A 72,089-nucleotide genomic window follows, 5' to 3' on the forward strand; every position below is an offset into this window, starting at 1 on the left:
GCTAAAATAGCCACTCATACACCAAATTATGGGAACCAATTGCCCGTAGCTCACATTGCACAACACTCTTTCCATCTTTGTCACTTGAATCTAGACTTCTGATAGCTTACCACAAGTATTTATTCTGTCTGCAGCCCAAACAGAATAAGTAAAAAGATGCCATTTTTTAAAATTAAAGCAGATATATAGAAAAGCCTAATTTTTGCTCATTGTCATTGTTGTGAACAGGAGAAAAAGCACAGTAGTTACCAATGTAAAGGAAAATGAGGCCAAAATTACGATGAATTTACTTTGGAAAACATTCATTTTTCCTTCTATCAAATCCAATTCTCTGCTGGCACAGGTAGCTGCAGACACAGCAAACAATTAACTCCACTCTGCATATCTGCTGGTTGGGAAAAACTGCTGTTACAGTAACATGGACACAGACAGGTAAGAAATTTCATCAGGAATGATGTGTCACAAACAAACACAGCACTGAGGAGGTCAGCATGGACCAAACCTGCCCCACACAACTAACCTGTCCCGCCACGCACCCTGAGAGCTCACCTGCAGCACCAGGGTGAGGTCAGGTGTTAGGCAGCTGGATTAAGCTCTCCACAAACCTACACAATCTACCCATGTCCTAGAAGCAGCTGACAAGTTGGCCTCTCTCCATCTCATCCCATACCACTTAAAACAGTTCCTTCTTTCTCCCTCTTAATGACATCTAATTACTCTCACAGAGCAGAGCTCCTACCTGCCCAATAATCCACTGCCTGTGCCAAGACACTGGATTCCCTCAGCCCATTAAAGTCCTTGTTAGATCAGAGACAATACAGATTATTGAATTTAAAGATGCCTTCTGTGGGAAGGGATAGTTTGCCAGTAAGAATAAGGGGCTTCTCCCTTTTTGTCCCAACTAGCTGCACACATCAATTTCTATCCCAGTACTCTCACAACAGACCAGGACCATTTGTCTTGTGGTATTGATCCAGTTCACATCAAAATAATATAAAACCTGAGTTCTTTTCTCTTCCTTTTGTTTGTGTAGAAGCAAGCAAATAGAAGTGTAGTGTCAGAAATCAAACACCTGAGTACTGAGGGAAATAAATGCAATAGCTTGGATGTAAGCTGCTCTTGATGCCAAGAAACTGAAGGCAGCAAATTGCAGTGTCAATTTCTAAAAGCACTCAGATTTAAAGCATTTAAAGGAATACAGACCAGAACCTCAGGCTTATGCTGCAGGAGAACTGCCAGAAGTGAAGGAAAATTTAAGGACACATACATAAACAGAACATATGGAGGAAGAGGCAACACAATGTTTCTAGAAGAAAATCACGACTCATAAGCTACGAGAGCTCTTGGAAAAAGTCACAGGCATATGGACAAGATATATCTGCCTGATATAGCATTGCTGGATTTCCATAAGGCTTCTGATCACACATATCAGTGAAATTTCTCATTAAAGTAATCTGTGAGGGACGGAAATATTCACGTTAAATTGGTTAAATGTTCACAAAGCATACAAAAATAAATCCACCATCTAATACAAAAATAAATTCACCATCCAACCCAGGAAGCCTCCAGTGAGGTCCCACTGCTCAAGCAGCAATCATATAGAGATCATGCACAGCACAGATTTCTGCTAAAGGCTAAACTGTTCAACATATTCATAAATCATCTGCAAAAGAGGCGAATACCAAGATGAGAAATTCTGCTTATGCTGAAAAAGCATCTATAATAATAAAAATATAACTTGTCTGCAGAGACTTGTGGAGGGTTCTGACAGTGCTGAGTGACTGATAGAGGAGCAGATAAAACTACACTTACAAATTCAAAGTAGTGCATGCAGAGAAAGATGATCCTCACTTTCTACACAGAGTGATTGACTTGGAAACTATTACCTGGGAATGAGATTTTCAAGTCATAATCTGCACTTCAGTAAACACCTCGACTCAGAGTTCATTAGCAGTTAAAAAAATAAAATCAAATGCTAGGAATTATTAACAATGGAATAAGCATGCTCTAAACTAAATATATCAGTACTACATCTGGAAAAGAGGCAGATAAGAGTATGATGAAGATTTTTAAGATACTGGAAGACAGGGAAAAGTTAGATAGGAAAAAAAGTGTTCAATAACTCTTATAATACAAGAGCTACAGGATGTCAAATGAAATTGCAATATGTAATTACATTGCAGAACTCATTCCCTGAGGATATAAAAATTTACAAAGGTTCAGAAATAAAGTGGATCACTGGAATAGTGAGGGAAGTGTTGTTATGTGCTTCTCCAGCTCTTAAGCATTTTCCTAGGCACTGCCCAAGCATTGCTATAAATAGGATCCAGGTTGGGAAAAGTGTCTGAATTAGGCTGTACTGGGCCAAACAAGCAGGCTGCAGCTCACTTCACAACATGTGGGAATTGCATTCTGCAAGGCACCTAACGCACAGGAAGCACTACAGGATATTCTGAGCAATTTACAAAAAATCAGAAAACAAGCCTAGAAGACAGTTTCCAACATTCTTCATAACACGATGTTATTTTTAACCTTTGCACCACAAGAACAGTAAGAAAATTACTCAGCAGGCTCTGCCCAACTCTAAATCACTCGGCCACAAACTCCCAGAGAGCCAGTGTGCACATAGGAGATGTAATGGTTTCCTCTAGTCTTAGGAAAGAAGATTAAGATATTAACTGTAATGAAAACAGAACAAGGTAAGAGCAAGAAACTCTATCTCAGTCCAGAAACATTAGAGATCCAAATCTAGGGGAAAATAGCTCATCAGCTCCAAGGTTTATTATTTTCCCCATCAGATTTTTCCTCCTACCGAGTATACCAAAAACATTCCGTGTTTTATTTGTATTTGTTGCTTTTTTAATATATAGAAAAATGCTGCTGTTGAACTATCAGATGACTACTTTTCCAGGATTAACATTAAAGCAACAAACATGTTCTCAGCCTTACTTTAGCTCTGGAGATATAACTAGTACCAGCAGCTTTCACATCACAGGAGTCTATAGGAGATATTGTTATAAACTCATAATGTCTTGTTTATGCTATTTCTATTTCATTTCTATTATATTTCCACAAAATCAAATCACAAAGTAATAATTTGCCTACAAAACAAAACTGTACAGAGCCAAGTGGTCACTACTTGATAGTTAGGGAAACTAAGGTAACAGAACAAATATTTGTTTACTGACTCCTAACAAAAGTGTCAGAATGAGTAATATAACTTTATTTCTGTATTTAATAGCAAACATTACCCTCTGCATAGCAGCCACTTAACTTCCCAACCAAGGGGAAAGGCTCCTTCCTTCTGGATGTGATGCTTTGAGTTGGTCAATCTGGATTACCTACGTTGAAGGCAAGGACACAGAGCTATAAAACCTGTGACAACTTGGGATTTATTTCTGCTTCCAGCACCGCCCTGCTGCTTTGCCTTGAGCATGAATTTCACCTCACCCAGCTGAACAAGTCCCATCCTTTGGCTCTACGTGGTGCCCCTGATGGGGCTGTAACCTCTGCTGGGTCAATGGCTGTGATTTCACACTCTGCAGCACCACTACTGCCCACAGCTGGGGCTGGGGTGCTGTGAAAGCCCCTTGGGCCATATCCAGGGAAATGAGAGGGAAATGAGGGAAATATAGGGGAAATGAGGGGATGGGGACATGAGGGGAATCCCTTCACACCTGCACAGGGAGGAGAATAAAGTAATGGGGCAGGGAGTAGAAGTAAACAAAAAAACCTCTTCAGTTACACATGTGGAACGTTCCTGACACAGATAAAACATTCCACCTGCAGGAGAAAGACTGTCCCAAAGCACCACACACAGCACACTCAGTGTGTGTGTGTCACCCCCGGGCTGTGAGCAGGCAGGGCCCACTGGAACCGTTCTGCCAGCACCGAACCGTGGCAGGGTGAGGGTGGAGGTCACTGAACACTCCCTGAATTGTCCCCCTCCTGAAACACCTGGGCTGAATAACTGCCTGGGAATGAAAACCAGTGATTCATCACCAATCCAGCTTCCCTTTTCTGCAGGGGGTATGGGATACTCTCAAGACACATCAGGGTACAGAAGATAAGACTGATGAGTCCCAGGCTTGAGGCATTTGCAAGACAGGCAGGAATAAGGGGGAGCAGAGTTGCTGTATTCTTGGCCAGTCAACTAACTATTTATTTTAGCATAAAGAACACAGTGGAAAGTTTTAATGATTTGGGAAAGGTCAGCATCCAGTCCTACCTTGGCAAACCTGAAAACAAGGCATCTCTGAGAGCTTTGCCTATGACTAGAGTGGACACTCCTTTTAGTGTGTTTGAGATGTCATGAGCAGCAAGTCAGAGCCATATGAAGTGGGAGCCACCCAACTGGATTTATTTTTTTTTTTTAAATCACTTTCTGCAATTAGTCTGAGCAACCAACGGTAAGATGGCTTTCAGCTAGAAATGTCTTTTAAATTGGAAGCCACAACTGAGCAAATAGAAGACTGTTTACAAACATTCATTATTTATTTACAGACACTCCTGCAAGTGGAGTCTTCTCCCTAAAAAATTTGACAGAAACTTGAAAGAATAACACCTGTGATGAGCATATCAGACACTTTGGAGGTTAAAATGTATTCCAAGTTAGAATATAAGTAACACATGAAGGGTCATGGGTCAGCTAACTGGAAGATGTGCATCACTGCCACTAGTCCCATCATTAAGTACACACTGTGGCTAGGAATTCAGGTAATAGACTTTTTTAAAAACTTCAGATTGCTCCTCTTGATTTTTTTCAAACAAATCCATACATTTAAAAAGTCAGTTCATTAAGTAAAGTGGGTCTTTATATTAGGAGAGTTAAAGATTTAAATTGAAAAGGCGCCGGCAGGAATAGCCCCAGTGGAGAGTTTTAAACACAGCACAGAGAAAGAGAGGGGGGGAAAAATCCATTAACAGCTCTAGGGCCTTCCAGTACATTCTCCTCTTTAAATGCTGAAAAATACGCACAAGGAAAGAAATGTGGAAAAGCTCACAAAGTCAGTCTCATGTCAAGAATAAGAGAGAGATTCAGTGGAGATCTGGATTTTTCTGAATCATTTACGTCAGCCTTAGCAGAGCATGGTTTTGTTTCTTTTTCAGATGTAATAGGTTTCTGACAGACAGCCCCAGGAAACATTCTATAAAAAGTCAGAACTTTGATTACATTACTGTCAATATTTTAGCTTTAAAAGACAGATGTGGGAGCTCACTCAACCTTGCCACAAATGCATACCTCAATTTAAACTGCACTGTCAACATTGCAATACTGCTTTTAAAAAGCAGCACACCAACAGGATAACTTTCAATCTCTGAGATTTATATATACACATAGGATTTTATACAGAACTTCTTTTAAATTTCCAATCCACTTTAATTCAAAGACAGCTTTGTCATTTCAATAGGAGCAAAATCAGATAAAACAGATAAAATATAATCAAGGTGTGTGTGATTATATCACTTAGTGCTTCTTTTCAGCTGTAGATTTGTGCTACAGTAAGAGATTAAACAATTCCCTTTATCACACTCTAGAACCAAAGCTACAGCATGACTCTGCCTGTTCTCATCAGCTCAAAGAAGAGCACATCCAGAAAACAAACTAAATCCAAGAGACTTATACTTGCAGTTTGCAATTTCCTCTGTAAAGAGGTCAGAGAATGTCTTTAATTGCAGTGTCTGACTAACTTCTGAGTGCTTAGACTGCAGACTAATCCTGTATCTCAAGCTAATTTACTTTAGAGCATTAAAATGCTTTGAAAGAAAAATATTTATAACAGCAGTCTTATCATTGCTCAGTGCCTTGTGCCAGTGTGTGTGAAGAAATGGACATTTTATGTGTGTAGTATAAACAACTAATGAAGTGAGACCACTCCTATTTTGTCTGTACCACCAATACAGGCACAGACAACTTTTAAATCAAGTCCTCATGCCCAGACAAGCAGACCCCACAGGCCACTCCTTGCACAGTGCCCATTTCCACAGCAAGCATTCCTGCATCCCAGCACAGCTAAAATGATGTACGGAGCTTGTAGAGAGCTCCCAGCACAGCCAAAACAAGCACAGAGCAGAAGTAAAACAATGGGATTGCAGAGAGTTTCCCATACTCTGGTTTACCTCAGTGTATTGAATCTGCTTCCCACTGTTTAGATAGAATCATTCGGGATGGCAGGGCACATTTTCAGCATCTGCAGTAACTGGGACCTTAAAGCTGCCAGGATTACATTGGTCATCTCCACACTGGAAGACCTTTCCCATGCAGCACACGGCAAGGGCAATTAGAGTTAGCACCAGGCCAACCTCACAGCACCACGGGATTGGCAACAATTCTTCACAACCTGCTCCAGCTCACAAATATTTGGCTTTGTGTCCTGTAAATTTAATTTACTTCATCTTGCCCACATCAACAGTATCAGATTTTAGATTATTTGCTGATATTCTTTAAGCAATGGAGGAGTAAATTTGTGCATTATACATATTGACTGCCTCTGAAATAAGACTTTGACCTGAAGAGAAAAATCTACTTTTAGAAGCAATTGGTTTACACAAAGCATCTATTTTCCTCCCTTAACTCCCTTTCCTTTCAGCTCACACCTTCCAATTCTCCTAAAATGAATACATATAGGATAAAGCAGTTGAATTCATTAACATTTAAGTTTGTTCTTCCAGATAGTTATGCCTTATATAGAATAGGCAACAAAGTCAGAGTATTTCAAATATGAACTGCTGCAAGCCCAAGAGTCCTTTCTATTTAGAGAACAGTGCAATATGCAAATATGGCACTGCAAAGGACTCTATTTCAGTAAAAACTCATCACTGTGTGTCAAATCAAAGCTTTTCTCCTCCTCATCCTCTCAGTATGAGCATTCTTCCTGTGAACCTGTGATCTAGTTAGAATATCTAGCAATTTTTTACAATAATGGGTGAAAGTTATATAAATGCACTTGAAAGCTGAATAAAGTCTTGTAAGACACAATTAGAGCTGCCAGTGTTTGTAATGCCCAAAATGTACAAAATTCATTGAATCACCAAAATGACCTTCCAATTTGGTGATGTCATTCCTTCACCTTCCCACACTGCATTCCACATTATCATTTATTAAGTGCTTACTTTTGTGGGGTTTTTTGTAGGACAAGAAGGAATCAAGGAGCTATGTCTAAAATTTCCTACTGGGAGGTTGATAATAGAATCATCTGTAACCTGAAATAGATACAAAATCCAAACACTACTCTGGACTGCTCTCTGACACAGACTTGCCAAGTACATCCAAATAAGTCATTTAACCTCTCTGCCCCATTGATGCCACCCACCAGGCATTTCACTTCTGTTCCAAGGCTGCAAGTTACTGACATTTAAAGGCGAAAATCTGCATTACTGGAAACGTTCAAAGTTAAAAGTAGTCCTCCATCTTTCAATTCTCTGAAGAGCTACAAAGTCAGGCCTGAAAAAAGGATTTTCTGGAAGCAGTCAAATGAGACCACTTCTGCAGGTGAGACTTCTACAAAGAAATGAGATTTCTAGGGGAAAATAAAGTCTAAGCAATGGAAGACACAAGACATTAGATGCAACACATGTTCTAAAGGCTGCTGTAAGAACAGCAGCTCACCATGCTGCACCTTGGGAAAATCACCATGGTGTTACCACGCAAAAAAAGGCCACTCTGGGACCAGTTTTACCCACAATACAAGTCTATAGTCCAATTACCTGATGAATCTAAATTGTAGTCTGTCTCCTGTGATTCCAGCCTCCTTCAACTTATCCTGATTGGTTTTCCCAGCACTTCTTACTGAATGGCTCAGATTAGCAGCCCCTGACTCGAGGGGTTAGTAATTGTGTGGAGTCACTTGGTGCACACCTGAGAGGAACAATTAGACAGAGTCCTGTGGCACAAAGGCAGGCACTGACTGAGGTGAATACAGTCACAAAGGTACAGGAAAAAACAAAGCCTATTCATGCCAGTGTAACTGATGGCAGAAGCTCAGCCATTAGAATCCAACAGGTAATTTCAGCAGGGACAGTGAAAATCTGCAGAAAAAGACAATATATATCCAGCTACACTTACAGCACGTGGGTTTATTTGCCAAAGAATTTTAGTGTTCCACAGCAACTGTCTAAAAAAAGCTTGCATCACTGAAAATGCCAACTTTTTCTCTTGCAATTATGATCCACCAATACTATTTTTAGTTTGATTTGATGAGGATCCCTATATTTGTAGAAGGCACTGCTTTGACCAATAACACAGATACTTCTTTTCTCTGCAAGGGGTGAAAGGACTGTTTTAAAATAACCCTTCCACACATAAGTAGACAAAATAATTGAAATAAAAACTGATTAGATAAGACTACTAATTAACCCATTTGTCATCAACCCATCTGTTACCAACCAATTTGGTCAATCCATTAAGAAGAACTGCCTCATTACTTTGAGCACAGATTATGAGACGTAGGAATCTTTAACACTATAAGGCAACTAAAAACCTTCCTTCCTTGTGGAAAAGCTCCTGGTTGCCTAGAAAATCAATTAGCAGCACAGGCAGTTCAGTAGATCATTTACTCCATCTTTTGGCAGAACAAAGGAGTGCAATGAAATTGGGATCCTTCTTCCTCTCCCACTCCTGCTGGAAACCCAGAGTGCTGTAGATACAAAAGTCCTCCTGGCATTGCTCTTCCCACAAGGGGAAAGCTCATCACTGAATATCTCTCATTCAGAAAGTGAAAATAGATGCCAAGTAGTGATTTCTTGCATAAAAGGACGCTGCTTAAAAGCATCAAGTCTCAGCTAAGATCTTCATGCAAAAGAACTGGCAGAGACTGGAAGGTTCCAGGCTCCAGGCCCAGGAGGTCTCTCTGCTCTCCCTGAAGTTGCCAAAAGTTATTGTTACTTAATTAACTTGAATAAAAGTGTCCATATCTAAAATAAGAAAGTCAGAACATTTTTAAACCACCTTGAAAAGAAATGTAAATGAAGAAATACTTGGAGAAGCATTAAAATACTATTGCAGATAAAGAAATATCCTCATTCATTAGTCACTGATAATTTATATTTCTTTCCTATCAGGTATACTTCAGTAACAGCCATAAAAACCCAAAACAACAGTCAAACCCACAGAATTATTACAATTAAACATATAGTGGTGCTCTTTTTTTCAGCTGTAGAAAATAAGTAATAGAAGGCTGAGAGAACAAGCAAACAATTAAGACAGAGAACAGTCTTATGAACAGCTTTAAAACATGAAGACAATACCCAGCTCTATTAACATCAGAAAAGCTCTGCCCTGAAGAATCATGGAAGACTGGGGAAAAAAAAAAACCAAAAAAACCCCAACCAAACCAGCTAAGGTAAGAATAACTTCTCTGTTATGGGAAATACTTCCATGTAACTATTAAAATGACATTGCTATTATTTTTGCTGCTGTAATATGGCATTGCTTCAGGCACATGAGCATTATGTGCAGTAATGTAACCCATGATTACAGGAAGCAGATAAATGGTCTCACATGGAGCAATTTCCCAGTATTCCTCATTTGAAAAACACTTCTTTTTTTCCAGTTACTGTAAGACAAAAAAACATTAAGAGAGTCTTATTCACAAATCCATTTATAGAAATACAAAAAACTGAATGTTCCAGTAGGAAGCTACATTTCTGGAGTGTTCTCAGAACTCCTGATTATCTCAAAGTAGCCCTAAATTTGCAACACAAAAACCTGGGAGAGAAATACTCAGGAGAGGAGCAGAAGCCACATCAATCAACTGAATTCCAATGCCAGCTTGATCCCTGACTGTACCTTACACTTCTGACAGGGAGTAAATTTGGGGAGCCCAAAATTTCTCTAGGCTTTTCCTGTAATTTTAGGAAAAATATAAAATTCTGTAGAGAAGTTCATACTTGACTGAAAACTGTTTATACAAGCACACCTTAGGGGGAAAGAAATAGTTTGTACTTCACAACTCTAAATCAGACCACATAAATAGAAAAAAAAAAAAGTGCATAGCCTCACAGGTATTGCCAGTAAAGAGCAAAGCATACTTGTACAAATGAAGGTCACAAATAATAGCTTAGTTAAATCACTCAAATATGATTAAACTTTGAGTCAAATAAAAAAATTCTCTTCACACTGAGAAATAAATTGTATAATTACAAGCAATCTAATAAACTCTTCATTACTACAAGAAGTTAAGCATTAATTTACAAAATTAATTTCACTCTTTTTTTTTTTTTTTTTTTTTGTTTTGGAGGATAGAACCAGTCAAATCCTGTGCAACAGGACCCAGAACCCAGCAGAAAAACATGCAGAGAACAAGGGCATCCCATGGCTCAGTGCTAAGCAAACCAACATCTGAAAGGGCAGCACTCAGGGAGGGAGGAAGGCTGAGATACAGAAAGGGAAAGGGAAGGTAGGGGAAAATAACAGAAAATAATAAACTGTCTGCCGGGTAATCAGGTTAAAGCCATTAAAACACCTCAACTGTGCTGAAGCACAGCAGTTGTGACAAATGACCCAGAGATGCACAAAAAGGCAAGGAGATTTCCTCAAATTCCCCCGGCAGAAATGAAATGCCTCCAGTTAGGGAAAGATCAACACCATTTCAAAGCATGAAAGATAACTTCAGTTCATCCAAGGGAAAGCCAGACACACACACCCCCCACACACATGCACACAAGTGTTGTTCAGTTTTTACTCTTAGGAATCACTGATTTTTATTGAAAAGGCTGAGCTGGCTCTTCAGTATCCTGTGCCACTTGTTGATGCCTTGTACTTCACAAAGCTTTTTTGCAGGTCACTTGGGTTAAAAGGAAACTTAGTGAGAGATAATTCTGCTCAGAATCTGACAGTTGATCTGTCGACTCTGAGAAATATTTCTGTCATGCCTTAATTTTGCATTTCATTTCAAATTAGGAGCCCTGACGGGCAGGTTTAGTCAGAAAGTCTGACTGGCAACATCTGCGAGGACAAAACATCCTTATGATGCCAGTGAATTATCCCCACTCCTTTTAATTTAGGTTTAAGCATTAAAAAAAAAAAAAATTGGATAATACCTATAGCATGCTAAAATCCATAATCAGTAAATGGAAAAGGGAATGCATTTTCTCCATCATAGAATTGCAGCTACATAATCTGCAGCATGTTCTGCATCTTTATGTTGGCTAATTTTACTGCCTCTCAAATATGAGGGCTTTGCTGTCACTTCCACAGATATATGTTCCAGATAAATTTAAATGAGGAGCAAATTAGAAAGTTATAATTTAGGAAAAAAGCCTGCCAACTGTCGCTTTTTTACCATACGCAAACCCTACAGTGCTGACCTATCTCACCTCTCCCTCATTTTTCCTGCCTTTCAGTCTCCCACAAACAATCACAATCCCCTCCCGTTCTTGCACAATTTAGCAAATATCTGTCCGTACAACCACCTATCCCTGTGTCACCAACTGCAGGGCAAATCCAAGCACCCTGCAGCCCGAGCAGACCCGACCAAGGCAGGCATTCCAGAGCCAGGGTGCAAAATCAGGCCAAGCAGCAGGTTGGCTGCAGGGTCTCAGCCCAGCTCAAGCACATCAGGTGCTGAAAACCAGGATGAATCCAGCCCTCTGACAGCTGAGCTGGTAGCAGGACTGGGCCACCTACACTGGCTTCAGTTTGGCTTTTTTCACAAATCAAACTCTGCTGTTTACATGCAGGCTGAAAAAGTGCAGCCCTGAAAGGGATGCAGGCTTTTAAACTTTCAAAGCTCTTTTTTTTTTCTCTCCTCTGCCCCTTTCCATGCTTTACCTACTTTTCTGATAATGTAATTTTGTCAGCTCTGTAGTGATGAAATGCCCTGATCAGAGGTCAAGTTCTAGTTGCTTTATCTGCAAAGTCACCCACATGCTGCAGTAGTTCAATCACTTGGAGTCACACCACCTTTCCACTTAGTGCCTTGGCTTTCCCTCCAGGAATGAGTGGATAACAATTTCTCTGCTGAAATTCAGGTGCTTTTAAATAGATCTATCAGGATCTGAAGAGATCTTGAGAAGAAAGTCCAAAGACTTTTCACATTTGTTTTCAACCTTCCACCACTAACAAGCTGAATCCAGCCAATTTGGGGCTCACTTAGAGGGAACACTCAGTTTTCCTGTCTGTTCACAAGCCCCACAACTTTGCAGGTTTGTTTCTGCTCTTGCTTTTAAACTTGTAGCAGTAAGATGAAGTAAGGAAAAAGGACTGGGTAGATGAAGAACTAAAGAGAACAAGATACAACAGCATTGCTAACACAGGCAAGCTCACAGGGAAAAAGTCACTTTATGCGGACTCACAAGGCTTCCTCTAGTCCTACATTAATCTGCTTTGCTCCCTTTGCCAGCTCTCAGGCACCAATGTGTCTTCCAGACTCTAATATCCCTTTCTTGCATTACTCATGAAGCCTGACAGCTCTGAATTTTGTAGATCTGGATTTCCATCTCATGTTTTAATGTTTTTCCCACCTGAATACCCAGCTACAGCTCTACCAAGTTGAGTATGTTTAACTGTTTTCACCACCTGTTTTCAGGTCCCTGGGCAATAAAACAAGACAAAACAACAGCTACCCCCATGTCCCCCTAACACAAGGCAACAGTCTGGTTTTCTTGTAATTTTGCCCTTCACCACCCCTGCTTGCCTTCTCACTCAATATCTTTCTATACCTGCTGACTGTCAATGTGGCTTTTCAAATAAAGGAAACAAAATCTCATCTAGTTCACAGATTCTCTGAAAACAGTAAAAAGTTTGTCGTTTAATTTGAAGCTAAGGAATTTCTTTGTTCTCCAATACCCATAGACAAAGAAGCCAAAGTATTAATTCAGTTCAACAGCTCTCCAGTAGTTGTGATATAGCAATAGTCCTGGTTTATGAAAGTCACACCCTGAGAAAGAAAGAAGCCCAGGAAAAACCAAACACTTACCAGGAGAGATACTTTTCATGTTAACTGCCCCAGTCATCAAATCAAAGTTGAGAAGAAATATTTTGTGTTGACAGCTTGAATTGAATGCTCAGCCATATACTCCATTCTCCTCTACACATATAAATAGGAAGCACAGGGGAAGTGCAATTGTGCAAAACAAGTTTTTTTAAGCATACAGAAAGTGTCAGGATGATAAACCACATAAGCACAGAATTAAATCAAAGTTAATGGCCACTAGCTGGTATTTAACTTACTTTCATTTCTCTTTTCTTTTCATTTTTCCACCTAGCCTGCTCAGCTAATAAAATTGCCATTATAAGGGAGAAGCAAAGGCACGATTCAATGCTACATCAATTATTATGACTTTATTGTGACATACTGGCATTCAGCTGATCCCAGAAGGCTATACTGATGCCTTGGATGCAATTAATTTTTGATTGATCTAACTCACTCTAATACTACATGTAAAATGTTCATAGACATTTGAATAATTCTATTATATGTAGGAGATTGCTGCACAGAGATCATTTGAAATTAATTGGCGAGTTATTTTAGTAAATGTAAAACACCATTCTAGTCCCTATTGTGGTAACAGTTATGTAATTGCTTTACAAAGTAAACTAATGAAATAAATGAACTCTGACTAATATGTGGCATAACAGGGCTGGAAAAGTGAAATGACAGTGTAGATATCCTATCTACCTCTCCAGGGCTGGGGCTGGTGAGTCAACCTTTATATTACAGAAGTGAATGAGAGGAGAATGACCTCATAAAAAGGGTTTTGTCTCGCTGGCTGCAGGTGAACTTAGGGAGGGCTACTTCTAAGAGCAGCTAGAAGATGATTACTCAATACATAGAGCGTTTGCAAAACCTGAGAATAAAGAAACCTTCATTATCCCAAGGGGTTGCCACAGTTTGTTTTGTGTGTGTGTGATGGGTTTTTCTCAGGGCTGTGTAACACTATCTGCTACACACAGAAAGTGAATTTCACATTTGAAGCTGCTGGCTATCTCCCAGTTAAATCACAAACACATCCAGTTCACAGAGAAGCTTTGAAATCCACAACTGAGACTTTCACACGAGCCAGATAATGGAAGGATTGAGGACGTGGCTTTTAGCAAGAAGGGTAAGAGTCTGAATCTCTGCAAGTCAGGACCTGGAGAAAGCAACTTCAAAGGTAAAGCAAAAACCAGGCACGAGAGAGGTTTTGCAGGCACGGGGGAAAGGTGCTCATTCCTGGGAGCTGCCTGCAGCTGCAGTCTCTGAGTGTCCCCTGAAACACTGCACCCATACTTCCAATCATTCCTCCAAAGCAGAGAAATACAACACTGGGATACTTCAGTAGGGTCAGCAGCTCAGAGAGCCACAGGTGCCAATGCAGCCATTGTAAAACATTAACTCTTAACTCTGGAAGTTGCTTCCAAGGAGGTCACAACACATTCTGCCCTCAGAAAATGTTCATTAGAAACCATAAATTGAAATTATTAGTAAAAATAGAGAAATGACAACACGAAGTGGACAAAAAATTATTAATATTTATGTACCTTAAATTGTTTTTGTCACTGACACACAAAGGCCATCAACCCAAGGAAGAGGTAAAGAAGCTACCCCAGTTACAACCAGCCCAAGGCTGGGATGGGAATCCAAGTCAGTTCAGATTAGCAACAGGGTGAGGAGGATTAACCACAGCTTAGTGCAGGGTGAGATCCCCTAACATCTCATGTGGATTGGGTTAGCTAAAAATGAAACCTAAGAGCAAATGTAGATCGTTACAGGAGTTTAAAAAACCTCACATGCCTCCAGCACGCTGCCTGTAAAATCACCGGCAACACTGAAAACGTGGTAAGGAGGGTGAAAAAAGGAAGACGTGGAGGAGATGAGGTGGAAATTCTATCACAAAGAAACAGCTCCACCTTATGTTTGAGCAGCAGGAGCATTTTGTTCAAACTTCCCTTCCAAACACACATGTGAGGGGAAATTGAGGTAACACAGCCCATAAAGCGATGGTCAAAAAGGCAACTTAGCAGCATCTTTGCTCTGGAGTTATTTTTTCCACTCCAGTGTTTGCAGTATTACTGGTGGTAATAACTATGCTCTCCACAAAACAGATGTTGTGTCATGACCTCTTTACTTTTCCAGGCTGAATTCAATGCCAGCAGTGAATTTCCTAGTGACAAAACAATGTTATGTTCAGCTGCAGTAATTTTTCATCTAATTCACAGCTGCAGGGGAAGAAAAATCCAAATAGCCAGTCACAACCCTTCATAAACTGTTAAAAGTAATCAGGGAACTAGTTCCAGGTAGTATATCTCAATTCAGGTGACAGAATCCATTTACTATTGGAAAATTTTATTTGCTTAACAAATGGTTTTGATCCTTTTTTTTCCAGGCTCTACTTTAGCAACAGATAATTTCTAAAACTTAAGAACTTAAATTCATGCCCCAGATAGGAAGGTATTTTTAAAATACTTGGGAAGTGCTTTTTATTTGCCGTGATCAGATGAACACGTTCTTACCTTGAACAATCTTACCTTAAACATTTAAACCCAGAATTAGGTGGTGATGTGACTGATGATGTCTAAACTTTTTATTAAATGCTGCACATGGACTTTGCTCAAATAATACAGGACTGAGCTGAAGGATCAGCTGGAACATGCATGAAAACACAGTTAAACACACAAAAAGTGTCTCCTTGGGGTCCCATGGCTGTTACAGCAAAGGAACAAGAAGGAAAACATGGATGGCACCAAAGAGGGGAAAAGGACACACAACTACAGGGGGGTAATTCTTTTTGTTGTTCTTTTTGCCAAGATGGTGCTGTTGGCAATGGTTGGCAGTCAGGGCATCAAAGAACAAGAGTGCACCACCCTGGACTCAGTCAGGGAGGGAGAGGGGAAGGACATGCAAAAAGTATTTCCCTCAGGCAGAAATTAGGAAACCTGAAGCACTTCATAAAAATCAGTCTTGATTTGACAAAAACAATACTGTTCAGCAGATGAACTCCATACAATTTCTCAAGCACTCTTCTAAAAAAGAAGTAAAAAAAAAAGTTAAGCCACTCCACATGCATTCCCAGGAAGAAGCAAGCACGTTTGATATACAAGCAGTGTGCCTTCTGCCCATCAGGAGCAGCAGGGCACCATTACCTTGGCCAAAGTAAATCACAACCCCTTCACCTCATCCTGACTTTTTACAAGTTGTCACAGTCATCAAGATCCTGGGCACCCGCCTCAACATCAACAATAAGGAAACAAACCCCAAAACATACAGGTTTACAAATTATTTCAAAGGAAATTTACAAGCTACTTCTGGCATTCCATAAGAAATAGTCCCCAGGAACTGCTACTTTAATAAATATTTATGAGTACTTCAGTACAAACTGGATTCCACTGATGTTTAATGCTTGCTGTGTAGTAACAGAAACGTTTTCTTTGGTCTGTGATCTTCTAACACAGGTACAGATTTGTTTGACACACACACACATATTTACCTGGGTGAATGCGTTTGGCAGTCAGTGCAGGCTGTCATAACCCAAACAACATCAGCACTTTGTGATGGCAACAAATAGCACAGAAATCAATCAAGGTTTTGAGATGTTGATACAATGATTCCTGTTAGTGGCCAGGTGATTTACCGATAAGTGAGATGTGTAATCAAAACTGTTATTAATTGCAGTGCCAAAGATTAGAGAGGAACTGCATGTAATGACTTGCTCAAATTCTGCATGAGCAGCTTTCACTTATGTTCATGTTTGTTTTTTTATTTTAGACTGCAAGGCTCATTTAACTTTTTTCCTTCACAAAGCTTTTTTTGTAATCAAGGGATGTCTTCAGCTAATATTCCATAGCATTGGCAGTCTTTGTAAATTCATATGTCATCACTGTTGCTTGTCATTTCTAATGACAGAGAAATGCTTGGTTATCATTGAAGAAAAATTACAGTATCATTACTTGTATTATTTTTTAATTTGATAAAGCTATTCACTGAGCAAACCTCCCACCTTTCTCAGGCATTAATTTTATCCAGGTACAAAGTTCTTGCTTTTTTTTTTTTTTTGCCAATATTCTAGTCAGCAAAGCTCAAAAAATACTATGATCTGCTTATGTCTGTTCTCCATTTGCTCAATACTCACTTGTTCCACTTTTCCCCTTCAAGAACCAAATAACTTTGTAGTTGGTACAAATAATTGTTACAGTAGTGTTCTAATACAGTCAGAAAAGAACAATAACTACCAATAATCATCCTGTTTCCTTGGCACACACTCATCACAGAAGTCTTTGCTCTGAACTATGATAGCTTGTACAGAAAAAATGCCTTTCACAGTTAAGATGTCTGATATTGTGACTACTCTACAGATGCTTCTACCGTTTTTTCCTTTATTCTAATGAGAGGTATTCCTTTTACAGTCAGTCTTATAAATAGTAATTGTATTTATCAACTGAAGTCATGGTTAACATTGAAAATCTTACAGGTAAATACTTGAGGGGAAGGAGGAAGGGAGGGACAGAGGAAGGGAGCTTTGATTAGCGCACACACACAAGCCTCCTCTAACATTCACCTGTACAGTCTTCCTTTTATTTTATCCCTACCCCACTTGGATTGCACTATTTCATTAGTAATTTTTCTTTCATATACATTAAATTCCATGATTCTCCAAACTCCTTACTAAAGTACTGTCAGTGTTTAGTGTTTTTCTGTTTCAAACCTCTTCCCTTCTGTTTTATTCACCTTTTCTGGAATCTCTCTATGGCTACACTCTTGCCTGAAATCAGCATCATCCTCATCACTACACTGAGCAACCTCTCCTCAAGCCAGTAATGCTGTTAGCATCATCCTGTAAAATAAACCATGAGAACTTAACAATGGATATTGACTTATTATGCTTTTAATTCACTCTTTCAAGGTTTTATCTGAATCAATTAAAGCACTTCTTCCAATACTGGTCTTTGTATTTTGGTGTATTCTTAATCCTGTTATTTATTCCTGATGCAAAGCACCACAAGCTCTTTCTACACTTTCAGCTGGTGGTACCTTTTCACACAAATGTAGTCCTGCATAATCCCTGGGGTCTGACCCACATGTCCCCAAATGATGTTTGCACTTTACCACTCTCTAAGGACACACCTTTCTTGGAAAACAGTGATTTCCCAGAATCTTCCATTACTTTTTCAATGGCTGAAGTTTCCTCTCCTCAAGCAGAAGGGACAGTCCCTTTCTTTAAATTGTTTCTTCGTTTACCCAAGTTACTGTACATCATACACACTTCACTTTATTCAAAGAAAGCAGATCTGGAAATAACCAATATTTACCATTTACCTTTGCTCATTCAAGACTGAGTCCATGCTTAATACATTAGATTTTTTACTGTTAAATTATTATTTAAATAGTGAATATTAAGTCATACACATCTAGTTGAAATCCACACATTGTCAGTGCAAAACTCTTCTAATTTTTCTTTTCTGTTCCCAAATTCATTAAACTTAAAATCCACTGTGCTCTCTGCGGGACTCCTGTATATCCACTCTGAGTTCCTCCAGGTAGCAGTTGTGGTGTCAGGGAAGCACAGTCTGCAGCACAGCCTCACGCCCTGTAGTCCCTGTGTCCACGCTCCCCAGCAGAGTTCAGTGCTCCCACTCACATGGTGGCAGTGGCAGTTTTCCCTCTGTCTGCATCCACCTGCAATTCCTCCCATTTATCCCACACGGATTAGCAGAAGAGAACTGGTCTAAGCTTGGTACAAAGAAACTTGGGGTGAGATAGGAAATGTCTCTTCCGTGTATTTTGGTATATCCACACCGAACTGATCTGGACTGAACCAACAACCTCCCTTAGTCCCATGAGCTGAGGTCTCTGGGCTAAATTCTGCACCAGCAAATCCAACCACGCCTTGCTCTTCCTGCAATGCTCTTTTCAAAGACCAGGAGATTCCTCGAGGAAGCTGAATCATCCAATCCACAATTCTGCCTCTAAGTACAGCCCTGAAGCTGCTTAAGCTTTTTTCCACTGCCAAGTAACTGCACAGCTGGAGGTTTTATTGTCTAGCCTTTTGTATGTCCTTCATCACATGCACTTCATCACAGATGTTGAACACAGGCTTTCTGCAGCACACACCACTCTGCACTACTTGTCTTCTGTTCTTCCACTTCTGTTCCTGTTCCTTTAATAATTCAACCTCTGCTTTCAAGTCCACCTTTTCTTACCCTACAGAGACTAATTTTCCTTTTCTTAACTGTTATAGATTAAGTCAAATTGGTTGCAGCTCACCTCAAGGCCCATCCTGCAGCAAACCTAACATTGCCTTAGATGTATGGCTCCCCTGACAGATTGCAAATGCCTTTTCAGCCTTTGTCAATGCATCTTCAACCATTAAAGCTTCCTGCTCCCACACCAGAATATCTTTCAGGTGACCTACAACACTACATTTTCCTCTGGATGGGGAGAAATCCTTCCCTTTTCACTTCACCTGACCTGGAGAGCAGTCAGCCCCAGCAGAATACTGAGTACCTTGAATGCCCAGCTACCAAACCTTAACGTTATGTATTTGTTTTCAGTTTCAGCTTTTATTCTGCTTCAGTTGTGACTTTCACACCAAAGACTTGGTTCACCTGCACTCCACAATTTTGCAATTCTTCCTCTGAGCTGTTTCATTCAGGCAACTTTGGCCAACTGCAAATAGAATCCACAAGCAGCATATGATGTCTCTGCTCATGGCAAGAGCACTAGACTAGATGATCTTTAAAGGCCCCCCCCAACCCCAACTATTCTGTGGTTCTGTGATACATTCAACTCCAAAAAAATAACTCATGTATTGGTTTGGATGCACAAAACCACTGAAACTTAAGAGAGCTGTGAAGCATAGCACACATCCAGCACTTTGAGCATCTCTACCAGCAGATGGTTTGGCAGGGAATCTCTGCAGCTCCCTGAAATGGACCCTCTGGGCTCAGAAGCTGCCACCTTCCAACACTGTATTTACAGTCAGGAATGTATACTTGTAGGTGGCTTTCATCCTTAATCCTGGAGCTGCTGCCTCAAGAAAACAATCCTAGTTGTTTCATCCTGCCCAGCTTTATTACAGATGTTCTCCACAGCTCTCCCAACTTTTCCTTAGGAATCTGAGGCAAGGTGCTCCCAGCTGTGCAGCCAAGACTCAGGCAATGAGTCCTGACACTTATCCCTGTTGGTCAGGGGAGGTTCTGCTCAGCCCTCCTCCAACCTGACTGTGCTGAGCAGGATTTGAGTGATGCTCCAGCATTCCCCCAGTCTTCATCCTGTGCTTCTGCAGAGCTCTCAGCTGAACATGTGTGAAGCTTCTGTGTAATAAGGTTATCTGAGAGAGAAGAAAAATATGCTAGAACTGATCAGTAGAATTCTGAAGGAACCACAGAAAAAAAAACCCCATGGATTAATACACAGTCTCCACAGGTTAATACAGAGTCAGCCAGAGGACTATTAGTGAGAGTTAATATTGTCACACACTATTGCCTGTATTTTCAATGCATCAATAAACCCTACTTGACCAGCAAAGCTTCACGGGCATACTCTGATTCTTCCAAACAGGTTCTCCTAGTTGCTTAGAGAAGCACTTGAGCAGAGACATGCTTAAAAGTTTTATCTGCAATGACAGAAATGCATTCAGAGAGGGAAGTAGCTCTCAGACTAAAGGCCTCTCCCCAGAGGGACACTCTGTTCCTTGCACATGTACTGTACTCAGCACACTTCCCTTTCCTCATCCCATAACATCTCCTCACCCACACTGAGAGACTGCTAAAAATCATTACACAAATAAGAGAAGACATATGAGTGCACTTTATGGCACTTGTTCCATAAAATTACTCCCAAAAACCCCTTCCATTAGGAAAATAGCATTGCCAAGTCAAGCATCCAGAACAAAAAAGAAACCACAATTGAATTTTTCTCTGCAAGCTTGATTTGCTCCCTCCTCAGTCCATGCTGTCAGGGCTGGCAAACACAACCTTCAGCAAGCTGACCAGCATCTTCCTCAAGCCAGGCCAGGGCAGGGCTCTCGTGATTTTTGCAATGAGACTGGCTAGGCTGACTTTTTACAGAAAAAAGGGACATACCTACAGGAGCTGGTTATGAATGGCTTGCCAACATATGAATTAAACAGCAATCAAACAAAAAAAAGGAGTTGAAGATACTCTTAAGTGATGACAAGGCACTTTCTCACACACAGTGCATGACTATGCCTCAGCTGCTCTCTGAGACACAGGCACATCCCTTCAGAACTTTCCTACTCCTCTCTCCCTAGGGGGGCCACAAAGATGCAAGTCTGGAATATTCCTGCATTTGAGAACGTTAAGAGAACGTTAAGAGAATGTTAAGACCTTGAAGTCTTCTCCCAAACTCTGCTATGTTGTTCCCTTTCTGGAGCAAAAGTGTATCACAAAGAACAAAGCATGATTCTTGTTTACTGCTAGATTAGAACTACTCATACACCTGATGTGTCTTTAAGGACTGCTATCTCTTGGGTTTTTTTTCTTCTTGACACAGCTTTATTTACTTGTCTTATTAAGTGGGCCACGGATATAAAATATCTGCGCTCTCGGTTATGTTCCTTGCCACTTTCTCAGTTCTGTGGGATGGCACAGAACTTTGGAGAAATTATGCCAAACACATTACCCATGACTCAAAAAACCTTGCCAGCAAACAACACAGAGAGCTCTGCCAAAGGCTCACTTACCACATCTAACCAGGAAGTCTGACAAAGGAAAACCCAGAGCTGTGTTACCTTTCCCCACAGCTCCCAGAAAATCCTGCCTTAGCTGCACGGGGGGCACACACTCATCACATGCCATGAACAGAGCTCACTGCAGGGACATGCACTGACAGACACCACTGAAAAGGGGTCACTCCTCCTCCCAGATCCCAGCAGGGCAGTGCATGAAGCACAGCTCAGCTCAGAAAGTAGAGAGAACACACATCTTTCCGTGGAAGCAATCCAAAGTGAAGCAGAGATAAGCACTTCCTATCAGTTCTCTTTAGATCCCCAGCTGCTCACCCTTTTGAGCAGGCCCTGCTGTTTCCAGGGCCCAGCTGTACATCACATGTGCACAGCTTCAAACTTCATTTTCAGCTTATATTGAAAACCAGCTCCATTTCCACAGCACCCTCAGAATGCAGATGAGTTATGCATTTTGTGCTGAACAAAACCATTACAGCTCAGCACATCTCTTGAATCACTGATATGGTTCAAAAAGCCTCATATACCTCTCTTTGGCATTATCTTTGAAATCAGGTAATTAAACCATAAAAAACAAAAAAAATTTGATGTTGAGACAGCAAAAAATACGAAGCCCACAAAAAGAATTTCAAAGTCTACACAGAAGGACTGTTCAGGATCCAAGGAATGACAGGACTGACCTCAAGGCACTCACACAATCCTTCACATGAACTAAGAAGCCAATACCCCTTATGGGTGCTCAGTTGTGGTCAACATTCAAACTTTTATCCATTATCTCTTGTGCCTGCTAAAGCAGATTAACCATTTAGGCAAAGCTTCAAATCCTCATTTCTTTGCCTAAAAAGTGGCTCCCCCTGCCCTAATTAAAAAAAAAAATACTTACAGGACTAGGGAAAAATCAAACAGTTGAACAATTGGTTAATTGGTTAGCTCCCAACAGCAGCATTGTCATTCACAAACTAGTTCAGCTAAAAAATTTCATTAAATATCAGATTTATTCCTGGCCACTGAATCAGTTTTTATCACAATGCATTGTAAAAGCAAACAAAGGAACTTGGCCATTCCAATTCATACAAACAATTTGACAGAAACAAAGAGGGAAACATTTACTATAATGATGCCACATTTCAAAACTACTACAGCAAATTTTAACCATGTGTGTGTGCTAGGAAATGGTGTGTATGTCTAGGTTGATCATTGAATTTACACATAAAATATCCTAGAAAATCCAACCAAATTCAAGCATCAGTTGTACCAATGATATAAATAAAACCCCGATAATCATCAAGTGGAAGACAAAATATAAAGGAAATAAATTTTATTTAGTGTTGCCTTGAAAGTCATTCATCCAAAAACCAAGAAAAACGCACCACAAAGCATGAAATAACCTTTTCCACCAAAGAAAATGTTTCATTCCCCTTTGGCTGAAACTAAAAGATTTCAGAACACTGCAAAACAGCTTCATGACACTTCAGACAGTTGTGCTTTTGACTGATGAACGGGGCTAAAACAAAAGGAAAACACGGTCAAGTTCAATCTCAACTTTGTTCCTGAGTTTGAGACTTCGCTAGTTTAGCAATAAAGCAATTAACAGCTCTGACATTAAGGATCCCACTGATAAATAAGAAACCAGCAGTTTCATAGGTCTCTACTTCCTATATCTCCTTGCTGTTTCCTGCCACATAAAACATTAAAAATAAAACATCCCACATCACAAACACCAGTCAACCATCACTGAGCTGCCTGCAGATGATGTGTAAATGAAGAATGTGTCCTTAATTTGCTAATGAGCAATCATTAAGTCACCTTAAATGTCTTCCCGATTCATAGAAAATAGCACGAGATGTGAGATCTGCCAATATGAAATAAGACAAATCATATTTCCAATATGAAATAACACTAAGTGGTATAAAAATGTATGTTGTCTTTAAATTATTTAATATTATATTAAATAATTCATTTATATTAAATAACATTTATGAGACTACACAGGTCATGTCACTGAACAAGACCTCACATCACCCTACCTATGAGATCACAAGCAGCAGAAGTAATATCAGTGTACAGCTGGGGCTGTAAGAGCAGACAAGGCAGAAGGACTTCAAGCTTCAATTTGGTATGAGAAGTTCTTCCATCTACAAAGCACTTAGGTGCAGGGCTGTACAAAATTTATCATTCCAAGGGTTATAAAAATTCACTGTACAGACTGAGATATTACCACAGTAGGATCCCAAAGGCATACAGGGAAAGACACAGCCCATAGGTTCAATTGTCTTGATTTTTTTGCACTACTAACAAGGAGAAGCAACCATAAAGAAGTTTCAACCCTCTGCAATATTTGAAGCTGTATTTCATAACTAACCCCACAGCAGACAGAAAAGAGTTGAAAAAGCTGTAGGACCATTCAGAAGAGAAAAATGTAAAAGACAAAAACTACTGAATTCAATCAAGAGAACAGAATAATACAGAGTTTGTTTCATTTTGACAGATTTCAAAACAGTGTAAGAAGAATCATCTGCATCTACTCCTTCCAGCCAGGCAATGGAGACAACTGCCCTTGGCTGTGCAAGGCCACTACCTTCCCTTCACTGTCACGTTTTGGCTTCTCTATGGTCATTTTTTAATCACCAAATTCTCATGTAAAGTATCTTTGGCCATGTTTTCCAAGCGGGAATTACCAGAGTTTAGAAAACATTTCTAACTACAAGCTGAAGGCCCTGACACTAGGAAGCATTTCAGCCTGGGCACTGATGGCACCAGAGTGAGCTCCACAATGCCACTGCAGTGAGGTTTTTTTCAGCAGTTTCAGGATCTGCAGAGTTGCTACATAATTAAACTGAAAGCTTTCAACTGCACACGTCTGAGCACACATTTCTCATACCCTGACATTTTTTGGTCCATCGAAGAACTGCAAAGGGAACATTGATCATTATAAACCTGCCACTCGAACATGCTGAAACTGCCCCGTTCAGATCTTAGACCAGCAATACAATATGCCATTAGTACACCTAAACCAGCAGCCTTACATAGAATTTTAGAATTCTGAAAGTCCAAATTTTCATCAATTCCAAAAAAAACCAATCCAGAAGTTGAGACTGAACAAGTAAAGAAATAAGATATGAGGAAAACATTGGAACAAAAGGAACTATTTACTACCCAGTGAAGACATCTTCAATATGCATAATTCCTTGTAAAAAATCTTATTAAATATATTTAACATTCAATTGTACAGACAAAATAATTTTTATTGAGATAAGTTTGTTCATGCTGGCATTTAAAATCCCAGACAAACCCAAAAAACAATGGAATGAAAGCAACAAGTTTTATGAGTAACCTTATGAACTGCACCATTAGTGATTGTACTCAACACCTTCCGCAGACAATGCCCAAAACCTCTTCCAGCTAAGGCTTCAGAGTATTTCTGACAAGTTAATCAATGCCCTCAGACATGAAGGATCTGCTGAATGAAATAATCTCCCAGAGCCAGCAGGGACACACGCTGTGTATTCCATTAATTTACTTGTAAACGTCAGGATCTTCTGTTGCCCGCTTTGCACTTCAAACAGTGACAGCTCAATCCCCCTGCACCACACTGTGTTCTGCTCCACAACACTCACACTGGTGCTGGTCCTTGCTCTAGGGTTCTCCTCAGCTTCTGGGTATTTTTATGGCATTCATTGTTGTGGTTGGTTTTGGGGGTTTTTCCCCTGACCATCTTCTCCCTAGTTAAGCAGCACCCATGCCAAGTAAGAGCCTTCTAAACCACATCAGGCCTTCCCACACTGCCCAGTGGCAGGAAGGGGAGCTCTCTACATGCAGTCTGTCAACCAGGTTATGTCAGGGGGTGCAGCTTAGATCTTCAGAGGCTGTTTGAAGAAAAGCTTAGACAAGAATGATGCATAAAGAGAAAATTATCCACCTCTCTTTTGCTGTACTGACCAGTTCAGAAGACAAAATAATATTCATGTGGCAGTTGTCAACATTGCCACTCCCTTATCAATGCTTCCAAACACATGTGGAAACCTTTTTTCCATACAGATCTTATGGAAAAAACCACAGCCCTTTACTGCACGCACATACAAGAACTGTTCTGCACAGGAGCAGGTCATGTTCCTTTCTTCAGATAGCGGGAGAGGAACTGGCTCCTGACAAAGTGGATGAGCTTGGTCTCTGTGCAGAACATCGTAACCAGGGTTGCTGCAAGGCACAGGGCACCCGTGCTGATGTGGATCAGCCTGGCCATCCAGCCCTTGTCACAGCAGAACAACACCTACAACAAAGAAAGCAAGGCACTGCAGTAAAACCAGCCAGCACAAAGTGCATTTACTGTCACAACAAGAAATAACACCTCAGTCCAACACACCAACATCACCATGAAGCCAAGCGCGGCTGTGCACGTGCACTGACCCTACGATAAATCATCTTCAGGAGTCACAACATTTGCCTTCTTAAGTTCAGCAAAAAATAACCATTCAATAGATATCCTGGAAATGAGGAAGCTGCTGTTATCTGGCATGCAGAAATGTGTTAACTGAGATGACACAAAACTCTTCTGGTGCTATCAGGCAAGTCTGCTACTCTACAGCAACGTATTTTCTAATCAAACTGGAAATCTCCCACTCCAAAATATAAAATTCTCCTTTCTCAGGCATAATGAATTTTCAAGCTGTCAAATTTTTGTACATTGAAAAGCTCCAATCCCCTTAATAATCAGCCTGCACAATTACCATCTTGTACTGAATAAACGTGTTAAATGTGCTCTTAGCAATTTTTCATTTTCTTCTAGTTTCAGTTATTACTTGCTTTTATTACAGAATTTTTTATGCCAGTTTCTTAATGCCACTGCAAAATTTCCATTGTAAATAACTAACAACATGGGTTAACTACACACAGCAGAAATGTGTTAGATTTTATTTTACTTGCCACATCCACCTTGTACAGGTGGCAGAAAACATTGATACAAAGAATCTCTTAACAATATAGCCTGCCTTTCTGTCATGCAGATTTCCCAGCCGACCCTCAAAAGCCTGTTTTCCTAATGGCACTCCCCTTTTTGTGGACACAAAAGTCACCTGACAGCAGCATGGTCAGTGAGAGCAGAGAGGAAGGAGCTCACCTCTGAGAAAGCAGTGACCACAGCACTGAGGATGTAAACCAGCAGCAGAGCTGGTGAGGGCAGCAGGCCTGTGAGGGGTCTGTGGGTGCTTTCTCTGAAGTAGTGATGGATGTAGTGGGTGCTGTGAGCTATTCTGATGCCCATGTTGAAGCAGTTGGCAAGGATAAAGCCCACACTGCCATACCAGTGGGTCAGGAAATAAGAGATGCACAGAAATATGAAAGACAAGGCCAGCATAACAAAGTTGTACCTAGGAAAAAAAAAAAAAAAATCAGGAAATAAGAGATGCACAGAAATATGAAAGACAAGGCCAACATAACAAAGTTGTACCTAGGGAAAAAAAACCAAAAAGAGGAAATAATTTGACAATGCATGCAGATCCAGCATTCATTTACTAATGATCTTTTATTTTCTAACATCAGTAACAGAATTTCTCTTACCATCCTCTAGCGAAAATAAATTTGAGAAATGAGGATTAAAAAAATCATTTGAAAGAACAGAAAATACATCAAGCAAATTAAACCAAGAACTACATTATGTGAACGAAATTCTATTACACTAATCAGTTGTACACTCATTGCAGAAAACCAAATTTAATAACAATTATTAGTAATGTAAAAACTTGTACATTTTTTGCTATTTTATGTTAGCACTATATTAAAGAAAATGAATGCTCAAGAACAAATCAACACTTTATTTCAATTCTGTTACAAACAGTGACTTGGAAAAGTAGTGCACATTTTAAAGGGTTGTGAAAGCAGCCCTTGCAAAGTCAAAAAAGCTCCTACTTTGATTGTGGAAAATAGACCTCACTCAAATTAATTTGAAAGGGCCACATCAGGGACAGCCTAGACACAGAACCAGGAAATAATCCAGGCTGGAAGGGCTCTCAGGAGGTCACCTAGTCCAACCTCCTACACAGCAGTAAACCACTGGATTCACACCCACAGCTTGGATCATTCCTAAGTGTATGCCCAGTACCTGTACATGAAAAATGTTAACAGTTGCAAATTTTCAATGAGTCAAGTGATTGTCTTAAAAAGTTTAACTTTCTGTGCAGAAAACACAGATTTAAATTATTTTACCAGTTAGTGATGTGCCTAAAGCTAAATTAACAATCTTTATTTCTTAGTTTCTGACTCTTTTTACCCAAACTTTTCAACTTCTGCTAAAGCTTTTACATCTGAATCTAAATGCACACAGCCTAGCAAGGAGTTGCTTTTCTGTGGGGCAGGATATTACTTGTGCCAATTTCAAAGGCACCAATTCCTTCTTAAGGTCAGCACAAATAAATTCACAGGAACATTTTGGAGACACTGTTTCCTACCTGTCCACTTCTTCTTTGCACATTAAGGCAGATGTAAAACATTCTGTTACTCCATTGACAGCAAGAAACAGGACATACAACGAGTAACACCGGAGGAGATTTGGACCTAAAAAACACATTAGAAAGACAAATAGTTAATGATTTCTTTTATCAAACCACTTTGGTTTTACATGTAATGTTAATACTAACAATGGAAATTTAAGTTCATTTGAACAAGTTTCCTGTAGGTTTTACAGGCAGTGATAGTAAGAGATAGAACTTGTAATGTTAATACTAACAATGGAAATTTAAGTTCATTTGAACAAGTTTCCTGTCTAGATATCTTGACAAGAACACAAATAAGCAAGGCGAAGGATTCTGATGAGCAAAACCACAGATTTCAATAGCAGCTTCACAGGAAAAATCCTGCTGATTTATAAAAGATTCATAATAGCTGTAGGGTTTTGGTTTTTGTTTTTTTTCCTAAAGAGTGGTGGGTTTTTTGCCAGGTCTATAAATCTTTACCTGTTCCAGAACTGAGCATTGAGCCTCCATAAATATCCAGAGCCAGCTGAGAATAGGCATAGCCAAAAACAGTGATGGTGAAGCCAATCAGGAGCACAAGTTTCAGCAGCAACTCCAATACATTTGCAGCCATAGCAACATCATCCTGAAAAAAACACAGCAAATCACACGAACCAAAATCAATGTAATAATAGCCACTCGTGCAGAAATGTTCCTTCAGAGAAACAAATCAGTTTGCATCGTGTAAAAAGGTGTGAAACGTATCCTTTGTTATTGAATTATCCACACACATGCTCTTAACTTGCTAACACTTTTTACAGATTTATTATTCCACCATTTTTTTCAGTTCTACACACCAGATAGGTTTTATATCAAACATACAGACACCTCCCTTAGCCCACCACGGACCTGAAGCACAGGATTTAGTTGTGTGCTGATGTGCAATTAGCAGGACTGCTACAGGCTGCCCCTCATGAGTGACCAAGAATATCACTCTGTGGAAAAAAGCACTTATTCATTAATCATCCTCATATAACTCAAACACACAAGAAAAATCCAATTCTTTTCTTCCCAAAGCTGCACTCTTCAGAAACATTATTTAATAGCTATTGATACGTGTAAGTAAATAAAGTACTTCCAGATAGCATTTATTCAATAGATTTCATTATTTAAACAATGGCTTACTACATCTGGAAATACACAGTAGAGTAGGCTTTCCATCACACTGTTTGGAGCAGCTGAGGTTACCTTTATTGATGCAAGGCAGCACTATGCCACTGCATATTATGATTTCTATTTCATTAGCATTTTACCTATTCTCTTTTCTTTTTGGTCCAGTCTGACTCAACATTTTTATTCTCTTCTTTTCAATTTTAACAGCCTCAATACTCAAACACACATTTCTGTCCGTCACACTTCTGTGATGCAACTTATCTGTAACAAAAAACAAGCATTTGACATGTAATTAATCCAAATAAACATACCTGCTTTTGATCCTTTACAGTCTTCCCTCTTTCCAACACTTTAGCAAAAAATACGTAAAAGGATTCTCCTCTTTTCAATTTTAAGAGCCTCAATACTCAAATTTCTGTCCGTCACACTTCTGTGATGCAACTTATCTGTAACAAAAATCAAGCATTTGACATGTAATCAAACCAAATAAACATACCTGCTTTTGATCCTTTACAGTCTTCCCTCTTTCCAACACTTTAGCAAAAAATACGTAAAAGCTCTCCTCAATAGGCAAAAAGATAAACCTGGCCACCAGCGAACCAAGGTTATTCACAATATCATAGACACCTTAAAAAAAAAGGCAATCTCAGAGTTTTAGACATATTTTAATTTCAAGTCTTTAATAACAAGAAGAATTCTGATTTAACACCTCAAAAAAAAGAGAAAACAAGTGGTCTTTAGTGCAACAATGAAGCAGTATTCTCTAAAAATTCTGACAGTCAAGAAACCACAGCTTAAAACTGCAAGGTTTGCTCATGGCAAAGGTAAGACAAAAGCACCAACTAGACAGAAATTAATCTAGAACAGCACCAAACCACATTTAAAATTCTTGCTGTAGAAGAATTTAGAGGATCCTGATAAAGTTCACTGACTAAGAACAGGAATGTAAGGATTTACTGATACAGGAGAAGAGAAAGATATACATCTAATGAACGTCAATGGCAGGGGGGCCGGAACTATATAATCTTGAAGGTCATTTCCAAACCAGGCTGTTCTATAATTCAATTACATTAATAATTCCCTGAAATGCACCTCAAAGGCTTTGAAACATTCTCAGACTTTCAAGCTATCTTCAAACACTTTAAGTCATTTTCAGAACCACATGAAGAGCAGTGACTAAGAAAACTCTGTCACCATTCCACAATACCATCACACTTACCCTGATCTCCAAAATTTAACACGTTCAAAAAAGTCATCACATATCGTTCACCTGTAAGTTCAAAATAAAGAACTTCAGAATAAGCCCCTAAATCTTTCCCAATACTTGTTCAGGCAATTCCAATACTAAGCATTCAAGAGACAAAGTCAAATGGGACAGCACCTAGTTCTGAAAACCTTCAAAAACTCCACTCAGGTTGGCAATCACGCGCTTCATCTTCCCCCACCCAAGCTTTCTGAAGCTTTAAGTCAATTTTGTAAATAGTTTTCTTGAGCCCTCTTCCCTCACACTTCTATGTCAAGCCTCACCCTCTGTCAAAATCTGTTTCAAGAAGGATTGTTTGAAGAAACTCCAAGTCAAGCGTGCTTCCTTCCAGTTCACAAAGGTCTGCAAATAAAAAACCTGAAATGTAACACGTGATTGACATTACAGTAGCAATAGAAAACAGCAAGGCAGTGCAACACTGCAGGGTAGCTCTAACTGTGGTGGTAAGGAAACCCACAATGCCACAGGCATTAACCACTGCAAAATTCAAGCACCAACATCACTGCTCTGGCAAAAACTGATCCCCTTGTTGAAAAGTGCTGTTGCTGCAGACAAAGTACCCATAAGAGCATTCTAGAGAAAATACTAATCAAGATTAGAGTTAGGAAAAAAACATCCAAGGTGTTTAACCTGCCAGTACAATTTCCACCCTCAGTCTAAAAGCAACATCCAAAGTGCCCTCATGTGAGATTTCAAGAAGAAAATCAAGAAACAAATTGCACAACTTACCTCATCTTCCACAAAGCTAGGTAATAGAGCTTTCACTCTAGCAACTGGAAATGACTTCTTTGTGGCTTCAGGAGATCCCAAAAACATCACAAAATAAATTACATAGCACATTACCAGAACACTGGCATATAAAAGCTGGGAAGATCAGGAAGGAGAGAAGAAAATGTGAAATAAAATTAACTTAGAAACGTGGAATTATATACTAGGTGAAAATACAGTGAGAATGAAATGTAAGTAGGTTTTATGCCTACCAAATATTAAATTAGGTAAGGATTTGAACAGTTCTTAAGAATGCTGTTGATCTTTTGATCTTTTTTTTAACCTGTAGCTTATCATAGACCTAAAATGTAAGTAGTTTTTATGCCTACCAAATATTAAACTAGGTAAGGATTTGAACAGTTCTTAAAGAATGCTGTTGATCTTTTGATCTTTTTTTAACCTGTAGCTTATCATAGACCTTTGCTAATTTTCCTGTTTTATTCAGAATTTATGGAACATTGAAGGTCCAATTATGAAGCAATTACTCAATCAAAAATCAAGCTGACAGAGGAGCTACTGCCTACATCTTCACTTGATAGAACATTTCCAATTTCCATCAATTATAAGTGATCTACAACAGCCAGGGCAAAAACTGAAGGAAAAAAATTACCTCTCCTTCATTGTCGTCAAGAAAAAGTTTTAACCTGAATTAATTGCACTTGATTAGCACCTTCTGATAAGGTAATGCAGGTTGGCAGTACAGGCTGATAAAGTTCTGTGTGATGAGAATAACATAACCTTATTTGCAAGACGTGCCTTCACAGATGGAAGGTGTTTCCTTCTACCTCCCTTTAACTCAATGTCAAAGCACCAAGTCAACAATGAGTATCAGGAAAATACCAAATACAAATTCTAAATCTTAAACCTCCCAGCAGCTTTTTCTCTCAGCTCCCCAAAGTTCTTCAGCAGACTAAATGTCAAAGGAAAATTAAAATTCAGCTGAGAGAGAACAAAGGGAACTTACCTGAGCCAAGGAAAAAATGTAAAGGCCCCATTGAGGATAAAGGATTACTAAAGTAACTGTCAAAATGCATTTTGACACTACTGAAAGGCTTTCAGCAATTACCTTTAAGAAACACAAAACAGAGAAGGGTTATTTTCTGGCAACCTAACCACATACACAAGCTTAAAATTTATATGTTTAATGCACAGAATTGATATAGGAATGTAAGATTTTCAAAGTCAGTATGACTTTATGGCAGTTTCTTTCTGCTGAGCTGGCCAGCTTAGACTGTCATTTCTGTGTAAGTTTTCAATTCTAGCATTTCTAGTTCCTCCATCACAAATTTTCCCAGTCCTTTGTACAGGACATAAGGGAGAAAATTTTGCTTGAGACTATCATAGTCTCAATATTTAATGTAGAATTATGGAAGCAGTGTGTCTCTCCCTCCAACCAAAACCTATGTTTCAGGATTTAAGGATCTTGAAGGTAATAATGTTTAAATAAACCAACTTGCTTGCTTTAATGGGTACCAGTTCCTGGGTATGTTACAAACCAGGCCATGCAGTGCTAAACAGTACACACAGGGCTTTTATATGCTTGAATATACAAAGATCTAAGTCAGTAACCTGTTCTTTTCAGCCAAGATTCCCCCCACATGCACACACCCCATGGACTTTACTAACCTTAAGTCTCACAAACAAATGAGCTTGTGCTAAAACCCAGAATGGCTCTCCCAGGAGTTCAATAATGGCAGAAAGACCAAATGCCACTACACCAGCCTGATAGTGAGGAACCACAGAAGGGTCGGGTACTTCAAGCAAGTGTAGCCAGACTAAGCCCAAGATAAGAGACCAAAAGACACCAAGAGGGACTCTAAAAAGTTAACATAAAAACTAATTAATGGAAATGTTCCTTCAATGGAAATAAAAAAAAAAAAGAAAAAAGAAAAAAAAAACACAAAGGAAAAACAAACAAAAACCCCAAAACACAAAAAACAAAACAATAACAACAAAAAAAAACCTCAAAAAAAAAAAAAGAAAATTAGATTACAATATCACATATGGCCACAATGATTACACAAAAAAAGTCCCTGAGAAATTAAATCCCGCTGTTACCATATTACCATACCAATAATGAATATTTTCCTTTGTAATAAACACCCTTAAGGCACTCTGCAAGACACAGAAAACATTTTCCTGAGTTGTCCATTTTCTACTCCAGACCCATAAGGTCAAATATCTGCATTTTTGTGCCTCAGGACCAAACAATTTTGATCCCACATCAGCCTGCACATCCTGTTCTGCTGATACTGCTTCAGAAACACAGAGCTTCTAGTAGAGTCCATCAAGTTTTGCATCATTGGTGTAAGATATCTTAGACCCTCACACTATCAGACCCCTAAGATATTTCACATCAAGCTCCTAAGATATTTCAGATGCTTCACCAAAGTTAACCTTCATTTCAAGTTATGCTTCTCTACAAGAAAAAGTTTAAAACAAAAAAAGATGCACACAGTCAATGTCATCTCTGTCATTTAGTGCTCGCTTGAAAGGCTATCACACAGCAGAAAGTTGACTGCAGTACAGCTTAGAGAACAGAAACAACACACTTTAAATATTAGTATTAGACCTCTCCCTGACAGGGACAATCCCTCTGCTTTATACCTGGATGCAGATGACCCCACATAACCCCCCATTCCTGGGCCAGATCCAGTTGACAGCTGGGCAGTTCCAGGGAAAGTCAGGTGCCCCAATGGGAGAATACTATTTTATCACGCAGGGGTAGTTTTCAACCGTATCAGGCAGGTAAATTTATTTCCCAGCCCAGCGGGGGTTACACAGCAGCTAGAGCTGACAGAGAGAGCAGAGAGAATCAAGAACCAGAACAAGCCATAAAACCCACTTTATCCTTATCACACTGCAGTGTGTGATTGCTTGTTGCAGCGCCCTGTGGACTTTAAGCTGTTCTGCTATAAACAGCACCACAGCTGAAAGAGCTAACCTTACTTCCTCCTTGTTGTTTAATTCCAACTCTTTCTTTCACCCTTTCACATCTCTGCTACCCAAACACATTTATGTTGCAGGTTCACAAGTGCACATCAGGTAATAAAATCACAAAACTGAGCAGGAACAGGAAGAAAACACAAAGGGCTAGATATTTGTGCAACAGGGATTTCCTTCAACAGCTATGGCATAAATGAAACTCAAGCAACAGAAGAAATGGCAATGGACTTCCTCATGAGCTCCAACAAGAAATCAAGTCCACAAATGTTAAAGCACCAGCAAGGGCTAGATATTTGTGCAACAGGGTTTTCCTTCAACAGCTATGGCCGAAACGAACAAGCAACAGAAGAAATGGCAATGGACTTCCTCATGAGCTCCAACAAGAAATCAAGTCCACAAATGTTAAAGCACCAGAACTGAGCTTCCTACATCAGTCCAGGATCAGAAACTGAGGTTTCTGAAATAATCACCTCAATAAATAAACACTTCCTCTCATTCTGTGAGCTCCCAGACAAAACTGAGAAATTCTAAGGAAGCAAACTTTTAAAGGTATCTTACGTCAGCCACAAGAGATTAATTGTTTTGGTCCAGTTTCTCTTGGCACTCCCACTCAAACAAGCTCTGCGAAATGCCTCCCTGGCAAGGAAGACAACTGTTGAGTACAGCAGAGTCAGCCTAAAGGTGGTGAAAAGGACCAAAAAAAAAAAAAAGAGAGAAAATTATTTTTTTCTATAAACTATAAATCCTTCATGCAGTAGCATCACAGTTTTTACACACAAGTGCCTGGCAGACAAATTCCTACAGGTGTGCAAACATGGTTATATGAGCTAAAATTATCACAATCTCCTAAAAACAGAGAGAAAGTAAATTTGTGTGATGATTCAAATGGCAAGAATACATGCTGCAGACCAAACGTGATGATACAGAGTATATCCTATAGCAAAAGCACATTGTATCTAGCTTTTCCTCCGGAGACTGATGGTTTAAACACAAAAACCAGGCCAGTGCTACCGGTGTTTCAGGCCAAAACAGACCTGGGGAGGCATGAAATGACCTAGCACTGAGACACGGCCAAGAACAGACTGCACAGCATTAATCAGAGCATCGCCAGTGACAGGGCACAGAGCAGCACGGAGCACAAGCTCTGCCCCACAGCCCTCACGGATGCCCTCTGAGTTCCCTCACCTGACATTGACCACGCCGATGAGCTCCCGGGAGAGGTAGCGGAGGGTGAAGGCGTTCAGCCCGAAGGTGACCACCCGGAACAGCACCTGTGAAAGAAGCCGCACGGGAAGCACCTGCGGCGCCCCTCCGAGCAGCAGCAGCAAGAGGAGGAGGAGGAGGAGGAAGGAGGGAGGGGCGGCCCCGCACCTGCAGCAGGGCGCTGGACGAGGCCAGCCGGGCGGTCTGGCCCAGCACGTCCTGCGCCGCCATCGCCCCGCTCCCGCCGCCAGGAAGTGGCGCGGCCGCCGTCGCGCCGGATTCCGTCAGCGGGGCGGTACCGCCCGGCCCGGGCCTGAGGGGACACAGCGGTACCGCCGGGCCCGGCCCTGAGGGGACACGGCGGTACCGCCGGGCCCGGGCCTGAGGGGACACAGCGGTACCGCCGGGCCCGGCCCTGAGGGGACAGGCGGCACCGCCCCAGCCCGGCCCTGAGGGGGACACGGCGGCACCGCCCCAGCCCGGCCCTGAGGGGACACGGCGGCACCGCCCCGCACTGAGGGGACAGGGCACGGAGGGTGGCGCCTGTGACTAAGGGTGAATGGCCAAGAAGTTCAGCCCGCCCGCCAAAACTGAGGCGCAGTGCCACAGCCCCTGTTCCTCCGAAGCCAGCCCAGGATTGCAGCCTGGCTCACGGGAGGAGACGCGGGGTAGATGGGGTAACATTCAACGAGCGCTGTTTTCCGAAGATTGCTGGAAAAGCTTCCGAGTTCCACCAATCCCTTTCTAAACTGAGGGCAAACCCACCAGGCTTCCCTAACCTAAAGAAAAACACAACCAGAACGTAGGGAAAACATTAGGTGCAGGAAGGGGAAAGGATCTTCATTCTGTGGAGGAAAAAAAAAGAAAAACAAAAACCCAACACACACACACTCACCCCAAAAAAAAAATTAAAAAAAAAAAAAAACAACAAAACAAAGAAAAACAAAATCAACCCAAAAAACCCCCTCCACATAAAGCCAAACGCAATTTAATTGCAACAGATTGGGTTTGATAATACAGTGCATTGAAGCCTTCCAAACAGGCAAGACTTTGGACTTAGTGTAAGCCAGGACAGTTCCAGACTATTTTGGATCACTGTTTAGGTAGCGATATATAAAAAGATTCTATCTTTCTATGTTACAGAACATTCCCTTCAGAAGCACGGCACTTCCAGCTCAGAGGTCACATTTTTCTTAGCAATGCTAGAGTTGAACTAAGATTTTTCCTGTCTAACAGCAGCAGCTACAAAAGAGCATGGGGGAGGGAAGTATCTGAGTCCTACTTGATTACAGCTTCTTAGTGACAGACTATGAACAGCAGCAGTTTAAATCAGGGTCTTCAGAGAATCTGAAGGAACAACCAAAATTCTTCAACCTCATGCAAAGCAGCCACCTCTCCATCAATTGTCTTCTGCATGAAACCTCCTCCTCCAAGCCGTTTCACCCACCACTTTATTCCTTCCATGTTCAGAGTAAAGTTTCCCAGGCTGCTTTTTTCCCCCCATTTGGTCATTTTTCCTAATAACATTATTTAAGTAATCTGGAAGTGATGTATAGACGTAGATGGATGTGGCAGAGGAGTATATCCTATGATAAAAAACTGCAAACCGACGAAGGGAAAAAACACCAGGGGGAAAAAAAAAGGGGGGGGATTGTTTTCCCATTGTAAAGATAAGGAAATAGGGAGAGACAGAAGAAACTAACGTGTGTTGAGCTATTGTAGAGAGAGATTTTGAGTTCTAGAAGAGTATTGATTGTAGCTAGAGGGGAGAAAGCACTGCCATTTCCCTCTCCTTTAAGCAGTTCTCCAGTTATCAAATGGGAAAAACAACTACAATATTTGTCCTACTTCAGACTCTGGAATTTGCTCTTGTGGCAGTAAAGGGTGATGGCAGAAATGAAAAAAGACTTCCAGTATGTTATGGTTGTGCTGGTCTCTATAAGGGTGGATGAACTGGGGGGGATTAAAGCCCATTATAAACTACCAGATAAGAACTACCAGATAAGCTAAACAGGGAAACAGAAGTGCAGTTGAGGAGCATGAAGCGTCCACCATAGAACTGTTCAGGGTGGAAAGGACCCTTGAGGTCAAAGAGCCCAGCTGGTAACCGGGCACTGCCAGGCCCACCACTGAACCATGCCCCCAGGCACCACATCTAATTGGTTTGGAAATCCCTCCAGGGATGGTGACTCCACCACCCCCCGAGCAGCCTGTTCCAGTGCGGTTTTGTTGAAGACATTTTTCCTAATATCCAATCTAAATCTCCCCTGGCACAACTTGAGGCTGTTTGCTCTCATCTTATTGCTGGTTACTTCGAAGGAGAGACCAGCACCCACCTGGCTGGAAAAGCCTCCTTTCAGACAGGTGAGTGATAAGGTCTCCCTTGAGCCTCCTCTTCTCCAAGCAGTTATCAGCTGCCTCTGCATCTGCTCCTCATAAGACTGATGCTCCAGACCCCTCAGCCATCTTAATTCCCTTCTCTGGACATGCTCCAGCATCTACCAACACTCCAGTAAGAAGGACTCACGTTATTTTCTCTCTACACGTAAACGTTTCTGTGACAAAAGGGCTAAAACATGAGGATTCACTGTGCTACCTGGAAGCAATGGTCTGACCTTTCCAGGCATCTGCCACAGGCAGCACTAAGTGACAATGAGCGATGTTTTGTTGGACAGTTTGGCTTGTCACCTCATAAAGCCGAAACAGAAACAGCTGCAAAGCCTGAGGGGGGCGGAAAGATAGGAGGAATAACTGTAACTCCAACTGCTTTTTATAGGAGCTGGCTTTGGCACGAGGCGCCTCCAGGCATTGACGCGGTTCGGCCGCGCGGTGGCGGCACCGGCCCCGCCACGGCCGGGCCGGGCCGGGCGCTCCCCGCTCCAGCGGCACCTTCCGAACTCTGGGGCGGGTCCTGTCCGAGCGACAGCCGGAACAGCCCGGCTGGCGATGGAAATGGGACACAGCGCGAGTCCAACTCAGACCAGGAGCAGCATTTCATAGAACAGCCTAGATTGGAAGGGACCTTAAAGCTCAGCTTGTTCCAACCCCCTGCCATGGGCAGGGACACCTTCCATCAGACCAGGTTGCTCCAAGCCCCATCCAAGCTGGCTTTCAACACTTCTGGGATGGGGCAGCCACAGGTTCTTTGGGAAACCTGTGCTATTACCTCACCACCCTCACAGTAAAGAGCTTTTTCCTAATATCTAAACCTACTCTCTGTGTGAAACATTCCCCCTTGTCCTATAGCTCCATGCTCTTAAGTCCCTTTCCATCTTTCCTATAAGTTCCTTTCAGGTATTAGAAGGTCGCCGTTAGGTTACTCCAAAACCTTCTGTTTTCCAGGCAGAAAACCCCATTTCTCTCAGCCTTTCCTTATAGCAGAGGTGCTCCATCCCTCCTTCAGGTATTGGAAGGTCACCGTTAGGTTACCCCAAAACCTTCTGTTTTTCAGGCCAAAAAACCCCATTTCTCTCAGCCTTTCCTTATAGCAGAGGTGCTCCATCCCTCAATTCATCTTGCATCTCGGTGGCCTCCTCTGGACTGTTTCCATATCCTTCCTATGCTGTGGCCCCAAAGCTGGATGCAGTGTTCCGGGTGGTTCTCACCAGAACAGAGCAGAGGGGCAGAATCCCCTCCCTCCCCTGCTGCCCACGCTGCTTTGATGAAGCCCAGGACACAACTGGTTTTTTGGGCTACCAGCAGACACTGCTGGCACATGCCAGCCTCTCATCCACCAGCACCCTCAAGTCCTTTTCAAAACAAACTGACCTATCAGCTAACTTAATTTTATTTACAGCTGTGCCTGAACAGGCTTAACAACTGAGTTGACAGAAAATGCCTGCTTTTAGTAATATAATTTTAGTATAGGTACAAGTTAAAGGAGGACCAAGTTACTGGCACACAGTGTCACAAAATCTTCATGAGAACATGAAGTCAAAACAATTGCTCTCTGATTCCCACAGTAGGCAATGCCCTCTTAAAGCATTCCTGCTTCTTCTCAGCACAACATTCTCCACTTTTGCCTGCCCTGAGACAATGGTTTTTGATGGGATACTCTAAAATAGTTCATTTTTCTTAACAGCAAAGGAGGAAATATTAACTACTACAGAGTGGTAAACTACTATAAACTATTTTTACATACAGAGTTAGTCTGCATCTGAAACTAAACTAGGCTGGATTTTCCTCCAGCACAGACCACACACTCCTTGATTTGGCACAGTGGGACAAATCCCTGGTTTCTTAGATGTGTGTGAAACCTCCATGTCAGAGGGAACCCCTTCAATCTGCACTGAAGTTTAGTTAGTCCAAAAAGACCAGACAATGTATATACAGACCTTAGAATGAGTTGGGACTGTTCCTTCAGAATTTAAAAAACCAAAAATTTTTGTCTTTCAGTAGCTTAGTATCTGTGTTCCACTTGCGGAACTTGGGGTAATTAATTATCCAACTAATATGGAATTTCAGGATGAAAGGTGGACTTTGACTTCAAATCACAACTTTTATATAGACTGACAGTAGCCCAGAAAACTTAAAACCTGTTAAGAACAATTAGAGATCTTCCATAGTATCACCTCCCTCAGAGAGGAATTCCTGTTCTACAAAAATATTTCCCAAAGTAAAGACAAAGTGAGATTGGGAAGCAGGAAACTATTGAACCACTGCAGAACCAAAATCAAATCCAGTATAAAGGGTCATTACAATTTTGTATTTTATTAATCCAAAATCAAATCCAGTATAAAGGATCATTACAATTTTGTATTTTATTAATCCAAATAAATGCTGCCATTTAGAGTTAGCAATATATTTTAATTTCTTCATTTTATTTATGGGTTTCCATTTCCTTTGAGGTCCCTTGAGGAATTAAGCTAGAAAATCAACTGTGCTATGAAATCATAGGCAGCTCTACCTCCTAGAATAGCGCATGATGTAACACAAAATGATAGACTGGGCTGTGAGCTAAAGACTGTAGATTTTTGCAGCTGCTGAAAAAGCTTTCGAGTCAGGACTCATTTTGGAAACGAGCAAAACAAATACTCAAAACCCCTGGTGCTGGCTGAGCAATGTTCTCCCCAGTGCCACCCTGTCCAGCTGCTTCAGTGCACAGAAGATGCCGCAGCCCAGAGGTGCAGCTGCTGCAGCCAGCCCTGCTCGGTGCCCCTGAGGACAGCAGGTCCTGCACTACAGGGAGGTGCACCCTGCTCCTCCCACCCCGCTGCCCTCAGCTCCATTCTGTCCCACGGGTCCCAGCAAAGAGACGAGAGATGCACAGCTGGAGCAGCAGGGCACTGCTCCGCAGGGCTCACTCATCCCAACCCCCCTCCACCCTTTTGAGGGGCAATGGTCCTTAACACAACTGCTCTCCTCTGCTGCAAGTCCACATTTTGCCATTTCATTAATGAGGACAAAATCATTTGTTCTTGGGATGATAAAAGGTCATTTTTCCTATTCTGCTCCGAAGTCTTGTGCCAGCGGAGGCCAAATTATGTTGTCTGGTTTTAGTTTTGTTTCCTTTTCAGAAAGAAAGCATAGAAGACTCAGTGTCTTTGTTCCTGATCATATAAAGCTTCTTCCTTTACAGCAATAACTAGGTTGGGGTCAATGCAAGGAGTCACATGGAGACTTACCAGACTAGGCACTGAATCTCATTAAGCTTCCTTCTCTCCTCTGAGCACCTCTCTTGGGTCAGAGACATATCCAAGCCTGGGGATGCAACATTTCCAGTGCAGTGCAGAACTGCAGGAAGAAAAAGAAGAGAGCCATAGGCCATTTACCAGCAAAGGACACATTTGGAGTTACTGCTGTGCCAGTTTTTCTTCCTTCCAACCAAAGTGTCCCCCAGAGGGCCTTTTAGATTAGTTCCCCATGCCTTGTGTACTGAGTTAATCTCTATGAGCATGTTAAATGGTTAAACAAAAACATGCAATTTTTTTTCCTGGCTGCATTATTAGTTTGGCAAGGATTTCATTTATGTCCTTGCTTTGGGATAAAAGAATAAAGGGACTTTTTGAAGAGTGCAGAGAAGTGGGGTTTTCTTTGATATGCAACATTTGAAAAAACAGCATCTCAGCTTTACAGCATAGGTTTAGACTTTGTAGTGTTTATTTTGCCTCACTCATTTTAATACACTGTTTATATGTAATTTGATAACTGGTTTTGCTGCCTTATCAGTTTCAATTGTAAATTCAACTTTTATTTATTGAAATATTTTACATATAGAGGACTAACACTTTCTTATTCATGAAATAATACAACAAACCGATTTTCTATTAAGGGAAAGGCAAAAAAGTGTAGCAAAAATACAAGTCATAGTAAAATATCATGGATGGGATAGTGCTTCATATTTTTTATAACTGCTAAATAATTGACCTTCATACTTCACAGGCAGATCTTAAGAAATTGTATGTATTGATTAGAAGAGCAAAAACAAGTGTTCTTCACAATGTTGTCTGCTTCCAAAAAGCTTTTTTCTTTTTTTTAACCTTTTCAATTTAGAAATCTGTGGCATTCAACAGACATTTTAAAGATCTACAAAAAAAACCCCCACCTTCTGGTTATTTAATGTGGGGAAGAAATAAATTACAATATTTTGTCACAGAACTGGCAAGCTTCTTGCTTAGAATTCATGCAAAATTAATTCTAAAACACGTACACAATCAATTCTGCACCATCTGAACTGTCCTTTGTGTTCTAAATACTAAGCTTTTTCTTTTTCTGTATATATGTATAAATGTTCAGCTGAGGATGGTTTCTGTCTTGCCTTCTTCAAGGGTAGAAATTACACCCATTTTTGCTAGGATCTGCCTAACAGTCTCTGTCTTACCTGTCACTTGGCTGGCTTAGGAAATTTGCATTAGCCCCTCACTCTGAGCACTGGTAGACAATTTATCTAATTGCTGTGTGCTTTAGAAGCCTATCAATATATGAAATAAGAAAACTACAATGGAACAGCTCTTGATCTTTTTGGAACATTTATCCTGTCAGCAATAATCAGAGAAAAGAAGTTCAATTGCAAATTGTTTCTTTTACCTTGCAAAATCTCACTGCCTTCACTTACTGCTCATGTCAGTTATGCAAACTTCAGCTGTCACTATGATCAGAATTGTTTCTGGAGGCTAGGGTATCCCAAATCCTACCCTGCAAACCTGAATTGCAAAGGTGGTGATGAGCAGGTGCTGAGGCAAAATGTACATTTTCCTCCTTCCTGTGCATTCTGTAAGACGAACCCCGGGGTGCCACTCGCTGCTGCAGGTTTGGTGCCAGTGCATTGCCAGGGAACAGGCAGAAGGGTTTTCTGAGAGCAGCCAGAGCAAAGGTGCAGGAACACATTCTGCAGCTGTGAGCACTTGCACTTGAAAACGCTTTACTAAACAGTGCTTGGCATCTTTGCACTACAAAATCATTCCATGAACTCCAGGCTGCATCCCTTGAGAAAAAATGTACTTCAAAGAGAGAGAGGTGCAAAAAGTCTGCACAAGAGATTTCTGCTTGCTGTAAAAACATGTATAGTCACCAACACTGTTTGCTTCAATAGTCATATAGAAATAAGGCTTTGTTCATTAAAACACTTCACAGTTGCCAAGTATTCAAGCCGAATGACCCTCTTATATTTTAGAATTCAACAAGACGTGTTATTAAACTTGCTTTGGCCTCAGCATGATTTGTTTGTCTATGAAATAACCTTAAGACTTTTAAAATCAACGGTGACAATAACTCAATGAACACAGTAAAATACACACTGTGGAAGGACACAACTGGCAAAAAGCTACTGAAATGCAGATGAGAGGAATTTGGGTTTTGAAAATGCACCGAATACAATGTATTCTTGAAAAATATTCCAGTTTCTCCCTTCTTTTTTTTTTTTTTTTTGAGTCACCTTGAGACTTCTGGGGGAGATGGAGACATGCAAGAGTTGTACTTAACAACCAGCAGGATATGACACAAAAAAGTGGTTTTGCTACTCAAAGTAATTCAGCATCTAGGAGGATAAAAATCACTTCATGCAATGCCTTATAAAGTTTGAGAATGCAGAATTTGTGACTCACCATACACTGCCTTCAAACTATGTTCATACAATATTATATAACACTGTGCACGCTCACCTGTCGAACAGAGTTAATTATGAGTCAGGTATCTCTTCACATCATTCATTTCCTTCTCACTTGAGAGCTGACTTTCATTCTTTACTGAAATAACCCCTCTCACAAGACAGTGATTAGTCTGAAAAATGGATAGAATAAAATACCTTCAGCCCCTTTGTGGGACCTCCTATAGCATTCATGACAACTATAGATAAGTGCAATACATTTTTTGGATTCCTCTTATTCCTTTGTGGCAAAAAAGGAATGTCTTAAATAAGACAATCCCAGCATGTTTACCTATTCAGTTTCAGAAACTCCCACATTATCCTTCAAGATTTAAAATTCACTTTGAGTACAAAACCCTAAAATATTTGGGGAAAAAAAAACTTACTAGGAATATGGGGAGGAGAACTTAACACTGTGCCCAGCAGAGCTCTCTCAATAAAACATAAGGGAAAAGGAAAGCTCCTATTTCACCTTTTAGTAGGAGGTTACCTAAATATATCAAATAAATATATTTGATAGAGGGGAACAATATTGAGCACCAAAATCATCTCTGCCTCTAATCCAGATGTCCATAGATTCAAGTTCCTGAGCTTCACTGCCTCCATCTGGATCGAGAACATGATTTTGTTGGATGTGTCTGTTCAGACAAAATTATTCTCCCCAAGCCCAAGGAGGCTGTCACCTTGAAAGTGCTCTTGTCAGGGCATTAGGAACAAGGCTCTGCCCTCCAAGTTTGGCTGCACTGCCACCCTCTCTGGCTCAGTCTCTAGACTTATATGGAACAAACAAACACAGAATGGCTTAGCTCTGAGGACACCAGCCATCCTCAAACATCACACTTATGGTGACAGAAGAATAGAAAAGACAAATGAGATTACTCATCACATGAGATACACTTCTGCAAGTCTTCAAACACAAGGTCTTGTGTCGTGATAACAACATTAGGGGATTTCCCCACTTTGTCCCTTAAGGAGACTGCAATTTAAAAACTCCCCTCTCCCTTCTCTACTAAATAACCTGCTTTTTTTTCTCTTAAAGACATTTTGTTTTCAGCTTTGCCAATCACTCTGAGTTTGTGTGCTAAGCAGTCACATAGAAAAAATTACTTTTCTTTGTTCAGCCAAGTTATAAATGTATCACAACTGAACCATGATGTATCAACGGTTTGTGTATAACTTGGAAAACAAATAATATATCCAGTCTCACTACTAAGATTGGCCGAGGAGGTGATTGGTAATTTTTTAAGGATCAGGTATATTAGGCCAAATTCACAGATGTCAAGTCCCCTAAAGATAACAGCAGCAAACTGTTCCCACTTGAGGAACAGTTATCCTTATAATTTTGCTTTTTCTCTCCCTCTGTGTGTTCATGGTTTAGTTACAGAGAGCAAAAATTTGCATTTTTTTAAGGATCAGGTATATTATATTCCCACTTGAGGGAACAGTTTGCTGCTGTTATCTTTAAGGGGTTTGACATCTGTGAATTTAGCCTAATATACCTGATCCTTATAATTTTGCTTTTTCTCTCCCTTGGTGTGTTCATGGTTTAGTTACAGAGAGCAAAAATTTGTCTGTTACAACAGAAGATCTTGTCACACATGCACGTATTCCTGACCACAACTAAATCCTGGTGAAAAGATCCCTGTAGTACTGTAAAGACACTTGGGCCTAAATTATTAGGCAGTTTATGCTTGAATACAGTAAGTCTAGATTTAACATGATTGGAAAGGTTTTCCAGACACATCCCATGGGCTCTGTTTTAATCCCTGGGAATTCCATGAGGGCTGCATGGGCACCTTGGTGCTCTTATATCTATGTTCACTACACTTCCCATATTCCTAAGAATTTATGCTGTGGACAGAGCTATATATCCTACCAGATATTCCATTTTACCAGAAAGTCTGCATCCCTTCACCAAGAGTCATGGTTTGGCTTCTTGCCCAGTGGAAGAGAGGTGAAAGCAAACACAGTCAACTTTATTGGCCATAAAGGGAGCAAAAGTAACCCAACTTGAAATAAAAAGAAAGAATTTAAAAAGTAGGCCTCTCAGGGTCTATAGAAGAAAATTCTTGAGAAAATTTACTTTCTGTACCAGAGGAGAGAAACTCTGAATGAGCAGTGGGCAGAACTGCTCATAGCCAGCCAAAAGAGCTGGATATTCCTCTCACAAATACAGGTGCTCACACAGAGCAGTGAACATGCCTGGTAAGGAAAAAAAGCCACACTTGGCTCTTGTATTCCGCTGCTGCATCTATGGCCACCACTCCCATCAGAAGAGAAATGCCACTAAATGGAAAAAGTTTCATCTTTCTGACTTCACAACCATTATGTTAGAAAGCTAGAGGTGCAGCATAAAACTGCTATTCATTTGTCTGTCACTATTACCTTTATTCACCATTGTGCAGTTTGCAGGCTGTGATTCACACCACCCTTCATTCATCAGCACATTTCAGAAGCACTGTGTATTTCACCATGTGTCTTTAGACCTCCATACCTGTCCTACCTCAACATAAATTTAAAATTCTTTTCTTAGAAACCAGCAGTATCAGAGGTTCACTGTAAGAGAAGTCACAGGAGTCGTTGAGGATTTTCAAGTATGGGAGAATACTCCCACTCACATCCTGAAGAACGTGGGGAGGTTCAAACAAAAGGATCTGACCACATGTCTGAGACTAAACCAGCAATGCATATCTTCTTCTACCCACACCCTGCTCCCAAAACTCAATCTGTTACAAAACCAGTTCCTTTCCATCTGCAAAGTTCACTATTTTATGTTATCAGTCTCATTCAGAGTCCAACAGAAAAAGCAAGAAATGGTTAGTGGAAAAGAATGGTGAATCTTTAAATCACTTCAGTCCTAGACACACAGAGAACACTGTAATTTTGCTATAGAAACATTTTAGAATACAAGTCCCTTCTGACTATTCCACTGACATTGTATCCTTAGACCTTCATCCTCTCTCAGATATTAAATTGTACCGAGCTTCATTCTGTAATGCTGTTGGTAATGTTTTCAAATGCTATATGCAGGCTTAATGTACGCTGGGAAAGTGCTAGTCAGGAAATTATGTAAGAAATTAGCTTTATTCTGTTACTGCAATTCTGGCAGTCTTCCAGATCTTTATGTCACTGGCTGCATGTGTTTATCAGCAAAAACACCCAGAGATGTTCTTGCCATGACTGTAATTAATTTCAGTAGTCAGGTACAGAATACATTATTTGCCACAATATAAGCCCAAAATTGGAGGTAATCCATAAGAAAATCAACAATACTTCATGTCACTCTGGATGTTTCACCAGTCTTATTTAAAACTGCCTCTTTCCTTACATATTGTTTTTTTCAAACATGTTTTTAGTTACACCTAAGAACATTTACATTAGCAGGATGGAACCTGTTGATTCCTACTTTAAAAATACCAGGTGATTTTAAAATATTTTTTGATTTTTGTTTTTTTTGTATCTTCCCCCATTACCCAAGAAGAACTGCTTATTAAAGACCATCATCAATTGTGACCCTGCTGGTACTCTGGTATGATTTCTTCTCTTTATGAATAAAACTCTTTGCTTTCAAATGCCATTTACCAGTTTCTTCCCTGATGTAACACTGTATATTCTTTTCTTTGCCAAGAGAAATGGAGTGTTTTGGGGTGTAACAGGCCACTAAAACTGAAATTTGCACTAGTAGGATTGCTTCTGAATAGTTCTAAGTCATTATGAATTTGACAATGGAAATTTTCCCTGCCAAAGCAGGGAAAGCTGTTCAAAACCCCGGACTTCATTCTAGGCATATTACTAAAATCACAGGCTGCTTCCTGCTTTTTAGATAAAAAACACAAATATTTGCAGGGAGATGGGGAAATAAAACTCATTCACTTCACTTGTTTTTTCATCATCTAGGCTTACATTCAGCCACTTTTCACCTCCAGGACAAAATCCTGCATCATGAAAGAGCAAATTCAAAGCCATTCATGTGACGTTAATTCCATTTGGTCGCTCCAATAACACAGAAGTACATGAGAAGGTTACAGCTGGGTAGTGCAGTGTAAGAGACAAACACTCAAAATTCAGCTAAGAAAACACTGAGCCTGTGCCTTGCTACCACCACTGGTTTTGTTCCACCTCTGCTACTGGGCAGAGCTGTGTGGAAAAACTCTGTGCTGATAGTGGGGCACAGCCTGCTCACCCATGGCCACTCTTCCACTGGCAAAGGGACGTGCTCTTTGCTACTCTGCTTTCTGATTCAAAACTGGAAAGGAGATACTTCCCAATATGCAGTAAAACATAAAGGAAAAGGAATAAAATGTCTTCAAAAGTGCCTAAGGGAAATGGACAATACAAGAACTCTCCATACTTTATTATATTGCAAAATAATACCTTGAAAACAAATAAGACTCATTGCATCGATAATTTTAAAAAGAATTATGATTCTATATTTAGAAAAGAAGTCAGACACTGGATTTCACAACCATATGTGGCAAACATTAAAGGGAAAACTGGATGGGATTGTCAAGGCAGTATGGAGCCAAGAATTGCTGCCTTTTTTTTTTTTAAGCTCACCCCAAATCACTGGTGGGGGACAGAGAAGTTTAACACAACTTTCTTCTTCAACTACTGCTAAAGTAAGTTTGACTGACAGCATGCAAAAACTGGCAGTGCTGGAATGATGCTGACAGCACCAGGACTAGCTGGGCAAATTTTGGACAGTTTGCAGTGTTACTGCGCATTTTCAGCTGGTTTGTGAATAAAAAGGAATTTTCAGTCTTATTTTTCCGATTAATTTATGATGAATAGATAGCAAATGGGCGAGCAAGACTTCCCTTGGAAGTGCATGGGAGGATTTTCATTCAATAAGCAGTGCACATTAGCCAAAATTTTACTGCCAACAGTAGAAAATGTGTGAGTATATTGTCAACATAAATAAAAATTAAAGACCTGAACATGCATTGTTACTGTTTTCTTCTAAATGTGTATGCCAAGAATTGCAAAACTGGTCTTGCTCACAGCCCTGAAAATAATTACTTCATTATTAGCTCCTTCTTTTTTGAGAAAAGATTATACAGAATGAAAATTCACAAAACTTAGAGAAGCCAAACAGCAGTTTTGCCTAAAGGCGTATGGTCAGGTTGGCATTTACTCTGTCCAAGCTTTTGCACATCCAGAGCAGCACTTCCATATTGATTAATTGTCAGAATGCTCAAATGAGACAAGCAAACAGAAATCTGACAGCCAGATGCTACAAACAGCCCTCTCTCCACACAGATCATGTATTATCCTATCACTGCTTTGCCCCAGTATTTTCAGGCTGAATAGTATAACTTAAGTTGCATGTTCTCAACAAGCATTACAATACAGTACATATTTACAGAATTAAGTACAGAGGTAAATGAATATGGGGTTGGAGGAGGGAGAAGGGGCAGATCCTTCTTTTGTAAGATTAAAAAACATCATGGGATTTCTATTTGTAAACTATGCCATGCAATTCCTTAATTTACTTTTCATCCCAGTGTTTCCCAAATACTTTATCCTTCACAAGATTTTATTTGCCTCGGGGGAAAACCCAGTATTTCTACTGAACAACCACGACAACTTGGCAGGAGAGAAGAAAAAGCATATTTAACTAATTGAACCTGAAAGTTGCATTTACAGACTGAAAGAGTGGAGAAACCCTAAGAGCAAGTGTCCTCTTCTTAAAAAAGACCCAAAATCTGCATTGAGGTATTTGGAGCTACAGCTTGTCCTCTGTCTTCCTTTTCATCACCCTGGAGCATGTGGCTCCTTAAAAGGATGTCTGTGCAATCCTTCCCTTCTCCAAGTCAAAATACAAGAGGGATCAAGACCTCCCAGGCCCCACCAGTGCCTCATCCTCAGGCAAAGAATGAGAATACGCTGAACTCCTCACAATGGCTCCCATGGGAAGATTCCTGCTAAAGGAGTCAAGTGAATCACTTGGGGAACAGACCAAAACCTGGCACCCTGGGAAAGAGATTGCAAAGGCTTGGACTCAGAAAGGACAAAATATATGGATTTAGTTAATTTGTTTGCCTTCTTAGCAACATTGCATTCCCAGCTCATCCAGAAATGAAAGCAGTTCTGGTCATCAGTCCCATTCCTACTACCTGGAATGAGGGTGCTGTGGCTCAGCACAGCAATACAATCTGGGCTCACACTCTGCTGGAGAGATGGGGAGCAAACCTACACATGTCAGAACCCCCACAGAGAGTTCACAACTAATACTTTGATATTCTCCTCCAAATCAGCCAGGATAGTTACATTTCAGAAATGACCCTTCCTTTTCATCACCCTGGAGCACGTGGCTCCTTAAAAGGACGTCTGTGCAATCCTTCCCTTCTCCAAGACAAAATACAAGAGGGATCAAGACCTCCCAGGCCCCACCAGTGCCTCATCCTCAGGCAAAGAATGAGAATACGCTGAACTCCTCACAATGGCTCCCATGGGAAGATTCCTGCTAAAGGAGTCAAGTGAATCACTTGGGGAACAGACCAAAACCTGGCACCCTGGGAAAGAGATTGCAAAGGCTTGGACTCAGAAAGGACAAAATATATGGATTTAGTTAATTTGTTTGCCTTCTTAGCAACATTGCATTCCCAGCTCATCCAGAAATGAAAGCAGTTCTGGTCATCAGTCCCATTCCTACTACCTGGAATGAGGGTGCTGTGGCTCAGCACAGCAATACAACCTGGGCTCACACTCTGCTGGAGAGATGGGGAGCAAACCTACACATGTCAGAACCCCCACAGAGAGTTCACAACTAATACTTTGATATTCTCCTCCAAATCAGCCAGGATAGTTACATTTCAGAAATGACAGCTGACTGATTTTTAGACTAACTACTTTAGATTAACTTCTTTAATTAGCTCCTAGGCACATTATAAAAGCAAGCATTAGATATCTTGTCTATGTGCACACAAATAAAAGCATCTCCCATTTCCCTAAGACATATCAGTACAGGATGTGCCCCAAATGAGCTCCTTCATCACCTTCTGAAGGCACTGGCTTTAAGAGATTACACAGTATGCTCCTATGTACCTGCATAAACATAGCATTTATCTGGGTACTGGGTTTTATTCCAGAGTATTTTAACTGCCAGCTGTTATTCTGAGAGACAGATAATGTAAATAATTAACAGGCAGGACATTCTTCCAGCTGCTAATGCTGTAAAACAATTTCTCAGATGTCATCCCAGAATTAGATTTAATACTGATTAAGCACTCAATAATAATGTGTGGTGAAAGACAGACAACTGTAGCAGAACAGTGCCAAGGAAATGCTGATTTTTGTCTGACTGGCTTTCTGCCTCTACTGATGGCAGTTGATTAAAAAGCATTTTTTGCATACAGACAGCAGTTTTCTGCACTTTCTTCCTGCTCTTCTCTCACATCTCTGTTAACAGTGCTGTGCTTTCATTAGCAATGGGGCAGCAGTAGCCAGTGCCACAAGCCAAGTCACGCTGAGGTGTGCTCTGCTGCTCAGGAACAGATGGTTCCCCCTCACAGCACACCAGAGAGGCTGGCTGTTCTACACAGAAATACCTGTTCACTCCTGCTGGGCAGGCCAAGGAGACAGTCATCAGGACACTCAGATCCATTCCATGTACACAGGGCACTTTCATGGGTCACTACATATTTCAGAGGTGGAATCCACCTGGCTTCAGTTTTTACACTCAGTTGTCAGAACAGGTGGATCCTTTCCTGAGGCTTTTCAGCACCAGGAGCTGCAGGAAAATCCCCTGTGACTGCTCATGATGGAATAGAAGTTATTTTAGCCTTTGTGAGAGCCAATCATTCATCGGAGGCTTCTGATCAGATATTGATACCAGTGATGTTGCTGGTACAGACACAAATTCAGTCATGTCTGGAAAAACAAACCTTCCACAAGTGTTTCATCAGCCAGGATCTGCATCTCATTATCATTTGCAGCTTGCCCAGGCTCTGGAATTAGTGAATCCAAGTTAATGAAGACTCTCTGTTTAGCAAAGAGATCAGTTCACAATTAGAACTACATTTCTAAAATGGGAGTTGAACATCAGCATGTCTGTAGGGCTTTTTGAGCTGCAGTACCCAGAAGTTGTAGTATAAATGGACTTGAACATTTATACATTCCAGTAACTTGTATAATTAACAAAGATACAAAATGCTTTAAAAATTTAAAACTGCAGCCCCACAGACTGTCCAGTCACCCAAATAATCACATCCACCCTAGTACAGTTACAGACTTCAACTTTAAAAGCATTAAGCTGATTATCATCTGTGACATATTATGTTAACTTTGTTGAGAGCACAATTAGGCTACTGTACTTGAAATCTTCACCAAAAACTCTTCAAGTTTGTTTTAATGTCACTTTTTACACACTTAAAAAGCCAAAAATACCCAGTATTCTGTAAGAGCCAAGTGTTATGATAGAGCAGATCTTAAGAGCTGAAGGCACTCAGTACTTGGATGCAGTCCCTGGAAAAGCTTCAGGAATCTTTCATGAACAGTGTTAGATCAGTAGGTATCACAACATTTCTATTATACAGTTATTAAGCTGACTTTTCAGTACCTGCAAAAGCTTGGAATGTAAAATACTCTGTAAAATACTTTTTGTAAAATTGAACTACCAGTTCTGACTATTCCAAGGTTACTAGGTTATATTTTTCTTCTAGAGGAACAGGTGCACTGTGTTCTGAGTGTCTGTGCCATTGCACTAAACCAGCCTGAGGCTGCACTGACCTCTGCTCAAGTTCAGCACTGCAGGGCAGTGTATAAATGGTCTGTTCTGGGACAAATGCTTAAAGCTGAGGTAACTCCTCTCTCAACTTCACATATTAGATGGGAGCCAAATCAGCAGTCTGAAACTGTTAGTAGCTACTGGTTAAACTCATTTTCTTCTTCAATGACCTCTCCCTCCTAATCCAAATGAAAGTGCAGCCCTAATACCTGAAATATTGTTATTTTCTTCCAAAACTGCATTTGTACTATACTGTTGCTACTATGGAGCTGCTGAAAATTATTAAAATCATAATTATTCTCTAAACAGAAGCCAGTCAATGGCAACAATAAGAATCCTTCAACACTATTGACAGAGCTCAAAAAAAAAAATAAGCTAGTGAAAGAATTTGTTGGAACATGAGAGACTATGAACTGCAGAGTTTTGTCCAGGCTACACAGAGTATTCAGCAGTACCTTGTCTTTGCAGGCTTTCTCTAAATGACCACATAATGTAAAAAAACAAGGCCACAAAAGTCAAATAAAATAAAACCACAGCAACCCCACATACAGAAAAATCACTGGGGGAAAAAAGGACTCATACCCATCCCTCAGTGAAAAGCAGCTATTGCTTACAAATGCTGTGAGGAACAAAGATCTCCTTCCAGGAAGCAAACAGCTGTACCTTGAGGCTGGAAGACGTAGATGATATCTGCACATGATAAATCTCAGCCCGCAGCCATCAGAACATCATCAGTCATTTCAAAGGTGTCCTGATTAATCAAACTGCATAATTAGGTGTTTTAAGTGCCCCTACTATATCAAGTGCCTTTACTACGGCTTTTACAGTGGTTCATTTTAAACTGTGACTGGATAGAGGCTTGACTGTGCTGATAATCCAGATGTGCTTTGGGAATTACTGTGTACCACTTGATTAGATTAAGAGACAAAGAGAGAATTAGGAACCATTTGCCATGGCTTCATCAATGTAGGCTTCTGTCACAGACTTTGCTGGAACAGTCTACATAAATTCTGAAGAGACAGATGATAAAGGCAAGAGTGTTTCCTTGCTGTTTAGGTTGATATGTGAACAAGCAAGGCAGAAATTTAAGACAGATTTACTCACTCTTAGATTAACAAAGAGAAACAAGCCGGCCTACTGAAAACACAAACAAGCCCCATTTCCAAAATGCTGTCCTGCTTCTGTGAACTCTGGAATAACCCAAATAAGCCACATCATCAGGAAACTATTTCTTTTCCCTACTCTAAGTACACAAAATAAGCTGTGTTTCTGTTGGGGTGGGTGTGTGTATAACTTTTACCAGTCATAACTCTACTGCCATTGCTTAGGGGTAAAACAAAAGCAGCCAAAGGATGTGATCCCATAATTAAGGGACTTGAGCATCTCCCATGAGGAAAGGCTGAGGGAGCTGGAGCTGTTCAGCCTGAAGAAGAGATGACTGAGAGGGGACCTCATCCCTGTGTGTCAGTGTCTGCAGGGAGGGGTCAGAGCAGGGACCAGGCTCTGCTCCTGGTGCCCAGCAACAGGACACAATGGGCAGGGACTGATGCCCAGGAATTTCCACCTGAACATGAGGAAGAACCTTAGTGTGCAGGTGATAGCACTGGAACAGGCTCCCCAGAGAGGGTCTGGAGCCTTCCCCACTGGGAAGAACCACCTGGATGCAGTCCTGTGCCATGGGTGACCTTGTTGGAGCAGAGAGGCTGGACCAGATGACACCCAGTGGTCCCTTCCCATCTGACCCATTCCTGATTCTGGGACCCACTCACTATCACACTGACAGACCCTGCTTTTGCAGTTTTTACAATTAAATAAGCCATAGGTAAATGTCTAGACTAATTCTCTAACCCTACACTTCAGTCTCACAATAAAAATCACATCCACTCTGCAAGATTTATAGTGGGAAAATTACATGCATAAATTGTCTTTAAAAAAGACAATTTTGGTGGCAGGAAGCTAATTTGCTTCACACCACTGCACATTTTTCAGAGGTCTCTACTGAGTATTTTAGGAGTGATTCAGCAATAATTCCAAAACAATTCTCATAAATTCTTTACCATGTATGGACACAGAAACTTCTCCCCCATTTTTTTGGAGTATGCTCTGCAGCTTACCAGAGAGTGTAAGATTTCTGATGCAACTTGAAAAAATGAACAGTGTTCTAGGTTTTAAAATGATTGGTTATTTCAGTTTGGGTTTGACAGCTCACTGTTCAAGAAGAAATATTATTTACTGGTCGAAGAGCTGCAAGTCAAGACACCAGACTCAATTTCCCAGTAGGGTCTGAGACCCGACTTCAAGCACTCATGTACATTTTAGGTGCCTTATTTTCTGTTGTATACAAAATACTTCACAAAGATAACACAGTACAGGACAAAATGTACAGCATACATACACAAAATTAAACTTGTTTATAATTAAAAATTCTGAGAAATATTGTGCAGTATTAGGAATTGAGTTTCATTTCTATTCTATAAAATGTTCATAAGTATGCATGGAGTTGTACAGGAACAGGGAAGAATTGAAAATGAAATGAAAGCTCAGGGAACACAGTTCTTAAATCTTCACTGAGAGATGAAGATAGATACAATTTCTTTCCAGGAAAAGTATAAAATGCCTGATTACTAAACTATGAATTAGTAAAATTTTCATTTATTTCATATTGCTTTTGGATAGTTTACTTTAGGATAACATACAATCTGTTTGTAACCAAACTCCAGTCCTGTTATTTCTATAATGTATATAAAAATTGGCTATGTCAATGTCAGGAGACTGACTTTTAAAGAATAAACCACTGGAAATTGTGCTTGGTTTTGTGAAAGGATCCCTCCTGTCTATTCACTACATGGGTGGTAGCCTTTAATCTAGAGATGTGTACAGGTTAATACCTTGGGCAACAATTCCACATGCAACAGATACAGACTTTAGTGGCAGAAACTGATACATGATACAAAACAAGCAAAAAAAACCCGAAGTCAGTGAGCTCCCCAGATCCAGACACAGGCAGTAAATTAACAGATGGCCTTAAGGACCTAAGGATCTATAAAAGACATAAACCACAAATACTATTAACTGCTCAGTTTTGGGACTGGGCATTGATTTTTATTGTCAAACTGCATTACTGCTGCAGGCACAAGATTCACTGCTGGCTTCTGCTCTGTATTGATTTTGTTGAACAGCAATCAAGAGTTCAGTATTTAATGGGATGTAGCTCAAACTGGAGTTCCCACTTACTGTACAGAGGGTTTAATCAATTAAATCTGCCCATTACATATTCTCATTCACTCTGCATAACTGCCTTTCATAAAAACATAAAAGAATGAGAATGTCATTTTGTTATCATCAATGCTCCATGAAATTGCCTTTACTCGTTAATTTAGTAACATTTATAGATCTTCAGCATGCAAAGCTTTAGAAGTAGTCAAAGAATTCTGTCACAGATTTTCTGCATGACTGCTCATCCTTGCCACTTGAAATCACACAACTGCAACGGAAGAAAACTGAAGTATTGGGCAGAATAATTCCCTCAAGTTACACAGCACTCTGACAGGCAAGCTGACCTTACCACATGGGGTCCAATTAAGATTCTTTTGCCATCTAGAATTTAAAAGACTTCTATTGATGACATTTACAGCATTAAAGATAGTGAATGCTCTCCCTGATACAAATAAAATATACTTTCTCTTTGGCAAAGATGATGAAATCACCAAAGCTGAAAAATTACTAACAGTTCCAGGCTTTGCTGCATATGAACTCTTCAAACTGCAAACAAATGCCCCTGCACATGTAATTACCTGAACAGAAATGCATTCTGATTTTACCTTTGCAAACATTTCATTATGATGATTTCTGATGGAAACAATTTGTTACTACCAGAAGAGCAAAGTAATGAAAACCAGTAATAAACCAATGCTCCGGAATCCAGTGCAAAAGCAAAGCAAGATATTAAATGTAATTATGTGATGGTTAGATTTTACAGAGACATTTAAGTAATTAACAATTACAGCTGATAATATGAAACAGCGGGAACCATTAAAATCCATTTGTGTGAAAAGCAAGTTGGGGAACACTTAAAATATAAACAAGATATTAAATTATTCCTCACCAATAATATCAAGCAAAATATAATAAGTCATGACATACTCAAATGTAAAAAGGAAGGAAAGCAAAGAGACTAATTAAGGCTGGGGGGCAGTAGCTGATGGTTATAAGCATATGAAGTGACAGCACAGTCTGAGAGAATTCATATACATAGCTAAAAATCAGTACTCCAACAGGAAATATCTTTCTTGATATAAAGGGAAAAGGACAAAAATCACTTAACTAGATCAGGCTTTTTTCACATCTTCCCATTTATTTTCACCTTCCCAGACAGGCAACTGTGATCACTTCACAAAAAAGGCTGATGATGAACAATTAGTGAACTTTGGCGTTCTCAGATTAGCCAGGCTGAATGTTAGCAAACAGATTTGATAGTAAGAGTTCTGATGGTAAATGTTTTCAGGGGGTAAAAAGTGAAATTTGACTAAAAAAAATTGGAACAAATGATCACAAAAAACAAAGGAATTAATGGTCTTGTCCTTTGTGTCTTCAACATCTGAAGAATAAGAAATGTGAAGAATAAGGAAGGAACTTTCTGGCAAAACTTCGTTATTATGCTGGAAAAAAATAAGGAAATAAACTAAAGCAGATGTAGCATTTTCTATTTAAAAATTCAAACCTGTTTTCCAATACTGTTGGAACTGTTTAGCTCTTTCTCTTCTGAGAATAATGTTCTGTAGACTATATTTCACAAAGTAGTTTTTGAAATTGTAGGTGGTGATATAAAGCAAAACAGAGTGAGCTTCTGAAAAGAAGTGATAATTGGCCACTGTACTGAGGCAAACTCCTACCCAGTGCTGTGTGTTAGCTACCAGAACTTACCATCTCCATAAACACAATTTCAAGTTTTAACAAAAAACAACATTCAGTTGTTTTTCTGTCCTGTCAATGGAACTAATGCAGGAAAAACTCTTAACAAGAGGTGATACCCGCAAAATGCAAAAAAAAAAAACAAAAACAAAAATACACTTCTGGGAAACAAAACAAGACAAGGGGAAAAAATTATAACTATTAGAAGGAAAGGCAAAAAGTAGAAAAAGACCTGTCTGTTGGTTTTTCCACTTTCTCTGAGCTCTGTGCTAACTGACACCACGGGTGTCAACCATAACATTGATCATCTACAGGATGAAGCAGAGGATATTTCTGTCATTTCACTGATAATAATAATTGTATGCTCATATGAAGTGGCAAACAGTAACAGCTGAGAGGCCAGGCAGGGCTTATTCATCCCTGTAGCCTTCCTCAGCTTCAGCTGGATGGAGAGCAGGCAGATGGAAATTGGCTGGAGCAGTCAATAGCCAGGTAACCCAAGAGAGTGTAGGTGCCTCTGGGTGGGTTCTGCCAATAACTCCAAGAAGCTTCAATCAGCTGATCCTGGGCATTGCCTGAGCTGCTCTAACCAATAAGCATGATCCATGGCACAGGTGTTCAGGTGTACTCTGGGGGTTCCCGACCCAAAACAGTTTGTCAAAGTGAAGTAGCATTCCTGTGACAACTGCAGGAGGTACAGGAATCAGTGCCTCCTGCCACAAGGGCTCCTTGGAAAACCTAGGAGTAACCACTGTGTGGGTGGTTTCAGTTATCAGTCCATTCAGTGATAAATAATAATAACAACCATCTCTTTGCAGCTACACTGCCCTGCTTTCTTATTCAAGTCAAGTAACAATGGATAAATGCAAAACATAGAGAGAAGGGCAACTATGTGAAATGTGCACAAGTGTGAATTTAATGAAGAAAACCTACAAAACAGTATGAATACCTGCCATACTGCTGTAAGACTTCTGTGCTTAAATACTGGTGTGGCAAATGCCTCTAAACACAAAAACTGATCAAGTGATCAAATTATTCATCAGATGATATCTTCACACAAAGTGCATACTCCTTCCCCACAGCCCTCATTCAAGAAGTGCTTTAAATTGAATTGCTACATAGATGAAAATAATCATTCTGCTCACACCTCATGAGGTCGGAATGGCAACTAACACACTTCATTTATAATGTGGCATTATCTGCTAGAGGCAGACTGACATAATGTGAAGGGGAATGATTTGAAGTTAACAATCTTCTCCATGTTCCTTTGCCACAGCCTAAGCTATCAATGAAGGGATTCAGAAATTCCAGGGTTTCAGTGAAAGGAGATTTTTCATGTGAGCCATTGAGATCAGGCACCAGAGCTGGTCAGCTGCAGCACTCCAAGGCTCAGCATGGGCCAAGAGGTGTTAATGGGTGAGAAATACTACCAATGTGAGCAGATCACACACCACACTAACATTCATTAGAAATGTATTTCAGAAGCCCAACACTCTCAGTTTTGTCACTCCCATCACCCTGGGCTGGATTTTGCTAACTCCTGATCCTCACCATGTTTAACATTTTAGATTACTGAAACAAATGTGAAACACTCTGTACACCATGGGTCCTATTTTAGAACACTAAAACAAACCTGGGACACAATGTGCCTCATGCACAAGGAGCCAAGCCATGATTATAATGGCAAAAACACCACCATGGGTCCACCAAATTATCCAGCAGTGTTAAATGCTTGTATTTGTAATGAAGCATGAATACAAAGCTGCTGCATCTCCTTTGTGGCACTAAGCAGCACAGAAAGGGCTTCTAATCCAATGTGCTGAGGTGATGACCAAAAGCAACTTAAAATACCAGGGGAACCCCCAAGCTGCACACAATTGTTCAAACTTCATAGAGGTTAAATTAAAAGAAGTTAATGAAACAAGCAGGTTTCAGCAGATGATCAAGTATGGTACATTCACAAAGGATGGGAAAGAGCTGGACAACAAATACAGTAAGAGGAAAGCAACACTTTTTTAGATTTAAAAATATTTTAAAGGATTTAACTGCTCATACCATCAAAAGAAGCCATCAAAATTTGGCCACTCTCTCAGACACATTCCACTTCCTTTCATCTTGAGTGAGCTCTCCTCAGGCTCCCATGGAAAAACAGCTTTTTATTGGACAGGAATAAAAACAAATAAACTGTGAAGCTAATATAAAATTCAGCTCCTCTTAAAATCTCAAAATAAGACCTGATCCCTTCCTCCATCCACTGAACCTTGCCAGACAAGAGCTAAGCAGTATTGGGTAATACCAAGCTTGAAGAGTGAGTCTTTCAAGGGAGAATATCTTTGTTCTTAATTTCCAAAACCATGTTACAAGTTACTTTATCAAAATTAGAGAATGAGAGATTAAAAAAATAAACAGCCATCTTCTTGCAGCCAAACTGGACCACGCTCAAAAGTCAGTCTGGAGACTTTACACCTGAGTCACAAGCAAACTGGGAATTCACTTTACTTTTTATTGCACAACGTGGAAATTATCTGTGCTGTACAGATCAAATTATTCTCTCTCCTATTTTATACAACTATGCTTTATAAATGAAAACTTGGGCTCAAAACATGTGGGATATGAGTGACCCTATTACAAACAGTACTTTATAGTAAAAACATGAGCTAAACCAGCATCCATACTGTCCTTAAAAAAAAAATAAAAAATTAAGAAACAATATTATTCAGCATCATTTCCTGCATATCACTACCCTCTGCAGAGATTTCTCTGTTTAGTCAGCCATCCACTTTCACAAGAGGACAACAGGTTATTCTCTTATAGTTTCTCCAAAATTATAGCAGCAACAAATAAAATCCTGTCCACAGGACTTTACAGATGCAGTAATGCAGCTCTGAGGAAAAACCTGTCAGCAGCTAAGGATTAGACACTTTGCCTTGGAGATAGGAAAAAGTGCCACAGCATCCCTTACAAAGAGAAAAAGAGCCCCATTCTCAGATGTAGCTGTGCCTGCATTTGACAAATGGGCTGTAGGGGAGGGTGCTCCACCACTGATGTTTATTTCTAACCATGGGAATTAAATGACTGACACCTGGTAAGGAATGAAGCCCAGAATGTCTCACTGCCCATCTGTGCTCATACTTACATCATGCTAAAAATCCTGAAGGACATGACAGCCTTGTCCACATTGCTGTTATAATCCCCAAAATCCTGTAGTCAACAGGACAACCTTGCTGAGAAATTAAATCAGTCAAGTCAAATGCCTGTCCAAGCATAGATGCTGCCATAGTGTGATACATCCATAGCTCAGATTTTCGCCTGATGTACTTGAAGACACAAAGGAATAAACACAAGCATTTTCTCACTGATGTGCCTGCTGGATTCTGTCATTATTAGTGATATTATTGTCCCCAAACAACAACTGTTACCTTCTTATATAAACCTTTGCAAATGAATTTCTAAACTAACAGCAAAATCTGCCTCAGAGATCAGGCTCCCCATGAGCCATTTCCTGTAAGGGACACTCCCAGAAGCAGGACTGCTCTGACTGCTCTGGGTATGGCACAGCAAGATTCTGGACCTGACCACTCCTTGCTGAGGATCTTTTCCGGCACCTCAGGGCTCTGCAGTCTGTGCAGGTCACAACAATCTTGGTTCAAACCAGAGCAACATCTCAGACCTCATTTACCACGGTTTTCAACTGCTTTGTGTTATTTTTAATATGAAGATAAGACAAAGTAAGCTTTTACACCCATCTAAGTGACAATCAGATGTGTATCTCCTGAAAAATCAGATTCTAGAGTGAGTTGTTGAGCCAGAGGAAGGGAGAACACTGGAACCCACTGGGAAGGAATGATGACAGTGGGGGTCTTCTTGGCTTTCAGGAAGCAAGGAGGATATTGGGAAGGAATGAAAACAGAAGTTGGGTAGAAAAACAATGCTGAGGGCACTCAATGGTGAAGAGGAGATATTGGATATGCACTGTACTTTATAGTGAAAGAGTATTTAAAGCTGTGTTTACTCTGTAAAGAACATGAAAACTACCTAAGAGACAGATTCACATCTCATTTAAACAGACAGATGCTGAAATAAACTGCAAAATATGTAAAGTTGGTACTAATGCAAAAAAAACCAAAACACATTCCAATAATCACTGAGACTCATGGCTCACAAAGGCTGAAGCAAGTACTTCATGCTGTCTAATCTCAGCTGCAGCCCTCAAAAATTCTTCTCCTATAGTCGTGGTTTGCTGTGGGAGGATGTGGGGGCTGTAATTGTCCCACTGAGGGTTTTTGATGGATGATTGTATTTCAGATATCTGGACCTGTGATTCTGTAAGCCTCAATTTGAATTATCATTACATTAAAAATAAAACAAAGCATTCAGAACATTCGGGGGGGGGGGGGGGGGGGGGAAGTGAAAATGGCTAGTCCTAAAAAGATGTACTGCAAAAAAAAGGGATAGTTTTTATTTTCTTCATGTGATCTTCTATAAAATTAAAGATACCAAGTAAATACAGTGAATTTTACAGAAGTCCTGGATGCAGGGGCACTTACTATGAAAATTAAGTGGAAAAATCAGTAGAGCCTCTATGGTGGGAGGAATCCAGCAAGTTTGTTCCCTCCATCATCTTTCCTACATGGATTTTCCTTAAGTGATTGGAAAACGAACTGTCCCGAGACATTCACACCAGCCCTTTGCCAGAGGTTACAATCAAAGCAGCAAACCCAGACCCACACATGCTGTGCAAAGTCTGGTACACAAACAGAAATGGGTTTGTTTTCACCTTAAGTTTTCAATGTGTTGGTCAGTACATGGTGAGGAGCAGAGCTCAGTTACCAAGGGTTACACAAATCTATTACCAGAGCTCTTCTCTCTGAGCCCTTGGTCCAACACAAGCACTTGGATAATAAGCAGCACATCCACAATAACCTAATTTTAATCTTGCTGTCAATAACCTTTGCAATCTGTTGTTCTTAAATTGCATTTAACCACCATAAATAAATTATTAAAAAATCCAAATGACAGGACAAGAAACTGGTTTGTTTATGCTGTTAACTCCACAGACATCAATAAATTTACTCCTCATTTTCAAGTAAAATCAGCCCCAAGCTATTTAAAGTTGACACCATGTGAACAGCTGAGCACTTTGTGAAATAAACAGATCAATAACTGACCTGAAAATGGTATTTAGGGGCAGAATTCTTAATTGCAGAGATGTCCTATTGTCTCTTCCTTCAGTACCACAGAGCATGCTGACTACTTACTGTTTACACAAAACTTTCTACATTAAATGCTGAACTCTCAAATCCACCTACTTACCATATGCCATTTGTAGTATGCAAATACCAAGCTACTTCAGGTGCTGCTGTTTTTTCAGCAAGTGACATTTTCAAGGCATCCCCACAAGAGCACGAAGATCACTTCACCAGAACTTGGGAGTTACCATTTAGCAGATGAGACAGCAGCAATGGTTTGCACTCAGGGTCTGCTCGTGCTTGGTGGGAATGGGATGTGTGACACAGGAAAATCTGTTGGTTGAAGGAGTATTTAAAATATACACAGCTGTATTTTAAGGTTGCAAATGCTGATATTATACAATGTACACAACAGTAATGGGAATATTCTTAAAATCTAGGCCTCCACTCTGCTGCTTCTCCTAACAGATGCTATCCTTACAAAACTGAAGCCAACAAGCTCTGGATACAAATTCATACCAGTCAGTACCTGCCCCATCCATACACCGAGTTACTGGTTTGGTTTATTTTGTTCCAGCTGCTTTGATAAGCATCAGGTACATCAGGTAACTGTTTGATGATGTTACATATGTCATACATATGTGTTCTAAATTAAATCTGTACAAATAAAAGCCAATTTTTTTTTTTTTTTTTTAGATAAAACAGGAAATGAAGTTGCATTCTTGGCCTTCTTCAATATAAGACTTGTCCTTTTTTGAAACAGTCATCAAGCAGTCAGTTAGCTCAAGATAATGCCATATGTTCAAAGTGAGAAAGAACTTCTTCCCCAAAGAGCAATGTTAGGACTACTGGGGCTGCAGAAGGCAGAAATATTTGACTCCCTGCCAGTCTCTGAGCTCCCAGAACAGCGCTGGTCATGGCTCTGAGAACTGAGCTCCACACCACAGCAGCTCTTTATTTTTGTTAACTTGTTCACAGCTTCCCAACTTTTTAACTCACACTATTATAAAATTTCAGCCTTCCCATCTTACTTTGGCTACACCTTTTCCCCCAGCAGAAGTGGCTTATAAACTATATTCATCATTTTCCTGCACACTTGTAACAATCATTTTGTAGCATTAGCTTGAGTATCAGCACCCAGGGGCACTTACATTTAACAAACGAGCCAAGTTTTTATTTACAATTCATTAAGTCTTGGAGACATTTCCACTTATATTTGCCATAAATTTAGGGATCCCAGACAGAAACCTTTAAACATATCTAATCTTTCAACCCAAGCTTGTGACCCATACAGCTCCTTTTTAATCCAAAACTTGTATTTCCCTCAGCTGACATTCTGACATGTTAGTTCCAGTCACCACAAACATATGAGGGGTGTGGAATTGACTGTAGAGCTCTAAGTCAGTTAAGAGTGTGACTTCTTTTATCCTAAGGATAGAATATAGAATATTAGACAGGATATAGAGAGAATATAGATATAGAATATAACTCCTAAGTAGAAGCTCTGGTGTTGTAAAAAGCTCCCAACCCTGGTGGGCAAAAAAATCAAGGCTGATTTCTCTTGTCAGCTTGGGCTATCAATATGGCACCTGAGAGCTTAGTTCATAATCAAAGCACAGAACACACAAAATTAGCCCCAGGCACACAGGAGGATCCACTACTCTAAAGTTTCTCAAATGGCAAGGTGCCAGTAAATGGTACCATTGTGGAGCACTCTCCATTCAAGCATTTTCCTGGTGTCATACACACACCCATCAAGCCTGGGATTAACCTTCATCCCACTTAGGAGCAAAGATATCATCTCTTTTCAGTCTTGACTGGCAGCCTATGTACAGGCCACTAGACTGGACAGAAGAACTCTAAATGCTCAGCACAGCTGATTATGTCACACTGCACTAGAGTTACTCATCCTACTCCATAAAGGTTCCGCTTCCAGCTAAAAGCACATTTGTTATTAATTTTTCCAAGATGACTCCTGGTAGAAAACAACCCTTTCTTTCTGTTTAGATTTTTAAATAAAAAAACATCAAGCAAAAAATCCAAGACAGGAGATATGAATCTGACAGTTTTGAGATATAAGTGAAATTGACACCTTCTAAATGAGGCCAGGGTAGAAAAATCTCCTAAATCCTATGAAATAGCCTCAGCACTATGTATCTTTAAATGTTTTTTGACATTCCTTATTTGATGGCATCCCATAAAACCCATTAAATTAGTACATCAGGAATAAAAAGATGGCAAGAACTGTGGATAATCTATTCCAAGCAAAATCCTTGGTGTTTAGATACTCTTGTCAGTGTCACAAGGATTAAAAACTCTGTTACATATCCAGAGACCATTACAATCTCTAGAGGTAAGGAAATGATACACAAACCACATCTCTGTTTGCCTGGCCCCAAGGCTGCTGCTGCCATCTGGGTTTGACCTGAGGTTTGAGCCATGAAAAATCCCTTCAGCACCTTGCCTGCCTTCCTCAGAACTCTTAGATCCTCTAAGAGTTCTTTTGGTATCCACGAAAATGCATTGAAATCTTCCATTTACTGTGGCAAGGAGTTCTGGGAGGTGCTGAAAACATTCTTCCCTTTCTCTTCCTCGTTACTGCTGATGATCTGTACAGATAAAGCCACGCTGGAGATCTGGCAAAAAAAACTTCTCTTTGAGGCTTAGCAAGTCCCCTCACCTGCATCACTGCTTTGAGGTGCTGCTTACAGTTCTGCCTCTGCTTTACAGAAAATATTCTTTTTGTTTCCTCCCCTGGGGAGAATGTCAAAGGGCTTGTGATAAACAAGTGTAGGTGGGAGCCTGAGGCTCTCCTCCTCGCTCCCAAGATCCAGCCCAAATGCATAGCCAGCTCCCATGCAAAATTAAAAACATAATATTAAAATATTTTTGCAGGCTGCATCTGTTTTCAACACCCACAAGCCTGCTCCTGCCCTGATACTGCAGCCTACTGATGTGTTTCAGCTTTAGATAGAAACCATTCTAGGGAAGCAGGGCAGCAAGGTTAATGACAGCTTTGATGACTCAGGTTGAGTGTGGATGGAGTTAAGGAACTTTCTGTGTGACATGGTGAGGTCTCTTTGTGTGTACTTTCACATCCAGCTTTAATCAATAAACAAGCTCAGCCTCTGGTAGTGGACACATTCATGACTGCAAAGAGCAATGTCACAGGAGCTTTAGTGGCTCTTCCAAGAGTTTGCAGCACCTTCAGCAAAAATTATTTGGTTTCTTGTTCTTACTGATGCTGTTTGATGTCTTTGGGAGGGCTGGAGGGTTTCTGTCCTGGGGTAACTCTGACATTAAACAGGCCTGGACTTCTAAATCTGTCCATGATCCAATTAAAACTTTGAAATGACAAATTTTGTTTCTGTAGCTCTACTTCTTAGACATATTCCACTGAGTCTAAACATATCAGTCAATTTTTCCAGTTGCCCAGGCAGTGGTACAATTATTAGAAAGTTAATTTCAGAACCACCATGCTGAAATTATTTTTAAGAGTTATTGACCTATGCAAATGTACACTGTCAGCTTGGATTCCTTATGGGCATTGAATAGGTAGTATGTATTTTCTAAACCATGATGACTGAATTTCATAGTCAGCCTGGACCTGGAAAAATGCCAAGAGGTGTCGTTAAAGTTGATAGGATATCAAAGATTTCTATGACTTCTTCTATTTGTGTAATTATATGTCAGCCCTTTTGTTTTGGTGCTGCTTCTTTTATTATTTACATAATAATTAAAATTTATGCTTCCTTAAGTGCAGTTTGAGAACATCATTAAAAAAAAAGTACATAAAAGTCCAGTCCAATAGTCCCTCTCACTAACAGTTCCTATGACTGCTGAAATGAAAAAGTTACAGCAGTCTGGACAGTTGTAATTAAAAATCTTCTTTGATGTTCTTGGTCAAGAAAAGCAACAGAGTTTAAACAGGAGATGAAATGCAGCAGGGGGAAAACAGGATAAAGTTGATGTCATTGTTCTAACAAAACATCCAAGTTTATGTATGCTTCCCACACAAACTCAGGAATGGGAAATTGATTTTTCCCCACATCCTAGATACTTGAGGCTGGCCCTTCTTCAGCTGGGAGGTTGGACTTGATCTCCCTACCAAGCCAATTATTCCTATTCTAATCCCCTTCTCAGTGCACTCCAGAATGGCTGGAAACTGCAGGATGAGAAAGGATCCCCATGACTACAGCACCTTTCCCACAGTAAGGAGTCGTTTTGTCCATGACTCTACAATCTGATTTGGCTGCTCACACCCAGATTCTACCGCAGAAATGGGGTGAGAGCAGAAGCCACAGTGGCACATTGTGCCATAGCAATTCTAGTGGGCAATCAACAGGGATCCTGCTTCCAGGGGTCATAAAATAGGGAATGTCAGCCTACAAAACCAGTCACAAGCTGGAAGTACTTGTACCATGATTTAAACTGCTGCTTAAATTCCCAGACCAACTTTCAGAATGAAGATACTGCTGAGAAAAATCCTCCTCTGCTCAGGATCAGGCTGTCAAAGTGGATGTGAGCAAACAGCAGGGGACTGCCACAGGTAATGAGATTGAGTGGATTTTGTTCATTAAGGGTGCTTTCCCACAATGTTGAAGAATCTCAGCCATGTCAACTCCATTTTATAGTCTTTTCTTAAACTCTGAGGTCTTGATATTCACAAGGAACTCCAACACAAATTCAGAAGGATAGCTACAGCTAAAGATAGAGCAAAGGCAGCAAGTAAGAACAGCTTCACTGTTGCCTAAATTAAAAAAATAAATACCTCACAGAAAGACATTTCTTGTCTTTTTATCCTCCTCACAGCAAGAGAAGGGACAGTTCAGTTTATTCTCTTACTCTGGATTTGCACAAGGGTAACTCCAGTAACATCAGTTGAGTTATTCTGGCATGAATCCAGCATAAGCAAAAGCAAAATTTAGTCCCTTGTTTGTTCTTTGTGAGGCGCCTGACCCTTCGAAGCATCAGCCTGCTTGGAAACAATCCCATAGCCTTCAAGAGAGGAAGGCAAAAAGATCTAACTTAGATAAAAAATATAAGCATACCAAGTAAAGCTGGTATTGCTTTACATTTTACTGACTTAAAAAGATGCTGAAAGAAAAGAAAAAACCCAAACCTGTATATGGCCTAGCAAGAAAATACTCTTGGTGGCTGTATTCTACTGCTGAAAATGTTGCTCCATTACTTTGGGGCAAACTTTTTTTCTTTTTTCTTAAATGGAAATCACAGCTCTTGCCTAACTACTTCATGAAGGATTAAGAGTTTTGATAGCATTTTAAATTATTGGATTTTATGATAGGCAGGAAAACATCTCTCTGAAGTTTCTTGCAGCATGGCTGTTGCAAGAATAGCAATGCAGTCATCCTCAGCGTCATGGTAAGCCCAGCACAGGCTACGTTACATATTTTGTAATCTAAAAGTAGCACAAAGCTTGCTGGTTTTGAACTAAGGACTGAAAGAGGTAGAGAGGGACAAGTGGACCTCCTTTTGTAAAGATTTCCCACCATGGTGCCAATCACTGCCTCAAATTCCTTTTCCAGCTTATTCTCTTAAGCATATTTCTTTCTAAAATAAATAGGGAGAGACAGCAAAGGCAGCAGTGATGGACGAAGCATAAATGATCCACAAAGCCTTCCTGTTTCTCCCTGGGGATTAAGCTCATTGAACAAGTTTAATTTGCATTTACAGTCATATTCCATTTGTGGGGCTCAAGAACAATCCAAGTTCAGCCAGGCAGTGTAACACCAGATCTTTTCTCTTCCTCTTTTCTCAAAGGAAACAGGACTAATTTGGTCACTGTCGTGGTTCTGGCTGCAATCACTCATCTAACTGCTTATTTGAGCCTATTGAGTCATTTGGACCCAAACTTCCCAAGTTTGACAGTGTATGTAAGCTGTCTCTGGAATCCAGACACTGTCTCACATGTGGATCTCCTGCGGGAACTGAAACTGCAGAAATCAGTGACCTCAATCTAAAGAACAGCACCAGTTTCCTTCATCACATCAAATGTTCTGTGTATTTCTTCACAGAAATATTTTTACTAATATTTTGGCTAAAAAAACTTCCTAAAAAAACAGTAGAAACTCACTTTTAGCAGAATCTTGTCTTTAAAAAATTAAATTTAAAAATTGATCTTTCAAAAAAGTGCAAGAAATACTCTAGATTGAGAAAAACAGCATACTTGAACATCTCAGAGACACAGGAAAAAACAGAGTTTTCTAATTTCATTTAGCTCACCACTGCAAATTTTCCTCCTCAGACACTGACAAAGCTTTGTAGCTGCTGCTGCTCCATGGTTCAGAGATGCACAGAGCAGCCCTGGTACAGCACAGCATCTGCCACATACCTACAACACTGGAAAATGCACCAGCCTCAGGGGGCAGACAGCATCAACAATCTTTCTGCAGAGATTTCCCCACACTGTGACAGTGGCATCTCTATTGTGAAAGAAGTCCTTACAGAGCACTACTCAGTGAACACCGAAGTGCAGTTCAGCACTAATGAGCTGGTTCTTGTCTCTAAAGGGCTCTGAGCTACAATCACAAAAAAAGGCAAGCAAATTTCTTCAAGGGCAGCTCATTAATGCTGCTGCATTTCACTGGCAAAAAGTCCCCAGCACTCTGCAGCACTATGGCTCTGCCTTACACTGCATCTGCTATAATTTAATCAGAAAATGCAAAAGAAACAAGAAGACAATGGTCCATTTTAGTAGCTGCTCAAATGTCTTGATAAACATTAGCATTTTTTAACAAGATCTTGACTGCATTTATTGGGACTTTGAGTTTTCAGCTGGCAGTATCTTCTAGCCTTGCAGTCACTCTCAAAAAGCTCACACCCTGATAAGGCATTGTTTCCTTATCCCATATCATCAATACCATTCAAGCCCCTGAAGCTGCCATATATATTAATGGTTAGCATATGGTGATACACTAAAGGCACAAAACCAACAGGCCATTGTGTTTCTTCCTTTACAGTTATTTATGTGAAGTACTTGCAGACCCTTACAACAGCAAGCTCTTCACAAACATGCTTTTTAATTATTGGAATTGAAGTATTTTTGAGACAGAAGTCTTAATTGCTCTAAGCAGGTTGCAGATCCCCTCACAAGTCTCCCCAAGCTGATGCTGTCTCTGTACAAAAAGGATCATTAAAATGAGTTTTTCACAAAGTTGATACATAAGCAAGAAAGGATGGCATAGAGCAGAATTAAATGTGCTTCTAAACAACACCAACAGCTTTCTCCACACAATCCCCACACCTGCTGCCAGAAGGAGACAGAGACAAAAGACAACAAAAGCTTCAGGAAAGATTCTGATCTAAATCATTCCTGTATGCACAGCTTATAAACCAATAAATCTATTTTTATACCTTTGAAAGGAGAAAAAACAGATGGAAGACTTAAAACATTTTTACAAAATGCTATCAGTAAATGGCTTTATTTTTCTTAATTGTGTTTACACCATCTATATTTTTTTATTGCTCTCCAATCCTCAGAGATTTTAAATATAGGGTTGAGTTAGTAATTATCCAATTACAATTGTTTAGGATAATGTTTCACATACTGATACTTCACAGCATAAGAGTTGTGCTTGCTGACTTCCAAGGCTTTAAATGAGAAATGGGCAAAATGCCATTGTTTTGTGTGCTCAAGTCCATTATAGTACAGGAAGATTAGAACATGCAACTGAAAAGACAATGCACATTTCTAATACATAGCTAAATAAAATTATAGGTAACCCCACACTCAATGCCCACTTTCCAAATATTGCTCTTTGCTCATCTGTTCTTGAAAGCCAAGTCTTATTCACCAGCTGGAGGAGAGATTTTGTTTTTCTCCACAGAGCATAAGCCCATGTAAGAAAGTTTTAATGCTTTAAACTTTTGTGCTGTGGTAATCCTAAAAATAAATAGTACATTTTGTAACAGCTTGTAGTCTTATGACAGAAGATGGAACTCACCAGGAGATTCAAAGCACAGTCATTTGAAATACTTTTCTTTTGTTCCAAACCAACACTTTTTCTTTTAAAGCAATTCTTTGGGTTGTGATGCTGAGTGTCATCCCTGCCAGCACCTTGGGTTGGAATCTTCCAATATTCATAGGGGATCAAAGTGGTGCTGGTGACTTTACCTCACCCACCCTACACACACTGATTTTCACAAGGCCCTGAATTAAAGTCAGGCTTTCTCTTTTCCCCTTGGGTGACAGAGGAAAAGATCTCCTCATTCCAAGTAACCTTAGGGCAAGAGAGTGAAATTTGTCCTTCCTACACAATGTGTGCTGTTAATGATTATCTAGAGATGTACAATTGTTATTACACCATAGATTGAAAAACCATGACAACCAATAGCACCTGAGAAAGCAGTTGCCTTCAAGGCTGGTATTGTATCTAGTTCTTCAAGTCAGATTTGGGTTTTTAATGTTTGTTTTACCATTACCAAACAGGCCTCAATGCTTTCCCCCATGGATCTGTGATCCTCTCCTTCCCAGCTCTGCAGTAAGTACTAACAGACCCTAACTTAAGTGATGTTCTGGCATCTGCACTGGATCAGAAAGCAGAGATTCAGATTATTTGGCATTTTCTGGACATGGATGACTCCTCTGATTCAATTTCACTTCCATTAATTACTGCCTACTTCCCCATACTCATCTGCAGCTGAAATTGGAGAAGGAGCTTTCTACAATCTTTGAACAACTGCATAACAACACATTACCAATGGTTCATTCTCAGGCAGTTTATTTCACCAGTAACTTCACCAATACCTACTAAACTTCACCAATACCTTATGCCTACACTGAACCTCTTTGGGCCTTGGATATTCCCTTAGTGTCTGTCCATCTGCACCTTATGCCTACACTGAACCTCTTTGGGCCTTGGATATTCCCTTAGTGTCCATCTGCCTTTTGTGAAATGATGAGCAGAGAGTGAAGTTGACACAGACAACCGATTGCCTCGAGACAAGGCAGCAGCCTGGGTTGGCCTGTAATTTGTATTCTTGCACTGTTACTGCAGGATGATTGCATAGCTATTTGCCATGCCATAAAAAGGTACAAGAGACCAAGCCCTGCCCTTCTTGGTCAGTGCTGAGCCTGTAATTTGTGGTGGAAACAATCCTGCGCTAGCAGGAGGGGTGTGATGGGCCATGTTTAGGTGTTCCACGTGTGCCAATAACGGGAACGGATGGAAATGTCACCGTGCAGGGGACAAGAAGGAAAAGGGCTGCTGGCACAGCCTGGCCCTGGCAAATCTTCCAGCTCATTAATCCTGAGCTCTCAGCTCTGCTCTAAATGCTTGTTTTCTCCAGTTATTCTGCAGTTAAACACGGCCTTGCTGTGCCCTGCACCAGGGACTGTTCAATGTCACAGAGCCGGAGCTGCTTCAAGGGAAGGGAATTTCTAAGGCATTTAATTCAGCCTAACCATCAGCATGGTCCCTAGAAATACTTACAGAGAGCTGACAGCCAAGTAAAAAGACTTTTCTTAAAGAACAGGTTTCATAACTAAGTCAAGATGCTTCCCAAAGTAATAGAAAAAATAATGAAGCAATAGAAATAAGTAATGAGGAACAATTTAAACATACCTAGAGATGATTCTTGTTTCAAATAAATTAATGACCTTCCAATCACACATCCTTTTATTCATCCATGATTATAACTTTTTTTCTTTGACATTCTATTTATTAAAACCTTGAAAAATTAGTTGAAAGTGTTGGCAGCTGAAAGTAAATGCAATAGAATGAAATTGCACAAAATT

At 40.3% G+C, this 72,089-nt stretch overlaps 1 protein-coding gene across 1 annotated transcript; it reads right to left on the minus strand.

Annotated features, from left to right (window-relative positions):
• Window positions 1-22,922: 22,922 nt before the first annotated feature.
• On the minus strand, window positions 22,923-36,284 carry RFT1 (RFT1 homolog). The gene is made up of 13 exons (XM_041426013.1): window positions 35,590-36,284; window positions 35,404-35,489; window positions 34,777-34,893; window positions 32,899-33,088; window positions 32,237-32,338; window positions 31,234-31,368; window positions 30,768-30,846; window positions 30,460-30,510; window positions 29,737-29,867; window positions 28,569-28,713; window positions 28,065-28,170; window positions 26,738-26,987; window positions 22,923-25,891 (listed from the first exon to the last, which is right to left on the minus strand). Exons 1-13 carry the CDS (start codon window positions 35,650-35,652, stop codon window positions 25,727-25,729), a joined length of 1,620 nt encoding a protein of 539 aa, XP_041281947.1. The 5' UTR covers window positions 35,653-36,284; the 3' UTR covers window positions 22,923-25,726.
• Between the last annotated feature and the right edge of the window lie 35,805 nt (window positions 36,285-72,089).

Source organism: Onychostruthus taczanowskii, unplaced genomic scaffold (assembly GCF_017590055.1).
Source record: "Onychostruthus taczanowskii isolate IOZ18803 unplaced genomic scaffold, ASM1759005v1 scaffold9, whole genome shotgun sequence".
NCBI classification, from domain to species: Eukaryota; Metazoa; Chordata; class Aves; order Passeriformes; family Passeridae; genus Onychostruthus; species Onychostruthus taczanowskii.

Bases quoted from the DNA above. Each gene is read 5' to 3' on its own strand.
- RFT1 (XM_041426013.1), bottom strand. From the start codon at position 35,652: ATGGCGGCGCAGGACGTGCTGGGCCAGACCGCCCGGCTGGCCTCGTCC. The intron at 34,894-35,403 runs GTGAGGGAACTC...CACCACCTTTAG, and splicing joins ATCGGCGTGGTCAATGTCAG to GCTGACTCTGCTGTACTCAA. The intron at 28,171-28,568 runs GTAAAGATTTAT...TGTGTTTTTTAG, and splicing joins AATGCTCAGTTCTGGAACAG to GTCCAAATCTCCTCCGGTGT.